The 59,815-nt window shown below is 39.6% G+C and overlaps 1 protein-coding gene across 9 annotated transcripts; it reads left to right on the top strand.

Moving 5' to 3' along the window:
• Positions 1 to 3,539: 3,539 nt before the first annotated feature.
• KYAT3 (kynurenine aminotransferase 3) lies at positions 3,540 to 59,168 on the top strand. Of its 9 annotated transcripts, none has more exons than XM_054721268.1 (14): positions 3,540 to 3,791; positions 10,032 to 10,131; positions 23,550 to 23,608; positions 24,316 to 24,460; positions 27,224 to 27,373; positions 30,612 to 30,698; positions 31,472 to 31,597; positions 31,698 to 31,818; positions 38,904 to 38,980; positions 40,583 to 40,672; positions 45,375 to 45,561; positions 50,572 to 50,648; positions 50,908 to 50,994; positions 58,825 to 59,168. In XM_054721268.1, the coding sequence occupies exons 2-14, from the start codon at positions 10,033 to 10,035 to the stop codon at positions 58,885 to 58,887; spliced, it is 1,368 nt and encodes a 455-aa protein (XP_054577243.1). In that variant the 5' UTR covers positions 3,540 to 3,791; position 10,032; the 3' UTR covers positions 58,888 to 59,168. The 9 variants fall into 9 exon arrangements, with proteins under 9 accessions (XP_054577243.1, XP_008156014.2, XP_054577245.1 ...); XM_008157792.3 differs by lacking the exon at positions 3,540 to 3,791 and adding an exon at positions 3,819 to 3,901; XM_054721270.1 differs by lacking the exon at positions 3,540 to 3,791 and adding an exon at positions 3,819 to 4,149 and having other exon boundaries at positions 40,628 to 40,672.
• The last annotated feature ends 647 nt before the right edge of the window (positions 59,169 to 59,815 follow it).

Raw genomic sequence — 59,815 nt, 5'->3', positions numbered from 1 at the left:
TACTGTTTTCTTTCTGCTATACTTCAAAATATCTTTAGTCTTTTATTTCAGGCAATCGAAAAGGCTTTATCTATGTAAGGGAGATACTGTCTTCTTACTCAGAACGCAAATCAACAGAAAATATAAGGAAAATACACCTATTAGCTATTAATTCTAGGGAGTCACTTATATTTCTCATTAAACACCAACATGAGTATAAAGAATAACACAAGGCTTGGGTCATGAAAAAAAAAAAAAAGTATTCAAATGCCCAGCATTTGGTCATTACATCATTTAATGAACATGTGTGTAAACCAAGCATGTCAAACCTGCGGCCCACAACGAATACCCATTAACGATTACTCATTTATTTCAGCCCTTTTTATTCAGCATGTCTCTATCGAAATAAACCTACATTCCTATGAAAATTGAAGCTTTTGGTTTTTTTTGGCCCACATAAACTTAGCCTTGTTTATTTGGCCCGTGTTAGCCTTTGAGTTTGATATGCTTGGTGTAAACTGATAACAGTGAGATGACAAATTAAACACATTTACATTCTCTCTCAACTTAAGCCCCACTAAAATAACAGTAAGGAGATTCTTTTAAGCCCATGAGAACACAAACAAAAAGAGGAATGACAGTGGCAACAAAATTATAGCAGTTATAAAGCAAATGGGCAGGTGGTATCTGACAGCCTATTAAAATAAGCTGAATCCTGGGACATTCATAAAGAAAGCCAAGCCCTAACCGGTTTGGATCACTGGATAGAGCGTCGGCCTGCGGACTCAAAGGTCCCAGGTTCGATTCTGGTCAAGGGCATGTACCTTGGTTTCGGGAACATCCCCAGTAGAGGGTGTGCAGGAGGCAGCTGATCGATGTTTCTCTCTCATCGATGTTTCTAACTCTCTCTCCCTCTCCCTTCCTCTCTGTAAAAAAAATCAATAAAATAAAATAAAATAATTAAAAAGAAAGCCAAAAAGGCAACTCGATTTACCCCCAAAGAACTCTCCAAAGGCTCAGGACTAAATACAGGAGAATTATTTAAAGGCCTTTCCATGCAATAAACAGATCCCCAGATCCCCACTCCTGGTCTGCCATAGCCCCACCAATTGGTCCCCCTTCACATTAGCAGGAGATTAGGAGTTTATACTCCAGCGAGGGTAAACAGAGAGTATCTGAATTAGGAGAACTCCGTGATAAAGACTAACTGAAACTTGAGGCAAATATAATCAGTCAGGAGGGTGTACAGGAGGAGTTAGGGCTTATGGAAGTTCTCACAGCTACCTTAATCTGGAGAACCCTGCACGGGAGGAGCCTACAAGAAGAACTCTATGTTTATAGTAAACCTTTATGGTTCTAACCTCTCCTTCCTTAACTCCCCTTCCCCTTTCATAAATGCCCCTGCATCCTGGCCCGCAGGCTAGAGTGTGCACATGGCTTGCCATGTCTGCATGCATCGGGTTGCAACCCTCTCTTTTTCCTGAATAAATTCTTCTTGGTGACAAAACATCTAGCCCATATTATTTTTCAGTTGACACCAGATATAGCTGATAGTGGAGAGCAAGTGCTGAAACAGAGGAAATAAGTGAATGTCAGTATAATAATGAATATTGAGATCTTTAGCCTTTTTTCCCTCCACTGCCTCCACCCTAGCCCCCCCACACTTCAACTCTCGCTCTAACAACCTCCAAACAAATCTTCCTGCTTCTACTCTTGCCTACCCACAGTCTCACCTCAAAGGCAGCTAGACTTTCTTTTTTAAATTTAATTAAGATCACATGATTCCCCTGCTTAAGATTTCCCAATGGCTGCTTCAGAGTAAAATTTAAACTCCTTTCTACGGTCTTAAGACTCTGCGTGACCTGGCCCCTGCCTTCCTCTCCACCCTAATCTGGAGAACTTTCCTCCCCCATTACTATGCTTTAGACATACTGGTCTATCATTCCTTGAACATGCCAAGTTTGTTCCCTTTGAAGGGCCTTTTCAACTATTATTTTCCTTTCCAGAAACATTTTTTGCAAGGTTCATCCTTCAATTCTGGGTTTAAATATCAGCTCCCCAAAAGCAAAGCCTGTGCTGACCATCCTACACAAATTATCTGCTGTCTTCACCCTTCACTGCTTCTTTCAGAGTGCTTATCAACCTCTGAAGTCATCCTACATAATAAAAGCCTAATATGCTAAGTGCCTGGTCATCCGGTAGGCCATTCAACTAATCAAAGCTTAATATGCTAATGATATACTAAAGCTGCTCAACCGCTCACTATGATGTGCACTGACCACCAGGGGGCAGACGCTCCGACCAGTAGGTTAGCTTGCTTCTGGGGTCTGGCTGATCGGGACTGAGCAAGATGAGCCAGACATGCCCTGGAGCCCTTCCGAGATCCCTCCCTGGCTGGCCAACCTCTGTGTCCCTCCCAGGCCCTGATCGTGCACCAGTGGGGTCCCTTAGCCTGGCCTACGCCCTCTCACAATTCAGGTTGAAAGACTCCCCCACACCCAAATGAACAAATTTTGTGCACTGGGCCTCTAGTTGTATATATTTTGTTTTCTATTGTTTCTCGCTCAATAAGATTTAAGACAACACACTTTCTTGGCCTCATTTTCCCCAGTGGCCTCAGCACCTATGTACTCAAGTAATATTCATTCAATGTAAGAAAAAGAAAAGAAACAGCTGGTATGGGGTCTGAAGTGTCACCCTTATGGCTTCAGTATTTTTAGGAACTAGCCATGGCGCGTCCCTGTAAAACAACATGACAGAATGCCAGCATCAAAGTCACTGTCATCCTGATGAAGTGAGACAGCAGAGAAGATCCCCTGATAATCTTGTCTAAACACAGATAAAAGCAGTCACTCTACAACTACACAAATACCAAACTTCCCCCTCTCCCAGCTAGTAAAACTGTTGCTGCTTTATCAATTACAGTTTTAGCTTTGCAGTTTCCCTCCCTTCTGCATAAGCTGTATTATACCAATGTTAGAATTACCCCACATCTTGGCAGCACCCAAAACAGAATGAATCTCCATTTCCTCAAATCCTCCCCCAAAATCACCTAATACAAGCCCAAAGGCTACAATAAGTCATTCTTAATTCTGTTATTAAAATGACCTACCTTTGCCCACCTTGTAGTGTTCTCCCTCATTGCAACGACTAATAAACCCAACTTTCTGATTATAGGTGTGTTCCTGGTGGCCTCTTTTTAAAATATATTTTTATTGATTTCAGAGAGGAATGGAAAGGGAGAGAGAGAGAGAAAGAAACATCAGTGATGAGATCGAGCCCGCAGCTGAGGCACGTGCTGGGACCTGGAATAGAACCAGCAACCTTTTGGTGTACAGTCACACTGGCCCGGCCACCTTCAGCGTTATTCTAACTACAACCCTCCCCTGGCCCAAACCCTGCGGCCTCATAGTTTGCCCTTTCTTCCAAACTAATCCGTGTTCTATACCCGCCCCAACCCAATGTGTCACACACATCCAATTGGAGGACTGGGTGGACATTTCATACCCAACCCCCGGCCATCTCGAAGTCCCGCCCCATCCCCACCCCTTTGCCTTGACTCGCCTCAATCCCGCAGAACTAAGCAGGCCCCGCACCTCCACCTGCCCAGTCCAGTCCCGGATCCCGGCAGTCTTCGGAGCCAATCGCGCCCTGGGTCCCGACACGACTTCCAGATGCGCCTTCCTCTAGCCCCCGTGCTCCCTCCAGCTCAGCACTTTTCCCCGCCTCCCTGCCCATTCCCGTCCAGTCTCGTCCAGTCCGGGATCCCGGCCGCCCTCCAGCCAATCCGCACTCCGACTCCATTCCCTCGGGTAGGTCCCCGCCCAGGTTTCGCCCCCACCCCCGAATCCCACCCACCAGGCCCTCTGAGCCCAGGCGGGACTCGAGCCCAGGTGGCAGGGTCGCACCGCCCGTGAAGGAGGTAAGTGGGTCGCGAGAGGAGCACCTCGGGACGGAGTGAAGATTGCGGTCGGGGCAGGCGGAGTCACGGGAAGCCGGGCCGGACCGAGGGCGCTGCGCGCCTGGCAGGGCTGGGCGGGAGGAAGAGCCGGTCTGGATTTCCTTGAAGACTCGGACTCGCCCTCCTGAGCCGGCCAACCTCCGGGAGGGAGGCAGCAGACGGTCCACTCTGGGTTGAACAGTTTCCTTTGGAGAGGAAATGACACCGAGGTGACTGGCCTTCTAGGGTGGGATCTTTGATCCCCCGATCATCGATTGCCCTTTGTGTACTTGGTGTTGCAGTTTGGGTATTTTGAAAACAGCGTGGCAAGAGTAACACCGACTCGTTTATCCATATCCGGATTTTTAAAAGGAAACAAAGGCAGTTAACCTGACATATAAGTGAACCTAAAGGCTGTAGTTAAAAGAGCCAGTCCAATCTGCTGCTTTTGCAATCCGGGCAGCTCAAGAAGGGGGAGCCCCACCCCCAGTATGGAAAGCATTGCTCCACGCCCCCCGACACCTGGGCTCTCCCCAGGCAAGGATTGGGGCTGCTTGCTCAGCTCCACGCCAGGCACCACTGGTGCAGGTCAGTCCTTAGAAAATGTTATCCCACCTTGTGCTAAAACTTAATTCCTGCTGCTTCACACGAGTCAGCTATACTTCTTCCCCCTGGAGAAATGTATAACTACACGAACCCCATTTTCACAGAGCAGCTTTTCAGCAATTTCACGGTCACATCTCCTTAAGTATTGTGCCACCTAAATATAGCTAATTTTTTTCCACTCATGCTCCAATGCCATGACTTTGAGGCTTGTTGTTCCCACTGTGCTAAACCAGTCAGTACCTCGTGCACCTCCTAGATGCCCTCTGCTGTGGCACTGCACCTTATAAACACTCTGGACGTGGGCTGACAGGTTGAGCATGAAGTGCAGATGGTCTTTCCTTTGGTCAGACTCCTACTAGTAGCACTAGCCCTTTTTTGCAGTCTCTCACATTAAACCTTCCTTGAGCTTTCAATTAACCTGAATGTTCTGGAGTTTGTCAAATGAACTAAATCTCTTCCTACCTCTCTCCCCCATATATAGAGTGGTTGGAAGTGATCATTTGGATCTAAGTTCAGAGCTTCAGTCTTCACGATTCATTCTGACTACCTTGCTTACATTTTAGCTCTGGATTGTACCCCCAACAATTCACCAGCCTTCTCAGCTTCAGGTCACCCTCAAATCTGCCATGTGTACTCTCTGTATCCTCATTGTAAGCAATCTACTCCAGTGATAATGGTTTAATTTTCTATTGGTCATGCATATGAATATGCCATAATCAGGTTTCCTACATCACCCCGATTCACAATTCCCTGTTTTGTTTTGTTGTTGTTGTTTTCCCCACAGAACATTGTTCTAAAGGAGAAACTAGAAAAATAGAGTGAAAATATTGTTTAGAATTAAAAGCCATATGGTTTTTTATTCTTCTCTCACTTTTCAATGATATCCAATTTTATTTGTTTGTTTACCTTATTGCTGACTATACATTTGGAATGTTAATTACCTTAGAAAAGTGCTGCTTAAAATGTGTTTATTTAAAATGCAGGGAAAAAATAGCTGTAGAGGTTCTGAATCAGTACCTGTCCGTCTGCTTAGGTTTCTCTGGAAGCATTTTTTCATCTATTGCCCATTGCCCTCACAATTCCTTCCACAATGAGATAACCTAGTGAGAAGGAACGAGAGCCCAGGTCTGAATATTGAGGAATTCTGTCCTTTAATGACAGGTTAGGGAGAGGTAGGAGGAAAATGAGGGGTTGTCATATATCAACAGCTAAGGGAACATGGTGTTTCCGGGAGGAGACCCGGCTTGACCAGCAGTATCTAAAGCTACAGAGAGCTCAAGGAAAGTGAGACTCACAGAATGTCCACTGGGTTTCACAATATGGAGGTCAAAATTGACCTGAGCAAGAGCTGTCTCTATGGTGTAAAGGGTACAAAAGGCACACCTATCCTCCTACTGAGGAGTATAGATTGAGGAAAGGAGGCGGCTGATAAAATAATCTTTTTTTAAGTTTTGCTTTTGAGATCACCCTTCTTGCCCCTGCTGTTTTTCATTTGCCTTTAGCTCCAAATAATCACTATGCTTAGTGGTATATTTTGGGCTGGCATATTCTGCCATTCTTCATCTATAAAATATAGTAGAAATGCTGGAGAAAGTACAGGTTCAATTTGAGATTAATAACCATGAGCTTGTGGTGAAACCAATCCTCTCCTGTGTGACTTTCCAGCAGTCCACAGCTTCATGGGCCATAGGAGAAACAGACACTGCGGTTGAGTTCATCCAGAGCTAGTATTGTACAGACAGAGGGTAGGACATTTCAAGAACATCACTGAAATGGTGGAACTGGCATCTAAATTGGGGGGAAAAGGAAGGCAAGGGCTGATTGGGCAAAGGGAAGGCAGCCTCCTAGAGATCTTGATTGCCGGAAACAAATCAGTTTCACTAAAAAGAGAGATGTTGACAGGAAGCCAGGAAGGCTGGTCAACAACCTTAATTGCTCTAACCACTCACCCTTTAGTTGAGATATTGTTAGCTGAAGCAGCCTCCACCTTGGTTTGTCCCATTAAGTTTTTGTTATTTCCTGCCTAAGGGCTACATGTATATTTCTGTTTATCTTGACTAAGATGTTTTCCCCAAAGCCTCAATAAAAGGGATGGCAGAGCCAGAGCAGTCAGTAGTTCTCCCACTAGAGGTGGACTACCACCTGGCCCCCCATTTCGCCAAATTGAATTTCTTCAGTCTCCTTTCATTTGTGTGCGGCCCTTCTCCAGAACTCGAACCCTGAACCGGAACCCTGGACCACGCGGGACGTGGAAAGGGATTCCTACATTCTGGCGCCCAACGTGGGGCTTTTGTGTGCGGTGAACTTCCCTCACCTTTTTCCGGTGAATTTTCCACACCTTTCCTCAGTGTACTTTTTCTTTCCTTCGCTCTTAGGCGAAAAATTCCTTCTCCTCCAGAAGTCCCTCGGTAGGCGCCAGAATGTAGGAATCCCTTTCCACGTCCCGCGTGGTCCAGGGTTCTGGTTCAGGGTTCGAGTTCTGGAGAAGGGCCGCACACAAATGAGAGGAGACTGAAGAAATTCAATTTGGCGAAATGGGGGGCCAGGCGGTAGTCCACCTCTAGTGGGAGAACTACTGACTGCTCTGGCTCTGTCATCCCTTTTATTGAGGCTTTGGGGAAAACATCTTAGTCAAGATAAACAGAAATATACATGTAGCCCTTAGGCAGGAAATAACAGAAACTTAATGGGACAAACCAAGGTGGAAGCTGCTTCAGCTAACAATATCTCAACTAAAGGGTGAGTGGTTAGAGCAATTAAGGTTGTTGACCAGCCTTCCTGGCTTCCTGTCAACATCTCTCTTTTTAGTGAAACTGATTTGTTTCCAGCACTTGATAATACTGAAGAAGAAGAATAGTTGGGATAATTAAGAAAATTAAAAGGACAGGTGGTTTATAGTCAAAGAGCAGAATTCTTCAATTATTTTGGGACTAGAGGCCCAATGCACGACATTCGTGGAAAGGTAGGCCTTCCTTCCCTCGGCTGCTGGCACCTGAGACCAGGGCTTCCCTCACAGCCCCGGCTTCGTCCAGAAGGTCATCCGGGAGGACGGCGGTCTACTTAGCATATTACGCTTTTATTATTATAGATTAGACCTGGTTGAGGTAATGGCAAAGTGCAGGGTATGACTGTAGGAGAGACTGACTAAGGTGGGATGAAGGAGAAGAGCAATGAACATGGGAATATCAGTTGTTGGATGGGTCATCTTTGAAGACATTGAAATTACCTGGGTGATCTCAGGTCTTAGAGTTGAGAAGAAAACTGTATGCTCAGTGACAAAAACCTTAATGAATGACTGGGAGTTAACAGCAAGTCAGGAGATAACATCAGTAAGGCACATGAGGGGAGTAACTGTCTAGCAGTGATAAAATGGGCCGAAAGAAAGAGGTAGGTGGAGCATGTAAGAGCAAAAGCCAACACTGAGGAATATAGACGTGGTACCTTTGGGGAAAACAAGATTTGAGTTAAAGCAAGGAGGTGCAGGGAACACTCCGAGAACACGAAGATATAATGGAATTGAATGATTATGATGCAGCTATTCCAGGAGATACAGTGGAAGGTTTGGCAAGTGGAAGAGAAATAAAGAGCTGGGTCATTTGCCAGGGCAGTACATTTCATTGTGGAGGTAATGTGCAGTCAAAGACAGACCGAGGAGAAGGAGTGGGATTTAGGCCTTGGGATTTCCAGATGAAACGGGTGGATTTAGTGTCAACTCCCTTAGGAGAATAGGTACTGAGGCCTGGTGATCAGAGGGCGTGGCTCACCCAACCTGGGGTGAAGTTTCCTAAGAGATACAGTCTAAGCTCATGCATGGCCAGCCAGTGACTTCAGTGCCTTGTGAGATTATCTTCAAACCCAGGATTCATTTATTCATCTGTTTTGAAATAACAAGGCTCAACAAGTGTCAGAGACTTGTCTGAAGATAGAAAGCTTTTTTTATAAAAATGTCAAGAGTAAGGATTAGAATCCAGGTATCCCGATTCCTAATCCTGTTTTCCCCCATTTTATCTCAAGAAGGTAGAAGAGGTTTCTTTCATTTGTCTACTTGCAAGAAAGCATTTTGCTTAACACCAAAGAAATTAGGCTGAATTTAAATAGATGTTTACTTGCTGAAAAAAATTGTTCTAAATCAAATAACTCCATGATAATGAATGAAGACTGCTCAATATAGTTACTATTATTTGGTAATTTTCTTTAAAACTATCCCTACTGCCTAACTCAGTTAATGTTTTACTCCTGAACCGAACAATTAGTGACACAAGAATAGGCATGTTTTAAGAAAACCTGGCCTTGAACTTGAAAGACATAAAACATAAGGAATAATTTGTTGCTTTATGAAAGGAATTAATATTTTATAACAGACTTATAAATAATCCACTTAAATCATTAATTTATTATGTGATTTATGTATTCATTCAGTCATTTAATACTTTTATTTATCAAATGCCAGAGAATACAGTGTCGAATTAAATATACCTGCTCACGGAGTTTATGTTTTAAATTTGTGAATAAGTGAGTGAGTGGCCAGCCACACGAACAAACAAACAAACGAAGTGCTTTGCTGAGAATTAAAATAGGCTGATGTGCTATAGAGTGGCTAAGAGGCTGTCATTTAAGCTGAGATTTTAATCACATGCTCAGGATTTTATATTTCACTTTTTAAGAAACATCCAATGATATATCATTTTTTATATAGAAAGCTTTCTATAGCCTTAACATTTGGTAACAAAGAGATTCATAGCTAGCTTCAGTGGACCCTTTGAGTTCTTAGAATCCATCTCTTTTTAAAAGTTAGATCAGAGATAGAGGAAATGCCATCCCCTAATACAAAATTCGCTGGGCAAAAATCTCATGAGAAGTGTCTGTTTGCCTGAGTGTGGCAGTATAACAACAGAACTTCATCTTGCTTTGATCTCCCTACCCATGATGGATAATGCTTTCCTTACAGGTAGAGAAGTAACTCAGAATGCATGCCAGTTATGTAACTGGAACCCATTGAAATGACTTGCTAGTTATAGAATTGTTGAGGGAAGTACCATCTGAGAAAATAACCTAAGATTCATTCATATATTTATATTTACCAGGAACTGATACAATTCTTTTCAAGCAACTTTCTAAAGTTTTTAAAAACTATACTGTTACAGATTGTGCTTTTGCTAGTTATCTAGACAATTCTGAGTAGTTTTTAAACTGAGAAATTCTGTATTTTAACTACTAGTAATGGAACTTTTACTTAATGCTCTTCACTAAGTTAGAGCCTTATTTTTTGAATTCACAATATCCTTACAGATGTCTAGATTAAAATAACGTGCATAAATTTATAAAAGAGGGTTTTATTAGAAATTATTATAGTGATAAGAGATTTATCATAGAGAAGAAAAAACTATCATAACATTTTTATATATATTTGATATGAGCTACGGTCTATCAGCTAGCTATAACTATCTGATAGCAATTTAAGTATCATATATTCACTCCCTTTAAAACTTTTTCTTTTATCCTGTAGCATGTTTTTGGCTCAGAGGAGACTCTGCTCCCTTGGCAGTAGAGCTAAATTCCTGAAGACAATTTACTCTTCAAAAATCTCCAGACTCTCCATTTCTGCTGTAGGTATTGCTTACAGATAAATTATTGTACATATTCCATGATGTCAAAAAAGTACAACTTTTCAAGTTTTTTGTGTGTGTTTTTTTTTTTTTTTTTTTGGAAACTGATATTCGCTGAGCTACTTCTTGCCTGTCTATGTATCAGGCATAGTATTGGGTCTTGTGGATTCATGATATCATTTTATCTTTACAGAACTCTTCAAGTTATGAATTGTTACATTCCTATCTTACAAATGAAAAAGTGGAGGTTTAGAGAGGTTTAGTAGGCCACATAGCCTGTAAGTGTCATAACCAAGATACCATACTCACCCTTGTCTAGTTCTCGAACTCTAAAGGGGGGCTCTGTATACTCAAGAAAGGATGTTATAGTGACTGTAAGTACAGGCCTTGTGTCTTCAAGATTACAGGAAGTATGGCAGATTGAGGACCAGGTTATATGACATCATGGAAAAGCAAACAGATCTTTTTGTTACTACCATGACTGTCATAACCGAGGGTAGATAACTGAGCCAGTTTCTTCAACAAGTCAGTGGCATGAGAAAAAGGGGTGTTTTGGAATGACTGCGGTGAGATGAAAAGAGGCTTAAGAACCACAACCACCAAAACAATGTGTTGACCTTGTTTAGGGACTCGATTCATTCAATCAAAATGTAAAAAGATATTTTTAAAGATAATCGGAGAAATACAAGTATGTATTGGGTATTAGATGATACATAGGAATTATTGTTAATTGGGTGTGATAATGACATTGAAGTTATATAAGAAACTGTCGATATTTTTTAGAGATACATGCCAAGTATAGATGGGTGAAATGAATTAAGGTCTAGGATTTGCTTTAAAATCACTCAGCAATAAAAATTAAAAAGGGAAAAGATGAAGCCAATTAGACAAAATCTTGATAATTATTCTGGGTAACATGTATATGTGTGTTTTAAATTATGTTGAATCATATAAAATTGTCATTTTGTAGGTCAAAAATGGGTAATCGGCAGTTCTATATTGTTCAAGCTAATAACAATCTCAACTTTTATGTAAGATTGAAATTTCATTAAAACCATCGTCAACTTTTCTCTTTATGTGTAAATACTATGATTGTCTTGGGTTCCATCTCTCATCTTTGTTACCACCATGGCTACTTAGTTCAAGCCCTCCATGCAGAGGTTGAAGTCAAGGAAGTGGTAACATCACTTAGGGTGATCAGATTAAGGCAGGTATTAAATTAAGGCTGGGTTTGCAGTTATCTGCAGAGCTCAATTAGAACTGGCATACCCAGGACCCATCCTGAGCGAATCTCACTCTATAAGTCTGGAGTGTATTTTGAAAAAATTTTCCAGGTGATTCAAATGTACATCCTAGGCCACAACCAATGACAATGCTTTATTCATATTTGTAAATTATCTGGGATAGAATTCAGCCCTTTCCATCTTTAACAATAACATCAGAAAGGTCTTTACATTTAATCACGCCTTTGCAGTTAAAATAGTCACACAGATAGCCCTGGCCTGTGTAGCTCAGTTGGTTGGAGCGTAGTCCCATGCACCAAAGTCTTTCAGGTTCAATTATGGGTCAGGACACATACTCAGGTTTTGGTTTCGATCACCTGTCAGGGCGCTAACAGGAGGCAGAACGATGTCATTCTCTCTCTCTCTCTCTCTCTCTCTCTCTCTCTCTCTCTCTCATCTCCCCCTCTTTCCGCCATTTCCTCTCTCTCGAAAATCAATTTTTAAAAAATAATCACAGTGTTCTTCCTGCTATTAGGCAAATGAAAAAGCAGACCGATTAGTGTTATAGAGTAGTAGTGATAAGTTTAAGTCAAGAACAACTTACCAGAACCAGCCTGACTACTTACTTACTTTAAATCTGTTTTTACTAGAAATCCTCCTCATCCACACCATTAATATCCTTGAAAACTTACTATAGCCCTGGCCGGGTAGCTCAAGCTCAGTTGATTAGAACCTCATCCACATGCACCATGGTTGTGGATTGATATCTGGTCAGGGCACATACAAGAATCAACCAATGACAATGCTTTACATCCCAGGCCACAACCAATGACAATGCTTTATTCATATTTGTAGATTATCTGGGATAAAATATTACTTTATATATGAAAGGCAAAATCATGACTCATACAAATATAAAAATGAGCATGTATTAAATATTATTTTATATATTGAATGCATAAATAAGGGCAACAACAAATTGATCTCTCTCTCTCTCTCTCTCTCTCTCTCTCTCATCAATTTTAAATAAATAATATTTTAGGTGTTAAGGGAAAAAATTACTGCTGTATAGTAAGAAAAGAACCAAGATGAGCCCAGGATGAAAATCACTATCTGCCCCCTGTTTGGGAGATCACATTTATATTATCCTCTGGTGCCAGAGAGCCAAAGAACTAACTACAGATGAAAGAGAGATGGATGAGTGGGTGGATGGATGAGTGGGTGGATGGGTGGATGGGTGGGATGGATGGATGGATGGATGGATGGATGGGAGGGAAGAAAGAAGGAAGGAGGAAGTATTTGTTCTTGAGAGGTCTCATAGAGCACCAATTCCTAGGACCTAATCACCCTTTATTAGACCAGTCTTTATTTAAGGTTTAGAGCTCGGCTGGGCTGTGAGGGGCTCTGCATAGGCTTCCTCCACATCTAGCTTTACGTCTCTTCTGGGTATAAGTGCCCAGTAGAAATTACCTGTCTCTCTGTCTCAAGTCCAGATTTCCACGAATTGCCCTGATTGGTTTAACCTGACTCTGTCACATGGAGATGGAAAAGCAAATGTTTGGTAAATAAATATTTGCTGGTTTGTGTTTAACAGTGGGATACAGACAGGACTTAAATCAAAGCCTGCTAGGTTCCTCCCCATCTACCACATTTACTGTATATTAAACTATAGTTATTTATGATATTTCCCTTCCTGGAGCAGGTCCTCTGTCTAAATTCTTTTAGGCAGTTTGGCGGGGGGGGGGGGGGGGGGGGGGGGGGGAGTCAAAGGTTTTTCCTAAGTCTTCCTTTTCTTAAAAAGAACCTGAATCAATATCCCAAAGGCATATTTGGGGGTGGCTAACTCTGCCTCCTCTCAACTCAGTTTCCTAGTATTCCAACTGTGTATTCACCTACTCTATCAGCTGGCAGGTTTAAGGGAAACCTTGTTCTCAGTCAGCTTGTTTCTGTAGTTTCTGATGATGGTGATTTTCAGAAAAAGGCAAAATCATGACTCATACAAATATAAAAATGAGCGTGTATTAAATATTATTTTATATATGAAATGCAAGAGAACAAAGCAGAAGTTACAATCAGTTCCAAGGGCAAGTCAAAAGCAAAATTTTTTATGTAATAAAGAAATTGAATTGCAAATGAAGGCAAAACCGGTTTTCCACAGGTTGGAGGGAAGTCAGTCAAAACTCTTGAACCTGATTTGCATGCCTACCAATTACTCTCAGTTTGCAAAGGTGCAAAATATCTCAAAGCCCAATTCTTGTCCACTAGATCTGTCAGGCTGTACTACATCCACTGCATAGTTTTCCATTAAAGTACTATTTTTTTCTACAACATATTATCTCTTAGAGGGGATCCAAATTCCTCTTTCACTCATTTGTTTAGTCAACAGATATCGAAGAGCTATAACATCAAGCACAAGTAATTGTAAAATAAAGCAATTAAGTGTGCGTTGCTTAAATGTCCCAGTTAAATGTGTGTGCCTTTGAGTTCATTATAATTGGATTTTCCCCTTGCTTGTCTGAAGTCTACTGCCCTACTTTGCATTTCCACGTCAGAGTTTTCAGTTCTTCCACCATTACACAAACATTCTGTTATTTTCCTATGCCATCTAGTGGCAGAAGAATGCAATTGTCTGTTTTTTAATGAGTAGTCCTATTTTGGAAAACATCCAAAATCTGAGATAAGTCGATTAGTCTGCTGGCTTGAGGAGCATTTTGTCCAAAAGGAGAAAGAAGACATGATTTCAGAAAACCCTGGCCACTCTTTTTAAATTTTTTAACTTTTTTAAAAATATATTTTATTGATTTTTTACAGAGAGGAAGGGAGAGGGAGAGAGTCAGAAACATTGATGAGAGGGAAACATCAATCAGCTGCCTCCAGCACACCCCCCACTGGGGATGTGCCCGCAACCAAGGTACATGCCCTTGACTGGAATCGAACCTGGGACCCTTGAGTCCACAGGCCGACGCTCTAGCCACTGAGCCAAACCGGTTAGGGCTAAATTTTTTAACTTTTACTAGACTATTTTTAGAGCATTATAGGTTCATAGCAAAATTGAACAAACACTATAGAGTGCTGGTATATGTCCCTGAATCCTGACATATATAGCCTCCCCCATTCTCAATATCTGCCACCACAGTGGTACATATCAATGAACCGACATTGACATATTATTGTCACCCTATGTCCATAGTTTTCACTTTTGGTATAGAACATTCTAAGGGTTTTGACAAATGTACAATGACATGAATCCACTATCCTGGTAGCTTTTTATTTTATTGCTAGAGGCCCGGTGCATGAATTTGTGCACCAGTGGGGTCCCTCGTCCTGGCCTGCGGCATCGGGCTGAAACCAGCTCTCCGACATCACCCAAGGGGTCTCAGATTGTGAGAGGGCACAGGCCAGGTCAAGGGACCCCACCAGTGCACGATCGGGGCCGGGGAAGGACATGGGAGGTTGGCCAGCCAGGGAGGGACCGCGGGAGGGCTCCAGGGCATGTCCGGCCTGTCTCACTCAGTCACAATTGGCCAGACCCTAGCAACAAGCTAACCTGGTTGGAGCATCTGCCCCCTAGTGGTCAGTGCACATCATAGAGACTGGTCGACTATCTACCCCTTGGAGGTCAGTGCACATCATACAAGTGGTTGAGCAGCCTTAGCATATCATTAGCATATTATGCTTTGATTGGTTGAATGGACAACCAGACACTTAACATATTAGGCTTTTATTATATAAGACTAGAGGCCCGGTGCACGAAGTTCATGCACGGGGTGGGGGGGTGGGGGGAGGAGGTATCCCTCAGCCCAGCCTGCACCCTCTCGAATTTGGGATCCCTCTCACAATCCAGGACTGCTGGCTCCCAACTGCTTGCCTGCCTCTGCCTGATTGCCCCTAACTGCTTCTGCCTGCCAGCCTGATCACCCCCTAACCACTCCCCTGCCAGCCTGGTCGACACCTAACTGCTCCCCAACCAGCCCGATTGCCCCTAACTGCCCTCCCTTGCCAGCTTGGTCACCCCTAACTGCCCTCCTCTGCTGGCCCAGTCACCCCTAACTTCCCTCCCTGCTGGCCTGATCACCCACAACTGCCCTCCCCTGCAGGCCTGGTTCCCCCCAATTGCCCTACCCTGCAGGCCTGGTCTCCCTCCAACTGCCCTCCCCTGCAGGCCTGGGTCCCCCCAAACTGCCCTCCCCTGCTGACCTGGTCTCCCCTGACTGTCCTCTTCTACCAGCCTGGTCACCCACAACTGCCCTCCCTGATTGCCCACAACTGCCCCCCCCCTGCTGGCCTGGTCCCCCCAACTGCCCTTCCCTGCAGGCTTGGTCCCCCCCAAATGCCCTCCCCTGCAGGCCTGGGTCCCCCCCCCACTGCCCTCCCTTGCTGGCCTGGTCTCCCCCAACTGTCCTCCTCTGCTGGCCTGGTCACCCCTAACTGCCCACAACTGCCCTCCCCTGCAGACCATCTTATGGTAGCCATCTTGTGTCTACATGGGGGCAGCCATCTTTGACCACATGGGGTTGGCCATCTTGTGCCTTGGAGTGACAGTCAATTTGCATATTACTCTTTTATTAGACAGGATTTTATTGACTTTATTGGGGTGACACTAGTTAATAAAATTATATGGGTTTCAGGTATATAATTCTATAATACATCATCTGTATATTATATTGTGTGTTCACCACCCCAAGTCAAGTCTCCTTCCATCATCATTTATCCCCCCTTTACCTTCTCCTACCTCCCTCCCCACCCCACTCCCCCTAGTAATACTGTTTTCTACAGAATTTTGGGGGTTTTTTTTTTTTTTTGCTTAATGCCTTTACCTTTTTTACCCAGCCCTCCAACCACCACCCCTGTGCTAGTAGTCAATCTGTTCTCTGTATCTATGAGTCTGTTTGTTAGTTTTTGTTCTTCAGGTTTCATGTATAAGTGAAATCATATGGAATTTGTCCAACTCTAACTTGCTTATTTGACTTAGCACAATACTCTCCAGGTCCATCCATGTTGTCACAAAGGGCAAGATTTCTTTTTTTGCGACCTAGGAGTATTTCATTTTGTAAATGTACCACAGCTTTTTTTATTCACTCATCTACTGATGGGTACTTGGGCTGCTCCCATATTTTGCCTGTTGTAAATATGGTAAAGTAGCAATGAACATAGGAGTGGATATATACATTTCTTCAAATTAGTATTTTGGGTTTCTTCAGATATATTTCCAGAAGTGGAATCGCTGGGTCATAAGGCAATTCCATTTTTAATTTTTTCAGGTAACTCCATACTGCTTTCCATACTGGCTGCACCAATCTGCATTTCCACCAACAGTGCACGGGGTTCTCGTATCTCCACATCTTCGCCAATACTTGTTGTTTGTTAATTTATTGATGATAGCCATTCTGACAGGTATAAGGTGATAAGTTCTTTATAAATTTTGGATATTAATCATTTATTAAATGTATCATTGACAAATATGTCCTCCCATTCAGTGGGGTTGTCTTTTCATTTTGTTGATGGTTTCCTTTCCTGTGCAAAATCTTTTTAGTGTGATGTAGTTCCATTTGTTTATTTTTTCTTTTGTTTCTCTTGCCTGAGAAAATATATCAGAAAAAATATTGCTACAAGAAATGTCTGAAGCAATAGATTTTATGGCTTCTATTTGCTTCTAGTATTTTTATAGTTTCAGGTCCCAGGTGCCAGAGGGAAGCCGGTGCTAGCAGCTGGGGGAAGGAAGGCCTACTCTTGCACCAGCTTCCCTCTGGCACCCAGGACCCGGGCTTTGCTCCGACCGCTGGCAGACACCCGGGACCCGGGCCAGCTCCTCTGCGGCCGCCCGCAGGTACCCAGAACCCAGGCTTCGCTCCAGCTCCGGCTTGGTCAAGAAGGACGGAAGGAAGTCCAGAATGACTTCCGGTAAGTCTAATTAGCATATCACCCTTTTATTAGTATAGATAGGGCATTCACCATCCATATCGAACTTTAAAACTAAAGGAAACAGAGCAGGCACCATATAATTAAGTGCACAGTGGATTCACACAACCTTCAATTGCAAAACACTAGGAAAAACAAACATCCCAACAACAGGGAAGAGAACGAGCAAAGTGTGATACATGATCAACCTGAAATATTCCCTACCAGTTCAAAGTAAAAATTTTATGACTAAGAAAATTCATAAAACATTTGTGATGCTCTTAAGAGAAAGGTGAAATATATTTTTAAAAAGTGATTGCAACTATAAACCCCTAATTCTTAGAGCTCATAGATCATAGATGATTTGGCTACCTCAGCAGCCAGGCACCACATTAAAGGGGTGCCCCTTATGCACATGCTCACTTTCTGCTCTGGCCTAGCCTTGAAGTACTTGAATCCATCTGTTTCTCACTTCTGATTATTACCTTCAGCTCACCAACCATTAAATGTGTTATTTCTGTTTCTGGCTTTTACTTGCTCTCTTTCTCTTTCTCACACTTGACTCATGACCCACGCTTCATAGATATCAACAGCCTTGATTTCCAAGGCTTCAACCCATCCGTTGAGAAGACTTTGTACACCTGTTCAATCCCACCTAAATGCATCAACTCTTACAGGCAAAATATATACAGTCGAAACCTACGTGTACTCGGGTCCTATAAGAATGGGTAATAGTTTTTTTCTTTTTTCCAAACTTTCCTTGTTCCAGCACCATTGCAGTAAACAGTTCAAGACTTAGTAACAATAATAACCTTGTCTCATGTCTGCCAAGAGTGGCATCTAGTGGTGATTTCCTAGAACTACATTTTTTAGCCTAAAAGAAAAAGGCTTATTATTTCACTAGTTTATATTTATAACACAGTAGAACAGTATATGTATACCAGCTATTAGTCTACCTGGGAGCAGAATCCACTTTATAGAATTAGCTAATCCATAAATTATACAGGCTCTATAGATGTGCCATTTTACAGCAGAGACTCATAATTAGTTCCCCATAGGATTCCAGGTTTATTTTAATTTCCTAAAACTGGATTTACTCTGGAAAGTAATTCTTAGACTGTGAGTATTTGCACCAATTGCTAGGTTTTGATGCCTTTGGACATTGTGGGGTGTCTTACACATTTTCATCACTGTATTCGTTTCCTCAGAATGTCTTAGCAAAGTCTCATGCTAAGTGGCTTAAACCACAGAAATGTATTACCTCACTGTTTTAAGGATAGAAGTCCAAGATCATGGTGTTGGCAGCATTGTTTCTTTCTGAGGAATGTGAGGAAGAATCTGCTCCATGCCTCTCCTCTAGCTTTGGGTGGTTTGCTGGCAATCTTTGGCATCCCTTGACTTGTACACAACATCACTTCACTCTTCACCTTCATCTTCATGTGGCATTCTCCCTAGATGTCAGTCTGTCTCCAAATTTACCCTTTTTGTAAGGACATCAGTCATACTGGATTAGAGTCTACCCTAATGACCTCATCTTATAACAACTGCAATGGCCCTAGCCGGTTTGGTTCAGTGGATAGAGTGTTGGCCTGCGAACAGAAAGGTTCCAGGTTCGATTCCGGTCAAGGGCACGTGCTCGGGTTGCGGGCTCGATTCCCATGGGAGGCTTGCAGGAGGCAGCCAATCAATGATTCTCTCTCATCATGGATGTTTCTATCTCTCTCTCCCTCTTCCTTCCTTTCTGAAATCAATAAAAATGTATTTTTTTAAAAAACTGCAATGAGCCAATTTCCATATAAGGTCACATTCTAAGGTACTGGTGTTAAGACTTTAATACCATATAAATTTTGCCGGAGACACAATTCAACCCATAACAACCACCAATATCATTATACCTCCAGAATTCATTTTTGCCATGTTGGTGTCAGGGTTAGTCATGAAACCGCTTTGGCCAATAAAATGTGAGTAAAAGCAATGTGTGTATGTCTAAAAAAAAACTTTAAGGAATTTTTTTCCTCTGCTGTGAAACTGCAGTATGGCAGATATTTCATCAGCCCATGTCACAGGGTGACAGTGACCTGGAACAGAGCAGCAGCTGACCTTTAGTGTATGTGTAACATGAAAAAGAAATAAAATCGCCCTAGCCACTTTCGCTCAGTGGATAGAGCATCAGCCTGCAGACTCAAGGCTCCTGGGTTCTATTCTGGTCAAGGGCACATGCCTGAGTTGTGGGCTCAATCCCCAGTAGGAGGCGTGCAGGAGGCAGCCAATCAATGATTCTCTTTCATCATTGATGTTTCTATCTCTTTCCCTTTCCCTTCCTGAAATCAATAAAAAATATATTTAAAAAAAAACAAAACAAAAAAAACATCGCTATGAGAAATGTCTGAAATTGGAAGGAAGGTAGGAAGGAAGGAAGGAAGGAAGGAAGGAAGGAAGGAAGGAAGGAAGGAAGGAAGGAAGGAAGGAAGGAAAAAAGAAAGAAAGCTTTATGTTTTTAAGCCACCACAGTCTTGGGGTCATTTGTTACTGAAGCATAAATTAACTTAAGCTGACTATCATGATAAGTACCTAACTTAAGCTAAGTGTGTGGGTTTTTTCATTCGTTCATTAGCTATTTGTTCTAAACTTTCTATGTGATAGGCATAGTACTATATGTTGGGCACTGTAATGGTTAATTTTATGTCAAATTAGCTAGGCCCCGGCACCCAGAGATTTGTTCAAACACCAGTTTAGCTGTCTCTGTGAAGGCATTTTTGATGAGATTAACATTTAAATTAGTAGACTTTAAAGCAAATTGCCTTTCATAATGGGGTGAGCCTGATCCAATTAGTTGAAGGCCTTAAAAGACAAAACCTGAGGTCCCTCCCTCACCAGGAAGAGGGAATTCTTACCTGCAGATCCCCTTCACACTCAAGCTGCAGCATCAACTCTTTCTTGGGGCTCCAGCCTGCAGGGTTGTTCTGCAGATTTTGAACTTGCCAACCCCTACAAATTGCATGAGCCAATCCTTAATATAAATCACTATATACATGCACATCCTATTAATCCTGTTTCTCTAGAGAAACCTGATTGATACAGACAACGGTCAGTGAACAAACTAGCAACAGTTCTCATAGAGCCTACAGTCTAAGGAAGGATACAGATGAATAAACAGGAAAAAAATAGTGTTTTGTAGTAAATGCTGGAAAGTACTCTGTTCAATAGGAGCACATAGGAGGAGTGTCTAACCTTGACTTGGGGAATCATAAAGGCTTTCTGGAGACAATAAAGTCTAACTTGGGCCAAAACCGGTTTGGCTCAGTGGATAGAGCATAGGCCTGCGGACTGAAGGGTCCCAGGTTCGATTCCGGTCAAGGGCATGTACCTTGGTTGCGGGCACATCCCCTGTGGGGGGTGTGCAGGAGGCAGCTGGTCGATGTTTCTCTCATCGATGTTTCTAGCTTTCTATCCCTCTCCCTTCCACTCTGTAAAAAATCAATAAAATATATTTAAAAATAATAATAATAAATAAATAAAGTCTAACTTGGGAACTGAAGGTGGTGATGGAATAGGAGTTAGCTAAGTGCAGGGCCAAGGCACTGGGGACCAGGGATTAGATTGAGTATAGAACATGTATTCTGAACAGGGATTTTGTTGCCCCAAAGGAAGAGAAAATTGGTGCTTGGCAGGTGAAATAAACCTTAGCTATTACAATGTTTTGTGACCATGCAAAGCTCAACTCTGTGTGACAAAATTTTAGTCCTCAATATTTAATGGGGGAACAAGGGAGATGATTAGAACAAATGCCTAAACTGTCTCCTTCAGAGGGCACTTATGAAAAAGACCTTAAACATTGGTATAGAAAGACCAGTCTGGGTAGAGGAATGATCATCTGTGGATCTATGGAAGTGAGAGAGAACATACAATATTTGAAATATTGGAATGGTTGAGGCATAGAGTTGGGAAGGAGAGGAGTCAGGGAGAGTAGTGAGAGGAGGCCATTCTAGCCACAAATTTTAAAGAAAAGTCAATGTGAAAGTGCATTTTCCCTCACTTATCTAAATAGTTCAAGTAAAATTGTATCAAAATTATCTACTGCAGACTGTGCTGACTTTTTAATATATGAATCTGTATTCTGTGTGTATAGTCACTGAATGAATTACTAAGTTTTAAACATTTGTTCGAGATGGCAAAGGACAATTGTTAAACTATCTTTTTCTCTCTATCATTATGGGACTTCTTAGTTTTATAATTATAGCCTCTAGAATAGCATCATGTGCGTGTGGGTACTTAATCATAATGCTCCTCTGGAAGGCACATTAACCTCTGGAGAATCTGCATGTGATTTACTTCACTGGAGTTTCAAAGATTAAAAATATGAGAGTGAAAAGGTATTTTTCTTGGCTCCATTATTTGGAATAGAATGAGAACAATGGTCTATTTAATAACCATTATCATTATCTTCCCCACAGATTGAAATAAAATTACTTTAATATTCTATTAGGATAATCTTCGCAAATATGCTGCCAATCATTTTTTTATTTCCAGCAGCTTGTTAACAATGAACTCAAAGCTAATTCAATGCTTTTGAGAGCTAGTATAAACTTAATTCTAGAATCTAAAGAGCTAAGAAATGTTATGCTGTACTATAATTTTAACTTGGAATATTTTTCTTTTTTTTTAAGGGGCCTCTGGTGAATTATTATCTGTTTGTTTTTTAACTTTGAATATTTTTCTATGACACCCCTATCTTTCTCAATGTTAAATAGACCTAATTTGATGTCTAATATAATTTTTTTCTTATTTTTGTATTGATTTGAGAGAGAAAGAAACATTGATGTGAGAGAGAAACTTTGATCAGTTGCCTCGCTCACACACCCAGACCAGGGATGGAACGTGAATCCAGGGTATGTACCCTCACCTGGAATTGAACCCATCACCTTTTGGTGCTCGGGACGACATTCCAACCAACTGAGCCACACAGCCAGCATCTATACTAATAAAAGGGTAATATGCTAATTAGACCAGGTCAACTGGACATCTTCCGGACGTCCAACTTCCTTCCGGACAAAGCCACGGTGGCGGGGGCCGAGGCAGAGACTGTTAGGGGAGATCAGTCTGACAGGGGAGCAATTAGGGAGCAACGAGGCTGGCAAGGGGGCATTTGGGGGTGACTAAGCTAGCAGAGGGCAAGTTAGGGGGTGACCAGGCCAGCAGGGGTCCAATTAGGGGGTGACCAGGCCAGCAGGGGGACAGTTAGGGGCCAACCAGGCCAGCAAACAGAGGCAATTAGGGGTGATCAGGCAGGCAGGCAGGCGAGCGGTTAGGAGCCAGCGGTCCCAGATTGTGAGAGGGATTTCCGACTGCCAGTGTAGGCCCCATCCAGGGATCGGGCCTAAACTGGCAGTCAGACACCCCCTGAGGGGTCCCGGATTGGAAAGGGTGCAGGCCGGGCTGAGGGATACACCCCCCCATGCATGAATTTCATGCACTGGGCCTCTAGTTCTAATATAATTTTTTAAAGAAGCAGCATTCTTATAATATCTTTAAAAGGTCAGGTTACGAAAAAGACAGTTTACGGGAATAGTTCTGAGTATGTGTTCTGGAATCAGCCTGCCTGGGTTCAAATCCTAAGTTGCATCTGTTTCTGTTTAAATGTAATTAGTTTTATAAACTTGGGCAGATGTGTAAAGTTATGTGATCTTATCCTCTCTGTACCTCACTTTCCTAACATGTAAATTATGGATACTAATAGAACCATTACATAGAGCTGTTGTGAATTTTACATGAGGTAATTATGTAAAAACACTTAGAACAGTGCCTGGTACATACACAGTCAATTACATTAGTTGCTATTATTATTTTGTGAAACTACTGATTAAGTAGTTTTAAAGCCATTTGTTGAGTGCTTCCTGTGTGTCATAGGAGAAACTTAACTTGTGAAACTGTTAGTACATCTTACCTAAAATGAACTTCAGACTCAAGGTATTTTTTAAACTGACTTTATTATTATTATCATTATTCTCTTTAGTACATTTCAGGCCTTTAAGTTGTTTTATTTTTTAAGAAAGGATGATACTTTGGTTATTGTGGGAGATTATAGACATCTAAAGTGTGTAAGAAAAAGCACTTCTTAGGACAGCAAGTGGGAGATGAATTCCTCTTCAGAATTTTTTTGTTGGAGTCCAGTATTTGTATTTATGGTATTGTCATTTCTAGGTTGACAATTGGGTAAAGAGTTACCCATGAATTTCTGGAATTTTTAAATTTTGATTAAAGAAATTTAAACACCTTTTTAATATTTACACCTTTCAGAAAATGTCTTCGAAATTTAAAAATGCAAAACGAATTGAAGGCCTTGATAGTAATGTGTGGTGAGTACCTTAGAATCAACAATAATACTTTGGTGAGTTGTTTTTTTTCCTACCCATTTTTCTATCCCCACTTGGGAATTTTTAGCCTTGTCTCAATAAACAAATGAATAAATCAACTTATTTTAATTCATCGATTAAATGGAAATGGAAGGAAGTTAATGATCCATACAAATGTGCCAAGCCCTGTGCCAGGTACTGAAAATAGGCAGAGAAAAAACAAATTTGGTTGCTACCCTCATGGAACTTATCTTCTAATCCATGAACTTTTCTTATTAGCTCAAGTCTTTAGCAGTTAATAAGAGAACCTAGCAGGGCTGATATGATTGAGAAAAATATCTATATGATTAAAGTATGTGTATCATGGAATTGAGATTTGTAAGAAACATGTTTATTTGTTCAGCTATCTTTTTATTAAATGAAGTCATTTTGTAGATGATAACATTTTTGTTGAGACTTCGTTTTTGAAAAATCTAAAACAGGTCTTATTTTCCAGTTTTATAATAAGATTATGAGGTATAAAAATTTAGCTCTGTAATTATAGTGCTTATTAATGTTAGTATTTTTTATTTTATTATTATTTTTATTATCCCCTATTACCCCCCACACTCATGCCCTCACCCCCCTGGTGTCTGTGTCCATTGATTAGGCTTATATGCATGCATACAAGTCCTTTGTTTGATCTCTAATATTAGTATTTTTTATCTTAGGATTGAATTTACCAAGTTGGCCGCAGACCCCTCTGTTGTGAATCTTGGCCAAGGCCTTCCAGATATATCCCCTCCTCTATATGTGAAGGAAGAATTATCAAAGATTGCAGCAATTGATAGCCTGAATCAGTATACACGGGGCTTTGTAAGTACAGGAGGACCGAGTGGGGTGTGAGCTTGTAATTTATATTGTATTGTGTATGAGCAGACGTCTATGTAATTGGCTTTCTGGGAACAATTGTCCCAACCCGATAACCAAGGAACCCCTCCCTTTCCCTTGTCTGCTAGGATGAGCTGTCCCCTACTTCCAGCTCCTCCACGGTCCTGCTTGGCCCTTCCTTCCTCTGCTGTTGTTGGAGAATGGTCCTGTGGCAACAAGGGAGGGAGAGAGTATTCTTGAGACATGTGTTTCTTTCCCATTACCACCTACGCAGCCTCAGCACTGGCCTCTTAATTATCCTCTATTTCCAACTACGTACTTTCTTCTACTCTACCTCAGCCGAACCCCCATCCTTCTGTGTTTAAATGCCCAGGATATCCAGAGATTTCCTAGATTCTAAAAAAAAAAAAAAAGAAAAGAAAAACACAAAAAAAATCAGCTACCGCAACATACTAAGTAAATTGAACAAGGTTGTAAGACATAAGGCCAATATACAGAAATCAATTCTATTTATATATATGAAAAATGAACAGTTGGAAATTAAAATTTCTTATATACCATTTACAATAGCATCCAAAACCATGAAATATTTAGAATTGAATTTTTAAAATGTAAAATCTGTACACTGAAAATTATACTACACACCTGAAAGATATTAAATAATACCTAAATAAATGATGTTCATGAATTAAAAGACTAAATATTGCTCTGGCTGGGTGGCTCAAGTGGTTGGAGCATTGTCCCATATACTAAAAGGTTATGTGTTCAATCCGAGAGGCAACCAATTGCTTTTTCTCTCACACATTGATCTCTCTCTCTCTCTCTCTCTCTCTCTCTCTCTCTCTCTCCCTCTCCCTCCTCCCCCTCCTCCCCCCTTCCTTTCTCACTAAAACCAATAAACATCCTTGGGTGACAATTTTTTTAAAAAAAGACTAAATACTGTCAAAATGATAATTCAACCTAAATTGATTCATAGCAGCGTATATCAAGCTATGGCCTGTGGCTGAATCTGATGCACTGCTGACTTTTTAAATAAATGTTATTAGAACATAGCCATGCCCATTCATTTAGGTATCTTCCAGTTTTAATAGACATATATGAGTGCATATGTGTGCGTGTTTTTATCTTAGTATAAGCACTGGGGATGGTGTTGCACTGTCATCAGGCTGAGGACATCAGTCACCTCTGGGGAAGGGAAGGAAGTGATAATGAGGAGAAATCATAATTTTCCTTTACATATATTTGCCTAGTTTAATTATTATATAAAGCATGAATTATTTTTGTAATTAAAAATGTTAAAAAAAAAACACAGACCCTTATCATCATAAGAAAAGAATGATAATTGCTTTCAAATCATGCTTTGCTAGAATTTGTTAGGCCTGGTATTAAAAGGAAATTTTGGATTTCTCAGAGTGGTGACAAACTTCTCTTGCTCTTTCCACAATTTGTGTCTATTTTGAATTTATGTCGTCTTTTTCTCTCGTTATTGTTTTTTATTTTACTATGTTCTGTTACCTCCTCTATTATTAATTATACCCAGTTTCTCTAATATTATAATATCTCCTAATTTCAAAATATGAAAAATGTGCTATAGATTTGTTTTTATTGATTTTAACACGGTGAGGGTCTGGGCCATACTAGTCAATATTCTGAAAGGAATAAAAAGGTGGCAAATAAATGCAACTTGACCAAAAAAAAAAAAAAATGACTCATTTTCTTCATATGAACTGGGGTGGACAACTTACAGGAACCTCAGTCCTTTTTACCTCACAGGCCTGGGGTGTATCCAGCCAGCTTCCCTCTTCTCCTGCATCCTGACCCAGTTTATCCCTCCGGAGCCCAGGTGCTTTCCAAGCAAAGGCATGCTACCTGCACTTAGACACTCTCACAGGTGACAGAAAACCAGGTGGTTCCCCTAAAGCAAAAAGAGGCAGTAATGCTGGATAGAAAAAAATAAATATTGACTTTGATACCTAAGAAGACAAAAGGGGGAATAGGAGGGGGAAGAAAGAGGAGGAGAGAAGGAAACCGAACATGGGAGAGAAGGTTGAGGAGGACCTAAGAAGTCGGGCCTCCCCATGTCTCAGACTTGGTCCATTTGCAGTCCTCTCAGTCCTCTTGTTCAAGTTGTTCTCCGAGGTAACTACTGCTCTCTTGGCTCTCAGTGTGAATAAGGTTCCACTTCTTCCTCACATGTGCTGCCAACTCTCACGTGCATTTTTTTGGTGAATTTCTCTCCTCTCGTCTTAGTCCGTTGGTTGGAATAACCTGTTCTGCTGCAACTTGGAAGAACAGAATCACGGGATGAGATATAGTTAATGCTGGTTCCTGGCTGATTTTAACTAGGAAAAATATCCAACTCTATTCAATATGATTTAATCACTGTCAAAAATAGTCATTAAATGTGATCTAATTACTATCAAAATGTATTGTCAAGAAATACTTGATGTTGAAGTCAATTTTTAATCAAAGCAAATAATTTTAAATTCTGTGTTCTAAAAGCAATAATTTAATAGGAAGTTTTTAATCATTAAGTTTTTAATAAGTTTTAGCAAGTCTTCCTGGCCATTCATGTAAGAACCCTCTGATCATAGGGAAAAATTTTTTTTTAATTAACTGCCAATTAAAAAGTATTCTTTGGGTAATTATAAAAACCCAGATTTTTTTTAAATTTCAATTTTAGAGCCAAATTACTTCAAAGAAGTAGTTCTCATAATCAAAATTTTTTTCTTCTTTTTTCTTCAACAGGGTCATCCACCACTTGTGAAAGCTCTGTCCTGCTTATATGAAAAGCTGTATCAAAAGCAGATCGATCCAAATAAAGAAATCCTTGTGACAGTAGGAGCATATGGCTCTCTCTTTAATGCCATTCAAGGATTAATTGATGAAGGGGATGAAGTAAGTATTAACATTACCATATTACCCAATTCATCATTATTATTTGTCCTGCCTTTGAATCTTTTTTTATGCTATTTTTTATTTTTTATTATTTTTGAAGTATAATGCATATGTAGTAAAGTTCACAAATCTTAAATGTACAGCTCAACAAATTTTTACGTATGTTTATGCGTGTATCTCCATGTAACCACAAACCAGAAGAAGATATAATACATTTCCAGCACCCTTTTGCCCCTTCCTAGTCTATATTCTCCCAGAGATACCCACTCTTCTGTCTTCTGTCACCTGCTCTTTAACTGGATATAATACCGTCATATAGCATATACTCTTGAATCTGGCTTCTTTCATTTTGTCTGTGAGATTCATCCATTTTGTTGCATGTACTTTATTCTTATTTTTAATGCTTATTTAGATAAAGGCAGGTAGAAGAGGCCAGAAATGATGGGGAAAATTAATCTTAGTTTGCACTGCTAAAATAATCTTTCATCTGAACTTAATCAGCAAGTATATGGTCATGTCCATTTGCGCCCCATATTGTTGGCAGCATGGCATGAGGAATGTGTAACAGGAAGGTTGAGTCTCTCTGCTGTTTAGTCCTGTGGTACAAGACCCACTTTGTCACCGAGCTCAGTCAGATCTACTCCTATGTCCCCATTATCATTCTAATACCCCTACTTCAGGATTTCCTAGCCTCTTTCATTTATTCAAAAATTGCTGGGGAATCTCCTCTGTGCTAAGCACAATGGGAGAGAAGAAGATCTTTAAAAGGCAGTTTATGCATGGAAGGAACTCTGTCTAGTAAAGGAGATAGACATGTAAACAAAAGAAGAGGAGTGCAGTGTGATCGGCAGTAGTGAGAATATCTAGGTTATGGTGGAGACAAAGAAATGCTCACCATGACCTATATTGCTAATTCCTTTGTTTCAACCCTCCTAGCACTTTATCTGTACCTTTTTCATTAAAAAAATACCACTATCACTTTGAGTTACAGTGTATATGGTTTTATACCTCAAATTCCAAGACAATAAGCTAAAGGGAACATGTAAAGGAAGTACCGTCAAACTTTGATATAAAAAATATCCTTTAATCCTATAAAATAGTTGAATTTTTTCCTTATGCTTTGATGTAGTTAATCCTTTGCTGCTGCCTCCTTCTCTGCTACTCTGTTGGAGTATCCCAAGGCTCAGCCCTTGGCCTTCTCTTCTCTAGTCTTTCTTCCCTGATCACTTTATCTAATATTTTGAAACCAGACATGTCACTTTGTATCATGTTGACCTATTTTATTGTCTTTATAACATTGATTACTATCTAAAATTATTTCATTTACTTTCTTGTTTATTATAAGACTCTCAGACGACTGAGTTCCAGAACTGGTTTACTGCTATACTACCAGCACCTAAAATAGTGAGCGCCCAGCCCAGCTGGTGTGGCTCAGTGGATTGAGCATCATCCCATGCACCAAGAGGTCACTGGTTCGATCCCTGGTCAGGGCACATGCCCAGGTTGCAGACTCAATCCCCAGTAGGGGCATGCAGAAGGCAGCTGATCAGTCTCTCTCTCTCTCTCTCTCTCTCTCTCTCTCTCTCTCTCTCTCTCTCCCCCCCCGTTCCCTTCCTCTCTCTCTAAAAAAAAAAGAAAAAGAAAAAAATTAATAAAAACATTTTAAAAAATAGTGAGTGCTCAATAAATATTCTTTAAAGAGGGAGGGGAATTAGTCCCATTGTAAACAAGAAGCAATCACAGTGAATAGTCAAGTACATTCGTTCAGTTCTACCTTCATGCCTCCAAATGTTTCCTTTTCTAAGCTCTCACTATGTTTCTCACCAGGGTTACAAAGATAGGTCGTCTTAGTCCCTGAGAATTTCACAGACTAATTAAAAACTTGTTCCTGGTTCATTTCTTTGTCCTCCTAACACCTAACATAGCACATTGTATAGTAGGTACGCAATGTGCATTGAATGACTGAGACAAACAAAGGGCCTTTAGAATGTAAGGGCCTCTTTTATTCCAAAGAGAAAGGCCTTGAACAGGTATTTCATGTCATTGGAAATACAAACAGTAAAAAGTGTGAATTTAAAATAGTAATTAGGAACCATTTACTCAACAAAATGTTCAACGAGACAGCTTACTATTAACTTGCGGAATTATAAATTGCTCTTGCCCGATTTTTCAAAAGCAGTTACTATATATGAAAAGTACCATAAAGATGCTTATACCCTTTACTCTAGCAGTCATCTAAATATATTCAATAGACTCTTTTAAAATAGAGAAACTGCACATCCTCACAAATGGACATAACATTGTTATTTATACAAGCAAACCATAAGAAAATTACTCTAGAACTCAATAGGCTCTCAAATAGCCATTAAAACAATAAATGCTAAAACTATAATTATATGAAATTTTGGTGAAATATTGCTAGGTTTAAAAAAGATAGAAAGAACATTTGAATGTATATAATGGTTACAAATTATGTGTTCAGACTCTCCTTATAGAAAAGCAAAGGGTCAGGATGCTAGATCCAGGCTGGCAGATTGTGGGAGGGATGCTGCCTGGGCTGGCTGGATTGGCCCACTGACCTGAAATCCAGCCCCTGAGTGATGGAGAGAGAGCATACAGGGGCAAAGGGACCAGGAGTATACATGCCAGGGACTAGGACAAAAAGACGAAATCCAGATATGTCACCTGGCAGGGGAAATGTGGTATCAGACAATAACAATAGCATCCTAACTGGTCTCCCTGTATCCACTCTTTGTTTCTGGATGCTTTTGAGGAAAGGGAAAATCTTTACTTTCAAGATAATACTTATAAATTAGTACTGCACCACCGAGAGCATTGCAGTGTTCTCTTTCTTCATAGTCTGGCTTCTGCCACCATCTGACATTTTATTTCCTAACTTGAAATTTAAATAAACTCTTAATGTTTTTGGCTGGAACATCCCTTTGAGAATGTGATGAGAGCTGTGGCCCTTTTCCCCCTCAAAACTCTACTTATGCTCCTGTAAAACTGCATGCAATTCCCAAGTCCCCGCTGAGAACCTTTCTATTGATCTCCCTAAGAGCTCAACGACTCCAGTGAAGGCTCCTGATGAGTTTATCCCCACGGTCTCTTCCATTGGGACGTTAGCTTCATGCTGCATCTCAGCTTATAGTATGGTGCCTCCCACACAGCGGTTACACGCTATTTGTTAAATGAGTCAATGATTGATATGATGTGTTCTTATTTGGGTGTATTTCAGGTCATAATAATCGTGCCTTTCTATGACTGCTATGAGCCCATGGTGAAAATGGCTGGAGCAACCCCTGTTTATATTTCTTTAAGATCTGTAAGTTCACCAATACCATTCACATGCTTTAAGAAGTTTGAAAAGACCAATTACTTTGTCACCGATAAAGTTCCCACTTTGATTACATTTGGGGATTTACTATACTATCTCTACTCTGACTGAAGTTAACAACTGGCGTTCAGGGGGAACTTTTATTAATTTGTCATGTGTTTGCCATGTGTTTCTGTTGTGTTAGCATCCACATTGTATGTAATATTATCTTTTGTCGTCATTCGTCTCCCCCACTGATGGCGCACAACCAGATTAGAGACCGTTTCTGACTCATTTTTCTAGCACTGCTCCCCAGTGACTAGCAGTGCAGGGCAATGCTGGGTGCTCAATAAATGCTTGTTGAATTCTTTATCTTTAGGAATATCATATAGTACCATTGTCTTTTTAAAAATCTTTTTAAAATAAGTAATATACTAAGGTGAATCTCAGACTCTTCTGCTAGTCTTAGTAGTATGAGACATGTTAACCATAGTTGTCTCTGGCTCCTTTGAAGGAATATGGGCATTGTAACAGCTGTTAATGTTGACAGAGTCCATTTTTTCTGTTTAACAGGTGTGAGCGTGAGACTCAAGCTCTCTTGGGCTCTTAAAGCAGAACGAAAGCTTAGTTATTTCTGTTTATTTATTTTCTTGGTTAGTCATTTATTCAGTTACATTTGCCACTCCTTTCTCTGACATTTTTTTCTTAATTAGGTTATTTATTTGTAAGACAGCAAACATGAATTAATTGAATTAAATCACATCTTCATTCTTCATGCTTAGAAACCTGTTGATGGGAAAAAATGGTCTAGTTCTGACTGGACATTGGATCCCAAAGAACTGGCAAGTAAATTTAACTCCAAAACCAAAGCTATTATACTAAATACTCCACATAACCCCATTGGCAAAGTAAGTGAGTCTTTGATCCCTTTATACAGTCTTCTCATCCATCGTTTTCTCACACGGTGAAGAATAATTGCTCTGCTCTTGTTCCCTTTAATATGCATAGGTGTACACCAAAGAAGAACTCCAGCTAATTGCTGACCTTTGCATCAAATATGACACACTCTGCATCAGTGATGAGGTTTATGAATGGCTTGTATATACTGGAAATAAGCATTTAAAAATAGGTACTGATCTTTATGTAGAGTTACAAAGCTAAATGTGTGTGGGCATGTGTGCAACAACCGAATGGGACGGATCCCAGAACAGCTTTAACACCATCTTTGTAGTGGGTGTCGGTGGAGTACTTACACATGAGATTTGAATAAACGGTGCTTGAATGGGTTAATGAGCACATTGAAGGACAGACAGTGCAATACTTAAGGGGAGAGATTTTGGATCACACTAGAACACTACGAAACCAGAGAAGCAGTACTGCCTATATCCGTGCCTTTGTATCAAGAATCTAGCTCTAACTTGGTACATAAGACACAGTTTACTTGTTCCTGAACTGGACGGTCTCTGCCGACCAAGTCGCCAGGTCAACGAGAAGAAATTACAGGGACAGTGAGCTAATGCTGCTTGGCCCTTGCCTAGAACTTTGCCACTATGACTGGGCCATCTCCCAAAGGCCATGGTGTCTTCTGGGGTAACCAAATTTATGTGAACTCTTTGCACTCGCCCTTCCTATGCATGAAAACACTTTTCCCTCTGAGGTACAGAGTTCAGTCTCTCACCTCCCTCAGGTCTATTCAGGTGTCAATTTTTAGGGCCACAGTCACACCTCTCCTTCTGCACTTGGTTTGTCCTTTTTCTGTTCTGTTTTGATTTTTCCTCCATAGCAAATACCAGGATCTATGTATTTTACTTCTACAAGAAGGAAGGGATTTTTGTTTGTTTGGGTGTCTGAATCCTCTGTCCCCAGTATAGGGTCTTGCGCATGGTAGACGATCAGAAATTAATTGTTGAATAAATGAATAGGAGGTATGAAAAGGTTAAAGGAAGGATAACTAAAATCACTATGGCAGAAACCAATAATAAAAAAAGTGCACTTCTATATAAATATATATTTCCAGCATCATAATCACCCCTATGGTGCATTACAAACTGCTGTAGAGATAGAGGGGAAAGCAAATGTTTGTGGGGCTCAACAAAGGAGTGGGCAAAAGATGGAAGTAGGAAGAAAATCCCTATCAGATAAACGTACGGTACTGTGGCAAAAAGGCATGAAAGATCAAGGTACATTTAAGAAAGATCAGTGGTTTACAAGGGTTTGTTATAGTGACTGGCAGGTATGACCGTGGGAAAGTAGGGTGATTCTGAGGGACTTTATATATGAAAATAGAGTAAACTGTTGAGGAGTGTAAAAATAAAACAGTCTTTCAAAATGAGGGACAACAAGCATTTACTGAGATCAATAAGAATAGCTGTTCTGGAATCATCCATTCAGGCGAAAGCCCCAATAATGTTCTATTAGGAGACAAAGGCAGTGGGCATTGATGGGAAAGGGAAGGGGAGTATTTACATCAGTAGAAGAAAGGCATCTCTATTGGTACACATAGCATGTTAATTTTAAACAGCGGTTTTCATTTTCAGTAGTCATTAGTCCAGTAGTCTTAATAACTAATTCTTCATTATCTTTGAAAACAGTTCTTTGGGGCACAAGTTTGCTTAAGCCCAGTCCAAAGGTTATTTTGTCCTGTTTTTTACCATTCCAAAATTTTTGAGGCATAAGACATGCAAGGCAGTTCCTCTGACAGGGCAACTATGGCTTCATTTTAAAATGGCTTCATTTATATGTATTATTGTTTATAGGTCAGTGGTTCTGAAACTTACGTTAGTGGTAGAGCACCTTGAAGCCACAATGTTTGCATCATGAAATAGTGATATATTGCATTCCACCCTGAAACTAGAAGCAATTTTCCTGGCAGAAATTAAATAATTAGAATTCAGTATAAAAATCATTGAATAAAAATTCTGTGCATATTTTTCATAACAAAGAGCTATTGAAATAAACACGTTTGAGGTTTTCTGATATTGGCATTAATATTCATTTAGTAAATGCTCATTTGTTTCACAATTGGTAGCACTCACTATCAGATAAGTGCTAGCATTTATCTTAAGTGCTTAATACAATTTTGTTGAGGAAAACCTAGTTAATTTTTTTTAAGTTCTACACATTAATTTGATCACCAGAGAGAGTACCAGTGAGCACACTTTGAGAACTACTGCAAAAGGTGTGGCAAGGGAGAGGAATTGATTACATGATTGGATTTGTTTTAAAAAGGTAAGAACCAGCTGCAGGTGAGGATCATAAGTCAGTCAGATGCCCTGGTAGTGGAGATGATAAACGCATACTGTTTAGAAGGGGAAACTCCACAGCACAGAGTATATCGTTAAAATGTGGGAAGGGAACAAGCAAGAATGATTCTGAGATCTCCAGCCTGGACCACTCAGCAGTGATGAGGCCCTTCACCGGAGAGGGAGATGGAGATGGAGATGGAGACGGGGGAGCAGATCTGTGGGGAAGAGTTGAGCCAAGGAAATTCCTGCTACTCATGCTTTAGTCTTGCTAAGTTTTAGTGTCTATAAGACACAAATGTCTGAAGGCAAGTGAAATTGTAGGCCTGCTGATCAGGATCAAATTAGGAGGTAGAATGTTAAACAGAGAAAGCCAGAAGCAAACTGTGATTCTGTGTCAAAATTGCATCAGAGTTCACCTTCACCTGTCATGTTGCTGACCTCTGTTTTGGGCCATTTGAACTATTCCAGCCAATATGGACAATTAACTTTTGGGTAGATGTTTTTAGATTAATTTTTTATTAAATTGGTATTTAATTATTTTATTTTAAATTATTTTAAGTTTATTTGATTGAAAATAAGTATTTATTTTAAATAAAATAATTCTGTTTAACTAATTAGATTATTTTGTTAAAGTTACTAAGTTTTGTTTAGATTAAGCAGAGAGGGAGAGGTATCTACATAATGAATAAATATCTATACTAATAAAAGGGTAATATGCTAATTAGACTGGGTCAACCGGCCATTTTCCGGACATCCAGCTTCCTTCTGGACAAAGCCATGGTGGTGGGGGCCAAGGCAGAGGCAGTTAGGGGTGATCAGGCCAGCAGGGGAGAGCAGTTGGGGGCGACCAGGCCAGCAGGGGAGGGCAGTTGGGGGCATTAGGCAGGCAGGCAGGTGAGTGGTTAGGGGCCAGTGGCCCTGGATTGGAAAGGGTGCAGGCCCACAAGGAGTGGGCCTAAACTGGCAGTCGGACATCCCCCAAGGGGTCCCAGATTGGAGAGGGTGCAGGCGGGCTGAGGGACACCCCTCCCCCACCCACCCCCCCGGCATGAATTTCGTGCACTGGGCCTCTAGTAATTTTATATTCATCCTAAACCATGTTCATGCCTGTGTGAGAATGACTCAAAGCTTTAGAGTTTTAGTTAACTCCATTTAGCAATATTGTCTCAAAGATTACTTGAAATTATTTTTAAACCTATGTTATATTTAAACCTTATGTTATATTAGAAGCCCTTCATGATAACAGTGTAACTAATACTATTATTTGCTAGAGATAACAAGACATATATATTTTAACTCAGATTTTTTAGTTGTTATAACAGCCCAAAAAGTTAAACCATGGAAAAAATGAATTCGCTATTTCATTATTTAGAGAGTAATTCAGTTGCATGAAAACTTATTCTATCAAATACAGTGGCCTTTGTTACATGAAAGATACAAAATGGCTATTCCATCCATTTTCAGAGTGCAATAGTAGCTCTTTGATATAACACAATAAGGCTCTGTAGCCACACATCATGAAATTAGCATCATCTTCATGGCACAGAGGCGGTTATCCTGGTGTGGTGCTCTTCATCATGCCACTAATCTTTATCTGACTTCTACTGAAGCCCAAGTTGCCTGTGAGTAACTGTTATAGCTGCTGTGGCTGGCTTAAAGATCATGGGTCCTAAATGAGAGGTGCAAAGACCAGTTGCCTTTCAGATGTAACTGCAAGCTAAACTTACTGATACTGGATATAGTTTTTTAAATCATCAGATCTGCAAAGATTTATTTTTTATTTTTTGCCTCTGGTTACTATAGTCACACTCAGTGCTGTGGTCATCTGTTTACATGAACTTCTGTGGCTCCCCAAATCTCTGAGATTGAGAAGACATGAACTTCTAGATGTTTTTAAATTACTTAGGGCCCCTTTTATTGAAAGAGTGGGTTTTATTCCAATTGGATCAGATTCTTGATTCAAATGATATCTCCAGGTTTCAGTAAAAAAGACATTTCAGTCAACAAAAGAAACCTCTCTTATAGAAGAGATAGAATAATACACTGATATTTGTATACTAACCTATTAAGATTTGGGAAATTAGTGTAAAATTATTTGTAAGCTATTTATCGGATCAGCTTACATCCACTTTTATATGGCTAAAATAGCGACCATCAAATTAGCTCTCCTTTGAAATACTAAATTAGATTTGATAATGTGTATGAAACCTACATTTGACAGGAGTACTCTTTAATTTCTGTCATATGTAACTTACAGTGAAAACATAGTAGGATTGTGTTTGTTTCTCTGGATAATTTTTATTTTCAAAGATTTTATCTATATTGTTACTAATAGGCCTTTCTGATTTTGGATATATATCATTACATAAGGAGAGTGGTACTCTGCATTATGCATAGTTTAGATTTGCTCTGGTCCAATAGGAAGTGGCACATGTGTCATGGTGTTCTTTGAAATACTTTGGAAGTCTAGAACTGTCTCAGAACTTGAAGGGCTATAATTATTTATGTACAAAATTAGGATATCCCTTCTTCGAATGGACGCTTTGAATATTCATTTATCTTTTCACTTTTGTTATACTCCACAAAGAATACAATTATACTTTTCTGACTTATACTCTTTTCCTACCTTTACAAATACTGGCAGGTGTTTCATGATAGACTGAAACTATGTATACATTCGTTTTGGAAATTTCTTTAGCTACTTTACATTTTAGTAAGCTTGAGAAGATTACTTTAAGAAAACAGCTTAGCCCTAACTGGTTTGGCTCAGTGGATGGAGTGTCAGTCTGCGGACCTGAAGGGTCCCGGGTGCAATTCCAGCAATTGCACCCCTGTGGGCTCAATCCCCAGTACGGGGCATGCAGGAGGCAGTCGATCACTGATCCTCTCTCATCATTGATGTTTCCATCTCTCTCTCACTCTCCCTTCCTCTCTGAAATCAATAAAAATATTTTTTTAAAGAAGAAAGAAAACGGCTTACTCCCCTCCCCAGAAATGGGTATTTGTTTTCCTATTGTGTGTACCAACACTCTTAGAATAATATAAGAGCATCTATTGTGCCTCTAAAAAACAAGCAAAAAAAAAAATGTGGGATTGCATGTGAAGAACTTCACAACTAAATTATTGAATCCAAAAAGCAGTGTTGTAGGTAGCATTCTCAGAAGATTAACAGAGAAATAATGTACCACTGTCCAGCAAAATTCACAAACTCTTCATTTTGTACCTCCAGGACTTGGTTCTCTGCATTCCCTTTGCCAAAAACTTACCTTCCTTCCGGCTTCCCTGCCTGGCAAACATTTCCTAAAGTCTCAGCTCAAGCATTACTGGATACAGAGAGCCACCCTAATGCCTTCTATCCTTGCGCAATACTCCATGCCTATTGCTATTACAGTGTCACACTGTATTACAAGTGTTGTCTTACTCATCTCCTACCCCCACTAGACATTAACCCCCCTGAAGATAAGAACTGTATCTTTCTTGTCTTTGTTTCCTCTAGACCTAGCTTAATCCCTGGCGCCTGATCGCTGCTAATAAATGTTTCACAAGTGGATAAATAAATGAATGAATGGTGTTATTAAAGATATCAGTCAACTTGAAACCTTTAACAGTCATTTCTCAGTATCCGTGGCATCTGTATTTGTGAATTTACCTACTCACTAAAATATATTTGTAACCCCCAAGTCATTACACTGCTTCTTTCTCAGACCTGTGCAGAAGGGTCACCTGGTATGCATGTTCCCAGTTAAGGACAACAAGGCAACACTTTGCCTTCTTGTTGCAGCTCCTACTATTAGCAAGCATCCTTTGAATGGTGATTTTGCTGTTTAAAGTGGCCCCAAAGCCTGGGGCTGAAGTGCTATCTAATGTTTCTACTGTAAGTGCAATAAGACTCCGTTGTGAATTGTGGAGAAAGTACTTGTGTTAGATAAGCTCCATTTGGGCACAAGTTCTAGTGCTGTTGGCCATGGGGGTATTACAGGGTGGTATCTAAAAGGTATGGAGCTTTTTTTTAGGGTGAAAAAAGTTCTAAAGCTGATTGTGGTGATGGTTGCACAACTCTGTGGGTATACTCAAAACATTGAATTGGATACTTTAAATGAGTGAATTATATAGTGTGGGATTGATATCTCAATAAAGCTGTTAGCAAAACACATACGTACACACACGCATGCACTCACAGGCATACAGATTGCTGGGCCCCACCTCCAGAGTTTCTGATTCAATAAGTCTGTGATGCAGACCAAGAACTTGCCTTTCTTACAAGTTCCCCGGTATATTGGTATTGCTGGTGTAGGAGCCACATTTTTAGAATTGTTGCCCTAAGGATTCTGTAGATATAGATTCAGAAAATGGGCAGTAGACACCTGGCCAGTGTGACTCAGTGGTTAAGCGTCAACCTATGAACCAGGAGATCCTGGTCATGGCACATGCCTGGGTTGTGGGCTCGATCCCCAGTAGGGGGCCTGCAGGAGGCAGCCGATCAATGATTCTCTCCCTCTCCCTTCCTCTCTGAAATCAATAAAAATACATTTTTTAACAAGAAGAAAATGAGCAGAAGAGAGGTGAGCTAAACAACAGCCAGGAGTACAACCAAAATGGGCTACGAAATGATTATATTCAACACACAGCTACTATTAACACCGGGTGCCGGGTGCCACAGCTTGTGTGACCAATATACCAAACCAGCCCAGAACACTGCCTGCTGGCACTTCTGCCACTCCTGCCCCTGGCAATAATTTTGCTACTTTAAATGATTCAATCTACTACATACTATTTTGCTGCGATATTATAATATTTTCAAGCATTGTAACATTTTCAACTGTGCTTGAGTTAAAGTTACATTGTCTTTAAAAAAGCTTATTGAAAGCCTATAACTATACTGACTGTACTATGATACATTTATATTTTTAGATTATACCAAATATAGATTGATTGGAAAGCAATTATTTAACTTTTTTTTTCTGTTCAGCCACTTTTCCAGGTATGTGGGAGAGAACAATCACCATAGGAAGTGCTGGAAAGACTTTCAGTGTAACTGGCTGGAAGGTAAGATGAGGAATTTAATTGCTTAACAATAGGCATGTACTTTATAGCTTGTAGATTTTTTGTGTTTTCTTTTTTTTTCTTTTTTTTATTAAGGTATTATATGTGTACATATCTTACCATTGCCCCACCCCACTCCCATACATGCCCTCACCCCCCAGTGTTTTGCGTCCATTGGTTATGCTTATATGCATGCATACAAGTCCTTCGGTTGATCTCTTATCTCCCCCACCTCTCCCTCACCTTCCCGCTGTAATTTGACAGTCTGTTTGATGCTTTACTGTCTCTGTATCTATCTTTTTGTTCATCAGTTTATAATGTTCTTTATTATCCATAAACAAGTGAGATCATGTGGTATTTTTCTTTTATTGACTGGCTTATTTCACTTAGCATAATGCTCTCCAGTTCCATCCAGGTTGCTGCAAGATTTTTTGTGTTTTAAATGCACATATATTTAGTTTACACGTTTTTATACTTAGTGATTATTTGCTTATAATTTACTCACTTAGCTTTCACATTGACCTTTGTTTTCTTTGGGACCTAATCATTTCTTTTTAAGTAAGAAAACATAGGTAATTTTTTTATTTTTTAAGTAACCAACTAATGACACAATTTTCTTTGGAAAGAGTGTTCAGATTACTGCCTATTCAAATAAAAGGATAACAAATGCTAATAGCAATATTTTGGCACTTCCATTATGTGCTGGCTTCTTAATGCTTTACATGTACATATTCCTTTCATTCTCATAACCACGTTATGAGGTAGATATAATCTATTATCTCCATTTTAAAGACAATAAAACTGAAAGCACAGAGAAGTTAAGGGACTTGCCTAAAGTTGCACTGCTAATAAATTCAAGCCAGGGCTTGCAAGCTGACTTTCAAATGTATGCACTTAGCCACTGCACTCTGAATCACAACAACTTATCCAGTCGAAACTTGATTATCTTCAAATCTCACGTCTCCTAAACATGGCTAAGAAGCCAGGGACTAGATACGGACGGGTGGGGGGAAGGGAAGTATACGTGGGCACGAAAGGCCAACACGAGGGATCCTTGTGATGATGAAGATGTTCTATATTTTGACTGTATCAATGGCAGTATCCTGATTGGCAAGATGTCACCATTGGGTAAAACTAGGTCAAGAGTACAAGGAATCTATATTATTTCTTACAACCGCATATTAATCTACAATTATCTCAAAATAAAAAAGTAATTAAAACAAAAAAGATGCCTGCAGAACCAAATAATGGAAGAATCCCTTAGGCCCTCATTCATAGCTACTTTAATCTATATGTAGTTCAAACAAGCTTTGATACAGTAGTTTAGACCTGCAGAATATCAGAAGTAGCAAACTAGAAGAGAAGAAGATAATAATGATTGCAGGGACTATTTACCTTCTGAGAGCAGAGTTTAGTGACCCCATTTGGAAACTTTTGCACAAAAAGAAGTGTTGAACTGATTCTAAAACTGTGCTACTTTCATAGTGTGAACATTTTTGAATTGAATATACTTAATAATTGCAGTAAGCTTATCTACTCTATTAGATTTGATACATACAATTAGATTCATTTTTTGAAATTTGCTTTTATCTGTTCCTTTTCCAGCTTGGCTGGTCCATTGGTCCTTATCATTTAATTAAACATTTACAGACAGTTCAACAAAACAGCCTCTATACCTGTGCAACTCCTTTACAGGTAGGTGTTATTGTAACTCGGGGTTGAGGCACGGTCTTTTAGTGAAGGTGTTATCTTTATGTTGTGTGTTTGAATGGCCTTAATTATTTCCTTCATGTCCTCTTTGAGCGCGGCTTCTGGTATAATTTGCGAATTTAGGAGCAGACACACAGTCATTGCTATTACGAACAGTTTGTTGTTTTTTAGTACATCAAGCTTTAACTTTGAACACTCCTTCTTTGCTGGTGGGATTACAGCACCACGCCAAACTATAGTTGCACATGCCCGATGCAGCAGCATCTCCCTTCTGGAAATTTACTCTATAACTATTCCTGTGCGCATAAGAAGCTCTGTCTGTACACAGCCATTTATTGCAGAAGTTAAGGGATAGTCATTATCCATCAACAGGCAGTTGGTTTAAGTAGTAAACCATGATCTAGCCAAACATTTAAATATGCTATGACGGTATTCGTGTCCTATTTCTCTGTAACAAATTAACACAAACTTAGTGGCTTAAAACAACACAATTTTTTTTAACTTATAGTTCTAGGGGTCAGCCGTGGAAAAGTTTCTTACAGGGCTGAACGCACAGAGTGGGCATTGCTGCGTTCCTCCTGGAGGCTCGAAGGAAGAGTCCGTTCCTTGTCTTTCCCAGCTTCCAGGGGCTGCTCGCATGCTTGGTGCGTGGTCGCATCACTCCAACCTCTGCTTTTGTCAACACATATCCTCCCGCCACCTTCCTTCCCTTTTAAGGATCCTTGTCATTGCATTAGACCCAGATAATCCAAAATAATCTCTCCATCTCAAGACCCTTAATTCATATTTGCAAAGTTCATTTTATGTACAGGTTGTGGGTCTTAAGACATGGACAGCTTTGGGGGCCGTTATTCGGTCTAACATTGTGGCTGTTTAAAAATTTAAAGTAAAGTAAGGGAAATAGTGAGAAAGCTCTGTAATTACTGATATGGAGAAATTTCCAGAATATAATGTAAAGTAAGAAAGCAAGATATATTTACACTACATCCTATATAATAAAGAGGTAATATGAAAATTGACCATCACTCCAACACACAAGATGGCCGCCCCCATGTGGACACAAGATGGCCACCACAAGATGGCCAGCAGGGGAGGGCAGTTGTGGGCGATCAGGCCAGCAGGGGAGGGCAGTTGGAGTGACCAGGCCGGCAGGAGAGGGCAGTTGGGGGCAATCGGGCCTGCAGGGGAGGGCAGTTGGAGTGACCAGGCCGGCAGGGGAGGGCAGTTGGGGGCAATCGGGCCTGCAGGGGAGGGCAGTTGTGAGGGACCAGGCATGCAGGGGAGGGCTGTTGGGGAGACAAGGTCTGCAGGGGAGGGCAGTTGGGAGTGACCAGGCCTGCAGGGTAGGGCAGTTGGGGGGGACCAGGCTTGCAAGGGAGGGAAGTTAGGGGTGACCGGGCTAGCAGGGGAGGGCAGTTGGGGGCAACCAGGCCTGCAGGGGAAGACAGGGGCGACCAGGCTGGCAAGGGAGGACAGTTAGGGGTGACCGGGCCAGCAGGAGAGGGTATTTGGGGGTGACCAGGCCTGCAGGGGAGGACAGTTAGGGGCAACCAGGCTGGCAGGGGAAAGCAGTTAGGGGTGACCAGGCTGGCAGGGGAGGGCAGTTAGGAGCAATTGGGCCTGCAGGGGAGCAGTTAGGGGTGATCAGGCTGGCAGGGGAGGGCAGTTAGGAGCAATTGGGCCAGCAGGGGAGCAGTTAGGGGCAATCAGGCAGGCAGGCAGGAGAGCTGTTGGAAGCCAGCAGTCCTGAATTGTGAGAGGGATGTCCAACTGCCCATTTAGGGGGATAGGGCAGTCGGAAATTTCTCAAGGGGTCCCAGATTGGAGAGGGTGCAGGCTGGGCTGAGGGACACACACACACACACACACACACACACACACACACCCATGCACAAATTTCGTGCACTGGGCCTCTAGTTTTGTATAAGAAAGGGGAAAATTGTTCTCTTGTATGTTTGAAGGATCTCTGGAAGGATCCATGATGAAACTAATAAAAGTGGCTGTTGTAGGTATGAAATTAATGGATAGGGACATGGATAGGTGAAGGAATTTTTAATGTATATCTTTTTTCTATATTGTTTCTATTTTTTAAAAATATTTATAAAACAGGGATCCACATACCATCATTCTGTGAATAATCAGAACACTGAAAAAAAATTTATTTTTCTGGAAGGCAGTTAAAAGGCCAAAGAATAAAATATGTTGACTATGGTAAACTTACTTTTTTGCTTCCTGTCATAAATGCCTGCTGAATAAGAAAAATATATATTTTTTACAATTTCTTTCCAGTGACTCTAAGGTAAGACCATGATAAAGGCTAATTCTGTCATTTGCTTTTGTTATATAGTATTAAACTCATTTTATCCTCTGAAAATAAATCCATTCTCTTATTCAACAAATATTTATTGAGTATTAGAGATACAGCAGCTAAAAATTCCTGCCCTCATGGACCTTACAGTCTAATGGGGAGACACAGACAATAAATAAAAATTTTAATAATATAATATATCAGATATTGATAGATGCAATGGAGAAAAATAAAGTAGTGAAGAGGGAAGATATAAAAGTGCTATGGGGGAGAATATACAATGTTAATAACCTTTTACACTCGGATGTCGAGTGTGACTCGACACGGTTAGCATTAGAATAAAGGAATCAAGAAAAAAGCAAGCGAGTGCAAAGGGTTAAGTGATCTTTGAAAGCCTCACTGAGAAGGGGACATTTGAGCTACGAACTGAAGGAGGATAAGCAGTCACATGGTTACGCAGAGAAGAACCCTCCAAACTGAAAGAACAAGTGCAAAGGCCCTGGGGTCAGGAAGCCTGGTTGTCACGTTTATATCCTTGAAAAGCGTAGAGGCTGAAATAGGATGATTAAGGGGTAAGATTAGGAAGTGATCAATCAGAGGTAGCTGGGAGCCAGATCAAGTAGGGGCATGCTTGTCTCTGTAAAGACTGAATGAGGTAGGAAGCCACTGAAGAGCTTAGAGCACATGAGTGACATGATCTAACTTGTGTTATCAGAGGGACTCTGGGTGCTTAGCTGAGTGGGAGAAGACTGTTGAAGTGATCGAGGAGAGAGACAGCAGTGGACTGAACCAATATGGGGACGATAGAAGTGGTGAAAAGGGATTGGGCTCTGAATATATTTTGAAGGTAGATGCCGATGGATCACACGTGGGTTATGAGAGAGAGGAGTCCAGTATAATTCTAGTTAGGAGAGATGTTTATGTCTCCTGAGCTTTGAATTTTCTATGGCAATCTCTCATGCTATAGGCCGGGGAATGAATAAGTTGCTAAGGAAAAGGAAGATTCAGCTAAGAATCCAGAACACATTTTTCAGAACCATCTTATTCTCCATTTCAGCGAAGTGGCCTGTTTTTTTCCCATGCCTTCAGACAAACATGTTTGGAAACTAGCCCAAGTTTCTAGTGGAACCACAGATTCTTAGGCTGAAGCAACCTATCCTTATTTATCCAAGTTTTGTTTGTTTGTTTGTTTTTCAGTACTGGGGAATGATTATTTTTTTTCTGCTGAATTCTTTTGGCATGCAGTGTTCTCTGTGATTTAATCCTTCTCTGTCTCTCTATCATCTCTTGCCATGTTATCTATCTTGCTACCCAACCTCAATGACACTAGACTTCTCTCAGTTCTTCCAGAAGAACAAATCACATCCTTTAACCAATCGTTTCTGTCTCATCTCTCTCCTTACCCTCACCAATACACACCAATTGGAAGCTTCATAAAGGCAAGGACCTTGTTTATCATTACAGCCCCAGCATTCATCACAATGCCAATTTTAACCTAGCTCAGGTAATTTACTGAGTAATTCAATGTGTCCTTTAGTTCTTGATATCACTTGTGATTAATTTCCTTAAAATTTGGCCACTTTGCTCTGCCCTATCTCTTAACTATCCCAAGTTCTTGCTTAGTTGCTTGGATCTCCTGGTTGGCTCTGAGAACCAATATTTCTACGTCGTCCCAGTTCACACTTGCCCACCACGCTTTGGCCCTCCTGCGTGGATAGGTCCATGTTCTTTATGCATGCTCTGAGTCAGACATGTGTATCTGATCCTGACCTATTGCCTCTCAGACACCTGCCTAACAGCATTGGCTTTTCTCTGGGCCCAATTTCACCCCTGTGTCTCACTTTCCTGAAGAAGGGTAGGGAAGCCACTCACATGCCCGAGAAACTTGTTTCTAACCCCTGTGGCCTTAGACCACTTTTGGGGGATACGCATGATTAGTACAGGAACTTGCACACCTCAGGAATAACACAGCAGGTCAGTTTTCATTTCCACTCCGTCCTCCAAGGTAATAGGAAAGGCTGGCTAGTTCGTCATTTCTCAGTCATCTTTTAGGCTTGGATCTAACAAGTCATTCTACAGCTCACCTCAATAGAAAATAACATGTCTTTTCATTTCCAAGTATGTCATCTTTACATAATATCTCTTTCAATTTGGAAATTTCATGGCTTATTCTCAGTTCTTCACATTAGATTTAATCATTTACGTGTAACTGATTCTTCCATTAATCTGTAGAGTTTAACATAGGTTCACAGGAATTCAGCTGTAATTTCCTGAATGACTTTTTGCCAATAATATTATTACTCAGTCTTTATTTATTAAACTCAGTAATAAATAACGTTACCATATTTCCTTTTCACATTTTTTAATCTTAACATACAGGAAGCTTTGGCTCAAGCTTTTTGGACTGACATGAAGCGCATGGATGACCCAGAGTGTTACTTTAATTCTTTGCCAAAAGAGTTGGAAGTAAAAAGAGATCGGATGGCACATTTACTTGAAAGTGTTGGCCTAAAACCTGTAGTTCCTGATGGAGGCTACTTCATCATTGCTGACGTGTCTTTGCTAGGTTTGTAAAGGTTTTCATAATTTCAAATATATAGAAACTTATGTGTGAAGTTATATCAGAATTACGGAGAAAAGATTGGTGTCGAAGCCATATCAGCGTTTTATCTTTGAAAAAATGACTTTCACAATGTCAGTGTTTTCTACAGTCATCTGAACTTTTAGGTCCTTGACCTTACATGTGACTGTGTTTACATGATTATGGAGCCAGTTGTTGTAAGTGTTCTCTTAAACATAGAATTTGCTGTCATCTTGTTCTGTTGTGTAACTTAAAACACTGAAATCATATATGTGTTCCTTTGAGTAACATTTTAGTTTCCCTTTTTACTTGAGAAAAAAATGAGATTTCTAAACTGTCGATGCCATCAGGATTATTTGCCACTTTAGAATATACTGAAATGAAGTAAAGAAGGAAAATAATATTAATTGAGGGTCTACTACATGCCTGGCACTTTCAAACATGCTTTTGTAGAAGCATTCAGCTCCATGTTTAAAGACACGAAGACTTAGAAAGTTTTAACTAACTTGTCTGAAGTCACACAGCTTAGATTCCCAATAATTCTGTCTCCAAAAGTGTTACCTGAAGCTATTGTAATTCTGATGTGCCATACAAATAGAAAGTTACAAGCATGATAACATTTTATGTATAACTAATTTTTCTTCAAAAAAACTATAATGTTAATACTAAATTTTATAAAGCATAATTTATTCAGACAAAAATTATAACCATTTTAAATAGTTTTAAATGTTTTAAGATTCTGTTACAATGAAGCTATATGCCACTGAACTTGAAAACCTTTTGTATATACCAAATTTTATAAATTTTCCAGGCTCTTAAGCTCCTATACTCTGAGGTTTTGAGATCATTTTTCTTATATTTGGTCTAAATGTGCAACTCATTTCATGAAATGATAAAAAGAAATAGCACAGTTTTCATTAATTGTGTTTTCACTTTAAATTGGAAAGCCACAAAATATTCAACATGACTTAGTTTATTGAAAAGAGATTAATTTATACTTTATCTGCTCTCCAAAAGAATTTGAACTAACTCAGATTAAAAGTATTTCATTTACTATCCAACCTAAGAGGTCAGCAGGTCTAACTTTGAATTCTAGCTATGCCAAGTGCTGGCCATGGCAGTTGAGTATGTTATTACCGTAACTAAGCTTCAACTTCCTCATCCATAAAAAGGGAATAAAAGTGATGCCTTCCTCATAGGGTTATGGGAAGGAATATTTCCTAAGATTCTGCATAGAAAGCACTCAGACCAATGCCTGGCATAAAAGTTGATTTTATTATTGCTGAGTGATCTGGGTTTTGCAACTGTAAAAACAACCCTGGATTCATGAACAACTACTACCTGTTGTAACTTCCTCTGGCTGCTCACAGTGCACGTAGACATATTCTAGTGCCTGGTGCCTGAAAGGCATTGTAAGATGTTGGATATACTCAAACTTGTATTTCAATACTTGGAGCACTTGGACTCTAGAAGGAATGTGCTTTTACATTTATGCTCAACGTTGCTGGTTTTGCCTTAAACCCAGCAACAAATTCACTTGACCCATTTATATTAAGCCCTTTACATGAGCAGAGCACTGTGGCTTGCTATTATTCAAATCCAAATTAAGGTCTAAATCTGAAAGAAAGTCACCTTTTTAAAGAAAGAAAAAGTCTTTCATACAATAATGTATATGTTTGCTTATAATATAAAATAAAATCATTGGTACATAGGAGGGGGAAGAAGTAAATATTTCAGTCACCTAGGTTTGCATAGGATTGTAATTAGCATTATTAACTCAAGACTTTGAAGCAGCAAATGGAATTAGTTACATAACTATTGAATAAAATGAAGCCCAAAAACTTTTTAGATGAGAATAATTCTTTCCTAAAACCAAACTTTTTGAGATAGTAAATCCTAAAAAGAATTTATCACATTGTGACATTAAACATCAAAAGGACAATGATGCAACTTTTGCTTGTATTATTGCATTAAGCTCTTAAACAGTTTCCCATTCTATCTTTAGTCAGTCAGTCCTGCATAAAATACTAGTTTAAGTCTTAGATCTTGAACTAGTGTGGTTGTAATAAGAACAGAAAGGATTTCGGTTAGAAGACTTTTTGTAATGATGGAAAAAAGAAAACTTTCTTTTTCATTGTCCTCCTTCACCTGTGGGGGGAAATGTAATGTCTCTAAGACTCTTCTATATATGGAGACAAGTTCCTTTTATTTTACTCGTTCATCTTTGCTTAGATTAATTTGAATGTAAAAATTCTTCCATGCCGAAACCGATTTGGCTCAGTGGATAGAGCGTCGGCCTGCGGACTGAAGGGTCTCGGGTTCGATTCCGTTCAAGGGCATGTACATTGGTTGCGGGCACATCCCTGGTGGGGGGTGTGCAGGAGGCAGCTGGTCGATGTTTCTCTCTCATCGACATTTCTAGCTCTCTATCCCTCTCCCTTCCTCTCTGTAAAAAAATCAATAAAATATATATTTTTAAAAAAAATTCTCCCATGTACTAGAGGCAGTTCCACCATATACTAAAGACTAAAGCAAACAACAACACTCATTTGATGGTAGCTTGAAAATAAAAATAAACCATAAAGTACATGAACATAGTAATGGCTTCCCTTTAAAATTCATAGCAATGCTAACTGGTTAATATTTTTTAGCATTTATGATATAGTAGGTATTATCCTAAGAGCTTTACAAATGTCATATTCTCACTAAAGTCCAATGAGATTGGTGCTATTATATCCTCATTTGATAGGTGAGAAAAATGAAACAGAGAATCAAGAAATTTACTGAAGTTAATCAACTAGAAAGCTGCCATACTAAGCAGCTTTCTAGACCAGTGACCTTCATCCTAGAACTAAAAATGGAAACATTTGACTAGAAGATAAGACAACAAATAGAAGATTATTACAGTTGTTTTAGTGGGATAGTAAGGTCCAAAATTATGGAAGAGATAGTGGGAATACAAAAACCAATTTTGATTTTCATAGGTTACTTAAATAACCAATGCTATTATAATATGGTTCAAACTTGTACCTTTAGTAAATATTTTTAGTTTATTTGAGGAATTTCGACGTAAGTATTCAAAAGAAATAGATTCTAGCTTTCTTATAACTATCAAATATTTAGAATTATATTTATTGCCTTCTTTCCTTTTAAGCACCACAGCAATGAATTCCTCTTTTCTAAGCTTTACTAGAATAAGTAGTACAGCTAGTATCAATTGCAGTTAGTTAATATCCTCCTTTACTTCCTTCTATTGCTATAGGTCATCACTCCTTTCTCTGGGTTACCTTTGAATACACTACTATTGTGTACTTGTCACATGGAGTTTTCACATAATTTACAATTAGACTCTAACTTTTCAAAGTGATCATTTTTGTTAGAGCCAAACATGAATTAACTACATATACATATATGTAATGTGAAATACTTGAAATAGTAATTTAATTTCCTCTTCTATAAAGTGGAGATTATAGTTACCTCTTAGAATTGTAAGACAAATAAATGAGAGAATTATCTAACATGCTTAGCAAATAGTAAATGCTCAATAAGTGGTAGCATATATTATTAGCATTATTATATGGGATTGTTATGTTCTTGAAAGCACAGGGGAGATTAGAAATAAAAATAATTAAGTAAAAACATATTAAGATTTTTAAAAAAATATAGGTGAAACTTTCTTCAGTGTCAAGGTTTTTACACCATTAAGTGAAGAGACCCGGTAGTATTCAGTGTGGGGGGTGGGGTGGGGAAGGAAACTGTCTCAATCTGTTTTGAACAATAAATTATAAAATTTCAATGATTACAGTAATCATCAAAATAGCTTTCTGCCATTCAAAATGATCTAAGAGTACAAATCAATGAAATTGAAACAGTATGAAATATGAATTGCTAAAGCTGAATGCCAGGGAAATATCTAGCCCAGACCTTAAAGCAAGATTGGAGCAAGAGATAAGAATAGGAATACATATTTTCCCCATTATTTTTTTAAAAAGCATAATGTGTGGAAGAAAGAGATAAACAATAAAAGATATCACTTGGAAGATCTACACAGATACTTTCCCTTTACAAATAATCCTATATAATAAAAGGGTAATATGCAAATTGACCCTAACAGAGGAACGACCAGAACGACCGCTCGACCAGTCACTATGAGGTGCACTGATCACCTCTTAGTCCCTTTCCCCAGCCACAAGGCTCCCATCACCGAATGGCAAATGGGGAGCCGGGAGTGGGAGGTGGGGGATACGGGCGGCGCCAGGCCAAGGCCCCCGCCCCAACGGTCACCCCACACACAGAGGGCAACCCGTGACGGGGTTGGGGCCGGCAAGCGGCGGGGAACAACTGACCTCTCAGTCCCTCTCTCTGGCCGGCAGGCTCCCATCACCCAATGGCAAACAGGGAACCGGGGGTGGGTGGCAGGGCCGGCTGCGGGCAGCCGGGGAAGATGGCCCTGATCTCAGGCCAGGCCTAGGGACAGTATCCACACATGAATTTCATGCGCTGGGCCTCTAGTGAGTAATAGTAGTCTACTCATTCAACAAATACGCTTTTTACTGCTTATATGCAAGACACTAACCTAGGATTTGGGGAAAATGATGGATTGCAATATAGACACTTTACCTTTGCCAATGACTTTTTGCAGGTATAAGTGTTAAGATGAATATAAATTTAGATGCCATTTCCTTAATAATGATCACAGACTCTTACGTTATTTCTAGGTGGAAAGGCAACACTTATTTTCTTCCCCTTTCTACTCTCTTCCAGGGCTAAGGTGTGTATGCACAAATATGATCAATCAAATGCAATTTGAGTACTGCCTTAGAGTGTCGGTAAAGCTAATCTGTGGCATCTCGCTTTCCACCCCACCATGTGCAATATGAGACTTCAGCAGATTTTGTGAATATCTCATAAGAAAAATTTGAATTTAACAGACTTAATTTAAATACATATTATCTCAGGTGTAATACATAGGTTATCTAATTTTCATTGTTTTAGATGCAGACCTTTCTGATATGAAGAACAGCAATGAACCTTATGACTATAAATTTGTGAAATGGATGACTAAAAATAAGGTAAAAGTTATTGGACTTTGCAATATTGTGCTGTATTTTATAGTTAATTTATGAAGGAAACCTGCTGACATGCTTTGAACAATGTTAACTATAGTTTTGTTACATGATACTCCACCAGTGCCTATTTGGAGGATTTTTTAATCTTTTATTCCCCTGAAATTGTTGTGAATACTTGGAAGTATCAATTTTTTCTAATGTTTAGGGTTAATATGTGAAATGTAAGTAGTTTTCTTATTTTACCTTCCTGTTTATTTTTTAGAAACTCTCAGCCATCCCAGTTTCAGCATTCTGTAACAAAGAGACCAAATTACAGTTTGAGAAGTTTGTGCGATTTTGCTTTATTAAAGTAAGTTTTCTGTTCTACTAAAAAAAACAAAACATACTTATAATGTCTTTCCTTTTATATATAAATCACCTTTCTTTTTCTCTTTCTAGACATGATGTGCTTATAAAGCAATTTTTAAATTTTGTCTAGTTGCCATGAAATTAATTGCATACCAGAGTAAGTGTCGAGTTTAAACATAATCAGATTTCTTACCATATAACATTACAATGGCTAGCATGCAATCAAAACTTACTAGACATGTGAAGACTCAAAAAATGATGACCCTTAATAAAGGAAATAAAGCAGTCAATAGAAATATATCTCAAGGTGACCCAGATAGAGAAATTAGTAGACAAGGACTTTAAAGCATATATTATAAGTAAGCAGATTTTACAAGTATGTAAAGGAAAATATGGTTATAATGAGTGGACAGATTAAAATAATTAATCAAATGGAAATTCAAGAACTAAAGGGTGATATCTGATAAGAAAATATATATGGCATTAAACATAAAACATTGAGGATGACAGAAAAAAGAGGGTCCACTTGAATACAGATCCATAGGAATTATTCAATCTGAAGAACAGAGAAGAAAATTACTTTTTAAAAAATGAACAGAGCCTCACATTTGTGAGGCAATATCAAGTGACAATTTACCTGTAATTGGAGTACCAAAAAAAGAAGAGAAAATGTAACAGAAAAAAATCTCTTAAGAAATAATGCCAAAATGTTTCCAGATTTGGTGTAAAGCAACCTATAGATCTAAAAGTTCATGCCCTAGTAGGTTTGGCTCAGTGGATAGAGCCTCGGCCTGCAGACTGAAAGGTCCCAGGTTCGATTCCGACCAAGGGCACATGGCCGGGTTGTAGGCTCAATCCCAGCAGGGGGCGTGCAGGAGGCAGCTGATCAATGATTCTCTCTCATCATTGATGTTTCTATCTCTCTCTCCCTCTCCCTTCCTCTCTGAAATCAATAAAGAAATATATTTTTAAAAAAATAAAAGTTCAGTGAATCACACAGGATATACCAAAAAAACAAACAAACAACCCCACGCCTAGACACACCATGATCAAACTGCTAAAAACCAAAGGTAATGATAAGATTTTGAAAGCAGCCAGAGAAAAACTAAACTTCACAGGCACAGGAGTAGATATGAGTGTTAGCTAACTACTTATTAGAAACAATGAAGACCAGGTTACAATGAAATGACATCTTCAAAATGCTGACATAAAAAAAATAGATCAGCCCAGAATTCTATATCTAGGAAAATATCCATTAAAACTGAAAATTATATATACATCACTGATAAATGAAAGCTGAAAAAATTTATCATCAGATCTGTGAAAAAAAATCTGAATTTATTATTGCTGTGTTTAAGATGTGATTGCTACTGAAAACAGTCATACTGGTATTAAGGCACTCTCTACACCAACACATCCATCTGTAAACCTAGTCAGATTGATATAAACATTGTTTTCAACTTTTAGAGGCAACCTATAGACTATGGAAGACTCCCCATAGTAGAATATGAATGTTAACAACCTAACAATATCAACATTTAATTGACTAAAGTGTGGAGAAAGGGCAAGACCATTAATACTCTCATCTTACAATGGATCTAGAAATCTCTAGAGCACTGGTTCCCAACCTATTTTTGGCCATGCCACACCTAAGCATCTCTAAAATTCTGATGCCCCCCTGTGACATATAATTCTTATTATTCAAAAATAAACTCCACATGGAGGAAGCTTAAAAGGCCCTTAACTATTGGCCAATAGCAAATAAAGTTTCAAAACATATAATAAAGAACTGAAATGCATAAATATGACAAAATATATATTTATATACTGTATATGAGGCCCCTAGAACCATAAGAAATGCAAAAAATTCACTGTTAATAACTCATTCTTAAATTTCCCCCCTTAAAAATCAAATTGCCCCCTTGTGGGGCATGTGCCCCAGATTGGGGACCACTGCTCTAGATGTATATCATTTGAATATAAATAGAACTAACAGAGGGAAAAAACAACATTAGACTTCTAGTTTTAAAATGGTAAAGAACATTAGACTTCCAGTTTTAAAATCATTCTCTCCATGAAAATTATTTTAAAAATAAAATAACAACTAGGAGCCTGGATGGAATGGCTCAGTCGGTAGAGTATCATATCCCATGTACCAAAAGATTGCCAGTTTGATTCCCAGGCAGGGCACATACCTGGGTTGAGGGTTTAGTCCCCAGTCTGGGAGTGTATGATGGAAGGCAACCAATGTTTCTCTCTCTCTTCAGTCTCTCTCTCTCTCTCTCTCTCTCTCTCTCTCTCTCTCTCTCTCTCTCTCTCTCTCTCTCTTCTCTCTCTCTCTCTCCCCCTCTCTCAGATTTAAAAATAACAACAACAACTAATAGGATGCAAACAAATTCCCCAGTAAATGATAAAGAGTTGCCAAGAACAGTGAAGGTAATGGTATAGCGAAGACACCTAGAAAGGCTCCTGCTTCTACATCTTCAAGTTACAGACATCAGGTAGCATCCTCATTATTCAGAACAATAGGCACAGTAAGTGCACTGGTAGTGAGAGCTTCTCCAGACCCAGGTGGCATCAGGGAAGAGGCAGGGCAGAACATAGTCATGTCATCTAGAACCTGTGTGAGGCAGGGTGAAGAAAAGATTCTGGTTGGGCTATAGATTTACTCATTCATCCCGTTCACTTTGCAAAAGTATGCTGAGACATTGTGGAGGAGATATATTAAATTAGAGGTAGCCAATTAGTTAGGAAGAAGTAAAATCTAAAAGAACTCTACATCAATCATATTAAAATTTACTGTGAGCCTGGGAGAATTTCTGCTGTCTCCTAGTGCTGTCCTGGTTCCTTGCTTCTCCAAATCTGCAAATACATCTTCCAATCCAGACAAAGCCAGCAGGCAGCATGCTCATTACTCAGAACACTAGGACCAGTAGTTGTGATGGCATTGGGAACTTACAAACAGAACTCGATCAAAAGTGAGAAGAAAAAAAAAAAGGAACCAGCTATGAAGCTATAAAAAGATACTATAAGGGGGAAAAAGAGAAAGATACAAGTTAAAAACAAATATCAGACAAAATATTCACAGAAAAAATGTTGCCATACAGCAAATAAAAACCGTAGTATTTCAAATTCAAACGCTATAAAACAAGATGAAAGCAGAGACTAAGTTCAGGGAAGATAGCGTAAGATAATATAAGAAAATGAAATGGTAACTGTCAGAGCTCAGATAAGAAATTTAAAGGGAAAAAAATAAAGCTATTGGTAATTGTACTGATAATACAAACAGCACAGAAAACACTAAATACATCTGTAAGCACATTAAGGATTGAGAAGACTGAGCAAAAAGAACAAAGAATTTAAAAATATTAGAAAAATTATAGATAAATAAAATATCTAGTCACTGGAGGGGGAAAAGCAGAACAAATGGAACCAGGAAAGAATTTTATAGCTTTATTTTGATAATACTTTCATTTCAAAAAGCAAACAATCTAAAATTGAAAAGGAATACCTTATCTCAGGAAAGGTTGTCACAGAATGATTAACACTGAGCTATACCTTGTTTAAGACATTGGACTTTAAAGATAAAGAAATGATTCTTTGACATCTAGACAAAAAGCTCAAGGCCTGGGGACAGGATATGAGGATCCGTGTGGATTCACCTCCTTTACATCAACATTCTATATTGGAAGATAGTGGAGCAATACTGAGAAGTCCCTAGGGAAAGTCAACCTCTTGGAAAAACTAAAAATAAAAGTATGGCAAAACATGCCAAGAAAATGGAAATAAAAATAAGTAAATAAATAAAAATAAAATAAAAATAAATAAATTAATTTAAAATATTTTTAAAATTTAAATCCAACAAATAAATGAATAAACAAGCAAACATTGAATTTAGGTCAAGATAAGCCAAAAAGCAGCACTTCATAATGATTATGGGTAAAATCCTCAGTAGCTGTCAAGTATATGAAAGAATGCACCACCTTACTCTAAGTAAGAGAAATGAAAATTAAAACTGCAATGAAATTTTATTTATTAGCTTAGGAACAACCAAAACAACTAAAAAGTTCCATAAGACACTTTCATAGATAGATTGAGGGTGGGAGTGTAATGTGTACTCTTTGACTTGTTTCTGTATTTGTATGTTAATTTGATTGTTTTTTCTTTTGGATGTCTGCCTTTGCATTTGTATTTTGAAAATTCTCTTTACTGAGATCAGATATCCATACTAGAATGAACCTAGAGAGTATTACACTAAGTGAAACAAGTCAGTCAGAGAAAGACAAATAAATACTATATGATTTCATTTATTTGTGGAAGCTGAAGAACAATATAAATAAACAAAGCAGAAACAGATTCATCGATACTGAAAACAGAGTGATGGTTGCCAGAGGGAAGTGTGGTTGGGGGACTGGATGAAAAAGATGAAGGGGGAGACAACCAAGATGGCGGCATAGGTAAACACCTGTACTTGCTGCCTCTCACAACCACATCAAAACTACAACTAAAAGACAAAACAAATATCATCCAGAACCATGGAAAAGCTGGCTGAGTGGAAATTCTACAGCTAGAAGGAAAGAAAAAAGCACATTGAGAATGGTAGGAGATGCGGAGGTGCACGCGAAACGAGCGGGCAACTGGGTGCGCTATTGTTTTTTTCAATCGGGAGGGAGATACAAGCTCCCAATTGCTCTGAACTCCAGTTCCGGGAGAGACTCTGGGGACCCAGATTCATACAGGGAGAAACTGGACTGTCTGGCATCAGGCTGGAACGCAAGGGCAGCTTTCTCTCAGAGGTGTTCGCAGCGATAGTTGGTCCTGCACGGGGCTGCAGGACACAGAGACCCGGGGACCTCTTCAGTGCAGGGCTGACTGGCAGCCATTGCTGTTTGCTCCACCCTGGTGATTCCCTGAGACCCCTCCCCACCCAATTTACAATCCCACCCAAGCTGTATACACAGCAGCTTTTACATATGAATGGTCTGTCCTTTTGCAGCCTAAAACTTAACAAACTGCAGCTGGGTCAGAGAACTCCAAAACTTCCAAAAGAAGGCCCAAGGCCCAGCAGCAGCAGCTTGCCTTGCTTCGTAGCTGGGCCTCATCTGGGCACTTCCAAACCCCAAACAAAAAGGAGGAATCTGCAGATATCTCTGTAGCTCCTGCTGGGTGGCCTCAGGCAGTGGCTGACTTTGCACCTCCTTGGAGATCCAAGAGCCAGTGTACCCAGTGATCAGTGTGAGACCATACAAGATTATAATCTTCACATCCATAAGAGACACACTCAAGGGGCAGACTCAGTGAGCAACAAAGCCCTACTGAAGCAAGTCCTGCCCCATAAGGGTGTCTTCAGCACAGAAGTTCTTCCATTGTAGACACAGCTGGTCCTCAGCCAATTGGCCTAGAGGTCAATTCCTCCCAGTGACACCAACAGCAATCAAGGCTTAACTACAACAAGATTGTGCACACAGCCCACAAAGGGGTGCACCAAGAGTGTCCACCTCAGGTAACTGTGGAGGCTGAGCCACTGGGCTCTATAGGACACCTGGCACACAAGGCCACTCTGTCAACACAGGGAAGCAGCCAAAATGCAAAGACAAAGAAACAGGTCACAAATGAAAGAAATGGAGGAAAGCAAACGACTGGATATAGAGTTCAAAACCACAGTTATAAGGTTACTCAAGAATCTTCTAGAAACCTCCGAGAAATTTAGTGAGACCCTCGAGGATATGAAAAAGGACCAATAAGAAATTAAACATACACTGACTGAAATAAAGAATAATATACAGAGATCCAACAGCAGACTAGAGGATCCCAAGAATCAAGTCAAAGATTTGAAATACAATGAAGCAAAAAAACACCCAACCAGAAAAGCAAAAAGAAAAGAGAATCCAAAAATATGAAGATGGTGTAATGAGCCTCTGGGACAACTTCAAGCATACCAACATCTGAATTATTGGAGTGCCAGAAGAAGAGAGAGAGCAAGACATTGAAAACCTATTTGAAGAAATAATGACAGAAAACTTCCCCTACCTGGTGAAAGAAATAGACTTACAAGTCCAGGAAGCACACAGAACCCCAAACAAAAGGAATCCAAAGAGGACCACACCAAGACACATCATAATTAAAATGCCAAAAGCAAAAGCCAAAGAGAGAATCTTAAAAGCAGCAAGAGAAAAACCGTTAGTTACCCATGAGGGAGCACCCATACGATTGTCAGCTGATTTCTCAACAGAAACTATGCAGGCCAGACGGGAGTGGTAAGAAATATTCAAAGTGATGGATAGCAAGAACCTACAACCAAGATTACTCTACCCAGCAAAGCTATCATTTAGAATTGAAGGTCAGATAAAGAGCTTCACAGATAAGAACAAACTAAAGGAGCTCATCACTGCCAAACCAGTATTATATGAAATGCTGAAAGGTATTCTTTAAGAAGAGGAAGAAGAAGCAGAAGCAGAAGAAGGAGAAGGAGAAGGAGAAGGAGGTAAAGATAAAAATTATGAACAAAGTGACAACAAATACATATCTATCAACAAGTGAATCTAAAAATCAAGTGAATAAAAAATCTGATGAACAGAATAAACTGGTGAATATAATAGAATCAAGGGCATAGAAAGGGAGTGGACTGACAATTCTCGGAAGGAAGGGGGTGTGGGGTTGCTGGAAGAGACTGGACAAAAATCTTACACCTATGGATGAGGACCAGGAGGGTGGGGGGTAAGGGCATGGGGTGGGGTGGGAACTGAGTGGAGGGGAACTATGGGGGGAAAAAAGAGGAACAACTGTAATAATCTGAACAATAAAGACTTATTTTTTTTTAAATGAAGGTACTAAGAAGTTCAGATTGGTAATTACAAAATAGTCATGGGGATGTGAAGTACAGCATAGAGAATGCTATCAATAATATTGTAATAACTATATATGATGCCAGGTGAGTACTGGAAATATTGGAGGGAATATTTTTTAAAGTATATGATAGTCCACCCACTGTGCTGTACACCCAAAACTTATTTTAAAAAATATTGAATGTAAACTGTAATTGGAAAATTTCTTTAATCTAAAAAAATGTTGTAGATCTCTTTGGTGTCAGTATAGCAGCAATAAAGTGCCCAGAATCTGCAGCCAGCATACTAAAACAGTATGAGGTAGTGATTGGCATCATGCTTTTCTAGTTTCTCTACTATTGAATTCTTGTGAGGTTCATTCCTCTTTCTAGCCAGAGAGCTATGGGACATAGCATTATAATAATTGGTGTTTATGATTTGCTACTGGGCTTCTTGAAGAGCTTGGGGCCTGTGTCTTCAGCCACCAAAGTGAGGGAAGACACTATAGACATCATTTTCCAGACTTTGTTCATGCTTCTGCTGGGGTTATGTCTTAAAATAGGCAAGGCCAGTGACTTGATTTGCTGGAAAGGTGTGTTCCCTAATGAATGCTTTGGGGCTCTGTCATTGCTATGGACAGGCTGGAGCTCAACTGGACCCGTTCAAGTTACCAGGAGTTGAGGAGCAGTTGGTTCCTGAATCACTGCATAACTCTTCCTGATAAACTGACTTTGGGCCCTAGCTGGTTTGGCTCAGTGGATAGAGCATTGGCCCTCAGACTGCAGGCTCGATCCCCTTGGGGGTGCAGGAGGCAGCCAATCAATGATTCTCTCTCATCATTGATGTTTCAATCTCTCTCTCTCTCTCTGTCCCTTCCTCTCTGAAATCAATAAAAAAAAATTTTTTTTAATTTTAAAAAATAACTTTGGTGCATTTTTATATTTAAATATTCACTTCATCTTGAATTTATTTTGATATGTAATGACAATTATTTCATTTATTTACAGAAAGACAGTACACTAGATGCTGCTGAAGAAATCATCAAGGCATGGAGTAGACAAAAGTCTTGATAACTGCAAACTGCTTTACTATTTCTATTAGATGACCTAGAATCGTTATTAGTACTGCCACTCACTGGATATTGCAAAAAACAAATATTTCAATACAAATAAAATTTAAAGAAATATTTTCATTGTTTTTTTCCAAGCAAGTTGAAATGTATTAAACACCTTCCACTAGCCTTTTATGAGAATCAGTATAGCATTGTGGGTAAGAAATGTGAAATGCTGGTTTATACTTAACCTCTGTGTGCTTCAGTTTCCTTATAAAGGGGAATAAAAATAGCACCTATGTTATATGAAGCTTGTGAGTTGTGTGTAAAGATTAAATTTACTGAAGTATGTAGAGCCCAGCAAACAAATATTCAACCCTTTTTATCCAATTTTACTTCTTCACCACCATGTAAAAACTCTTAACCAGTTACACCCTCCTCGACTTCATATTTTTGCTTTATCTACCCACAGGTAGTTCCTTCCCCTTCACTGACTTTGAACTGTGCTCACAGTTTTGCCTCTATCTCAAGTACGGCCATCATCTTAGATAGCTTCAAGGTCCACGTGGATTAGCTAGGCTTTTGGTACTTTGGCCTTCTCATCTCTGGTGATGTTCACCTCCACTTCAGCCACCCACTCCCTTTGCCACACCCTGAACCTTTTATCACTCCAGGCTGCTACACCTTTGAAGTAATAAATTAGTTATCTCACATTGTAACCACCTATCCTTACAATATTTTCCTTTTAACTATCTACCTCTCTCTCTCCTCCTCTTCTCAAAATATCACTTCTTTAAACTCAATATAATTTCAAGTCTACTATTTCACAAAAAAATTATCCATGGCCCTCTTACATCATAATCCACTAGGATCCTTGTTGAAAATATATTCTAGTCTTCAGACCTACTGAATAATAATTTCAAAATCTGGCCCTTTCCAGGTGATTC

The sequence above is a fragment of the Eptesicus fuscus genome, chromosome 9, assembly GCF_027574615.1.
Source record: "Eptesicus fuscus isolate TK198812 chromosome 9, DD_ASM_mEF_20220401, whole genome shotgun sequence".
NCBI lineage: Eukaryota > Metazoa > Chordata > Mammalia > Chiroptera > Vespertilionidae > Eptesicus > Eptesicus fuscus.
This window is presented reverse-complemented; position numbering and strand designations above follow the sequence as displayed.

Excerpts from the sequence above, each read along its gene's own strand:
- KYAT3 (XM_054721267.1), top strand. Across the intron at positions 31,598-31,697 it reads CACATAACCCCATTGGCAAA|GTGTACACCAAAGAAGAACT; the intron begins GTAAGTGAGTCT and ends TAATATGCATAG. Across the intron at positions 50,649-50,907 it reads AATGGATGACTAAAAATAAG|AAACTCTCAGCCATCCCAGT; the intron begins GTAAAAGTTATT and ends TTTATTTTTTAG.